Raw genomic sequence first — 72,089 nt, forward strand, 5'->3', positions numbered from 1 at the left:
TGGCTCCTCTCTTTGATTTTTGTGAAGGATTTCTGTTTCCCTTTGGCTATGCAGCAATAAAGGCTTGCATCATTCAGAAACTCAGGGACACTTTCTATCAACCAGTTATTTCCTTGTGCCATTGCCTCAGTGCTATGCCATAAGTTCTTTCTTCTTGGAATTCTTGAATGCTTTACCACCCCCTCTCTTTTTTTTTTAACTCCAACTTATCTCAGGAGTTTATATTTAAAAGCTATTTGCTGTCAGAATATCCACTCTTCTCCTACAATCTGGGGTAACTTGTATTCCTGGCTAATTCTGTATTAACTATTCTTATCTGAATTTCTAGTTGGTCTTTTGCTATCTCTGAAAACATTGAATTTAAGTAACAGAACAATCCTGGTAGGCATGAAGAACTTGCTGCATGGTAAAATGGGTAGGAAATTATATGTACCGATTCAGATAATATACACCTTTTGAGAATTAGCTGTGCAATCTTAATGTCAGAACAAAATAGCTTTCTGGATTTAAGTTACTGTTACTATGTTTCTTTCAGATAATCTATAAAGGCAAAATGAGTAGTGGTTTATAAATGGAGAAATGCTTGATTTAAGCATGGTGATATTGAAAAGAAAGTTCAATTTTTCACTTTGAAATTAAATCTATGAAGGTGATTACTTGACTTATGTTTTGAAAAGTTTTCTGTGAATTTTTCTAAATATTGGATATGTTTTTAAACATATCATTATTAATAACAGCATTATAATGTTGTTCAAATAAAATGACTTTTATTCATTGTAAATGTAATAATGAAAATAACTGAATAGGTTTGTAGCATTTAACACAGTAATTAATATTCTTTAATAAAGCTTTTAAAATCTATTCCTTTTCTTAAGTTTATTCTCTTACATGAACAAACAACTGAATGACCAGGAAAGACATAAGACCAAGTCTTTTTGTAAACTAAATTAATATCTTTTGACATTTGGCATGTTAAAAGCTTGACACTGGAAGTCAGTCAAACAAAATGTTGGTTTGGATATTTAATAGGGCCTTGGTGTACTTTCTTTTTCATGACTGGAGCTGTATTGATGACACCATTGTGCTTTTATGCTATTTCTCCTAGCAGAGTTTTGTGGGAACAGTAAGACACTCTTGTTTGTCCTGTCTTAATGTTTTCTTACAATTTATCTTCTTATGACTCCTCCTCATCCCTTCTCTCTTTCTCTCAGTCTCTGTCTTTCTGTTTTTCTGTGTCTCTGTCTATCTTTCTCTGTCTCTCTGTCTCTGTCTCTGTCTCTGTCTCTCTCTCTCTCTCTCTCTCTCTCTCTCTCTCTCTCTCTCTGTGTGTGTGTGTGTGTGTGTGTGTGTGTGTGTGTGTGTGAGTGTTTGTGTGTGTGTAGAGTGGATGAGGGAGAATGGAGGTGGATCTTAATGGCATGTATATATAATGTTTTTTCATGTATGAAGCTGTACATATATGTAAGTGTATATGTTCATGTGTGTGCATGTGCATGTACAGACCACATGTTAAAGCTGTGTAATTTGATGACTTTCACTCTGTTTACTGAGCAGGGTTTGGGTTGTCTAGCAAGGCAGCTTGACCCAGGATTTCCAGTCTTCCTCTGCTCAGAGTATAGGTGAGCAGACACACTCACTCACCACTGGGTACTGGGTTATCTGAACTCTTTTCCTCACATTTGTGTGGCAAGCACAATATCCCCTTAACTATTTCCCAGCTCCTATTATTTTTAAAAAAAAATGTTATTAGGAATTGGCTTTTACTTCCTTTATTTCTTTCTCAGCAAGTTCATTGATGGCATATATAAATATGTTGATTTTTTTAATGTGACTTTGTATCACTCCAATTTGCTGAAACTGTTTGTATATAAGTTTTCTGTTGAAACTATTAAGGACAGGATTGCATTTTCTACAAATGGGGATCAATTGACTACTTCCTCTCCCATATGTATCCATGGTGGTATGTAAACATGGGCAGCACTGTGTAAATTAGTACACTGGTTTTCAAAACTAGACTTATGAGATAGTCTAGCTGTCACACACCAAGACAAATACTTAAAGATCCCACGTCCTACATCTGATATATGTTCAATGCATGTTTATTGCAATATTCACAATAGCTAGGAAATGGAACCGTTTCTTTTCCATTATGAACTTAATAGATGAAATGTGGTATATAGGGCCGGTGAGATGGCTCAGTGGTTGAGCGCTCTGACTGCTTTTCTGAAGGTCCAGATTTCAAATCCCAGTAACTACTAGGTGGCTCACAACCATCCATAATGAGATCTAATGCCTTCTCCTGGGGTACCTGAATAGAGCTGGAGTGTATATATATATATATGATATAATTTTAGTCAACTGAAAGGTAGCTTGCCACAGACAAACCTCACTTGGGTCCTTGCTCCATGGGCATATCTTGGATTCTGAGTAAAGGTGGGCAAGGATTTAACAAGAAGAGAGGCTGAGAAACAGACAAGACACAAAGGAGTGTGGATCTGAATGTAATTTGTCTCAAAGGGAGCAATAGTCTTATAAGTGACTTTTACACAAAATAGAGGAATGCCTACAAAGGACTGGCAGGGACCAATTGGGATAAAATTCAATGTTAAAAACTGGGATCAAAAGTAGCCTTCCCTAAGGTTTGCTTAATCTTAGAAGTCATAGGCAATGGTTTTGCGCCCTTGCAATAGTTCCTCTTCTAGTCTATCATATAATACCTCGGGCCCCTAGGTCATTGCAAATTCCTGTGTATGTTTGAAGCTCAAATATCTATAGTTCTAATTATCTATTCTGGTTTCTTCTTATAACACAACCTTTCTTATTCCTAGATAATAGTAAATTCTTGCATATGGTAGTAGTTTGCCCTGAGAATTCTAACTCTGTGGAACAGATAGTAATGCCTGATTTCTTTCATTATCTCTCTTACAGTACTAGAGGTAAATCTGAATGTCACTGAATAGGCAGCATCCTTGGTGAATTCAAAGACCATAGTTTGCTCAAGGAATGCCTAGGACAGGAATTCCTAGGTGAGGTATCTAACTTAGCAATATGTCAAAATCAATCCTTAGAGGCACTTACAAAAACCAATATTAAGGGAAAGCACACAGATCCATTTACCGACTAAAACAAGGACATTGGAACATTCATTATACAGGTTACCATGAATACAGGAGACTAAGTTTCCGTGAAGTTTTCGCCTCGGGACCATGTCTAGGCTTTTCGGCCTGTCAGGTGGGTCACTACTGGTGTGTTTGTAGCAGTAGCTGAAATCAAGGCATTTGGAGGAAAATGGATGGAAGGAGAGTGTTTTGTTAGGTGAGTTAACACAGATTTGGAATAAGGTAATTAACATAGTTTTGCTCTCATACGGGTTTGAGGCCATTTTTATATAATTTCGTGCATGTGTGAGGTTGAGTGATAGTATTCTCTTGCAGAAAGATAGAAAACCTAATATATTACTTATCATAATGAACATAAAGGGGAGTTAGCAATTGCTGTATTATTGCTGTGATCAACCACTATTACCAAGGCAACTAGTAGAAGGAAAGCTTTTTTTGTCTTATCATTCCAGAGGGATAAGACTTTATCATGATGCCACAACTCTTCCCTGCAGCAGAGCTGGTGCTCCAGAACTCCTCCCACATACAGAGATATCTTGACTACTAGGAGGTCTGTCATAGCCAAGCTCACAGATGAGATACCGCTTGCCACAATACTGTGCCTACCTGGGACCTCAAGGGGCCCAGTGAAAGCAAACCATATCTGTCTTGCCCTGGTAGAGATACATTTTCCTTCTGGCCGAAAACTCGGCCTGGGCCAGAGCCACTGCTCCAGATCCAGTCCCACAACCATCGACAACTTTGATTCCCGGAAGCTCCACCACAACCAGTTCACAATCAGCTCGTTGGAGGAACAGGATCCAGTCAGAAACAATAAGGCCAGTAAAAATGTGAGATAAACAAATGGTGAGAGGCAAATATAAAAATTGCAAAAGACCCAAAAAACACTGAAAGTTTAAAAAAATCAGGAAAACCAAAAAAAGAAAAAAAAATATATATATATATATATACATATATATATATATATGTATATATATATATATATATATATATATATGACCCTAAAGCCCTAACAAAATATACCAAATTTCTAAAAAATAAAATAAAATAAACAATGACAAACAAACAAACAAAACAAAAGCCTTAAAAAAATAGAAATTAAAAAAAATCCTAAAATCCTTTAAAAGCCCTAAAAGACCCTAATACCCTAAAATACTTTAAAATTCAAAAGAAATCAAGAAACATCCATCCCTCTCCAAATATAGACCTCAAGAAAACCCTAAAATCCCAAAAAATCCAGAAATATTTTTAAATCATAAAAAACTAAAACCCTACATAAAATCCCTGTCATTCAAGCCCCCCATCCTAAAAACTCTAAAATACTTAAAACTCCCTAAAAGACTCCTAAAATCTTAAAAAAGAAAACCCTAAAACACTTTAGAATCTTTAACCAAACACTAAAAGAGACCTAAAAAGCTTTTAAAATAACCTAAAATACTTTATATTTATCTATCTACCTATCTACCTTTCTACCTATCATCTACCTACCTACCTACTTAACTACCTACCTACCTATCTTATCTATGTATCTTATCTATCTATATCTATCTATCTATCTGTCTATCTATCTATCTATCTATCTATCTATCTATCTATCTATCTATCTATCTATCTATCTATCTATCTACCTATCTACCTACCTACCTATCTATCTATCTATATACTTTTTACGGTTTTTCAAGACAGTGTTTCTCTGTGTAATTCTGCCTGTCCTGGAAATCACTTTTTAGACAAGGCTGGCCTTGAAATCAGAAATCTGCCTGCCTCTGCCTGCCATATGCTGGGATTAAAGCCATTGGACATCACAGAAAGGAGACCCGAAAATACTTAAACAAACAAACAAAACAAAAAATAAAACAAAAATACAAAACAAAACAAAACAAAACAAACAAACAAACAAAAAAACAGGAACTCTAAAAAGACCATTAAAAATTCTAAAAACACTTTAAAAATGCCCTAAAATTCCCCAAAATCTCAAGAACCCTAAAAAGACCTTAAAAATTGTAAAAGCAAAAAAAAAAAAAAAAAAAAAAAAACAAAACAGAAGAACAAAACAAACAATAACAACAACAACAACAACAACAACAACAACAACAACATGTCTTTAAAAAGTTGCCTGAAACACTGAGGAAACCCTAAAATTATTTTTTATATGAAAGAACTTAAAAAAAAAATCCTAAAAGACATAATTAAAACTTTACAAACCCTAAAGAAAAATCTAAAATTCTAAAGAGAACTCAAGAAGTCTTACTAAAAAAACAAATGAAACAAAGAAACAAAATATAAAACAAACTAATGAAAAAAAAAAAAAACCTAAAACTCTAAAATAACCTTAAAAAAATAGAACCCCAAAAAAGACACTAAAAACCGCAATGCCCAAAAACCCTGTGTACTGTGGCATGAGAATAGGCACACACGAATATATTAAATGAACAAATGAATTTGAATAAATAAATACAAATATTTTGACTTTAGGCCATGTTTCTGCTATAAGCATTAAAGTTGGCAAAATCAGAGCTGGCAAGAAGGCTCAGCAAGTCAAATTTCTTTTTTTGCTCCCTGGCATCTGGATTTCAAGGACTGAATCCATATGGGAGAAAGGTAGAATTTCACTGAGTTATTCTTATACACAATAAACAAGCAAAAATAATCAATCTGTAATAATTAAGGCCAAATGTTGGCTATTGCATTAACTGTGGTGGAATTAGAACTGGTTATGCTATACATGTTGCTGAATTCCAAATTGGTTGATGAATGAGTTTTACTGGGATTCCTTACAGGAATAAGTGTGAGGGGTTACTTACAGGAGCAGAAATGACTCAGGGACAGCTGCACCACCAAACCCACCCCACTGTGGTCCACAAAAACGGGAACCTGGAGAATAGAGCAGACAGCTCAACAGGTTGGAGAGAATCCTTTCAATGTAGCTCAGTGGATCTAAACCTCTTCCAGGCAAGGTAGCTCCAGCTCCCTCTTGTTTCTGCTTCTTTCAGACAACTAGTCTCAACTTCACCAAGACTCTGTAAGACCCCCAAAGCTGGGCCTCCACTCAAGTCCCAGGATGAGCTGCCCAGCACCCCAAAGACTCAAGAGAAAACCACACCTAATGCAAACTGCAAGAGGTTTTATTATCAGGTAGCTGAGGAGGAACTCCTTCTGCCATGCAGGGCAGGGGAGTTTGACCCTGAGCAGTAACATTACAGGACTTTAACAGCTAGCTGAGGAATTGGAAGAAGTTGGAAGGAGAGTTGGCTATAGGTGGGGGTATAGTGGGGGAGTAGTCTGCACCTCCTCTCTATATCCATATCTTTGTAGGTCTTCCTACAATTATCGCATCTCTGGCTGTAAGGCACAGAAACAAAACGCCTTTTGCTGGCAATAGAATACAAAGAGCTTCTTTCTGATGTTTATTTAGAGATCAAGGGAAAAAAAAAAGGTTGGGAAATGTCCAGGGGCTCTTCCTTCCAGGGATAAATGCTATAAGACAGGGTCTCACATACCCTACTCCTTCTAGTAAATAGTTCTAATATTAGAACTAGGAAAATTAAACCTCTGGCCCAGCTGTCAAATAAAGCCAACATGAGGTCACATCTTCAGAATTTGTTACATTGAGAGCCCCAGAAGCGCTTTAATGAGACTAAAGAGTTTCTCACCAGAGGTGGGATGGAGGGAGGAGGTTCAGTTCCTGAGCCAAGGCCAGTTAGTGCAAGCAGGGCTGGATCAGTGGGCCTCGGTGGGGCCAATAGGAGGAGCCAGACACAGGCTGGAGGAGCAGCAGCAGAGCTTGTCACAAGCACCAGTTAGGGTCCTTTTCGTCTGGGTTTATGGTTGTTAGAAAGGTGGTGTCAGGCAAGGATAGGATGCTCTATTTGAAATTGATGTGGTCCCATTGTGGTTCCTGGTACCTATGTATTGTTTGTTTGTTTGTTTGTGTGTGTGTGTCTGTGTGTGTGTCTGTGTGTCTGTGTGTCTTTGTTTGATTTTTTTTCAGCAATTCCCAGGAATCATTTTTGATCAGTTATAGGGCCTTCAAGTGAGCTGGCAGGGGTTGGGAAAAAGGAACACCAGGTCAAACATTCTCCCTGCTTCATTAGGTCTCCCATGGAGGAGTTCAAAGGGTGTAAGTATAAATTTCCCTGGGAACAAGGCGAAGGAGTGTTGTCCAAACTTTTCTGCTGGTCTCTAAAGCCAATCTAGTTAAGGTTTACTTTAATGTTCTCTTTATCTGCTCTACCTGTCCTGAAATCTGGGGTCTATAAGCAATTGTCTTATCTGAGCAACGAAGGAGGGGATGTTGTCTGATGAAATTACCTTAGGGATGTCAAATATTGGGAAAATTTCCTCTAATATCTTCTTTACCATGACATTGGTGGTCTCCTTCTTAGTGTGGAAGGCTTCCATTCACCCTGAAAAAGTGTCTAAAAAAACTAATAAATATTTATTACTGTACTTGGCTGGATTAACGTCAGTAAAATTTATTGCCCAGTATGCCCCTAGTGTGTCACCTCTTAGCTGCTTTCCCGGGGCGAAGCCTGAATTTTAACTGTTAGCAACAGAGTATTCCCGGAAGACTGACAGGGGAATAAAACACCCAGTTCTAAGAGCCTTTTGAGGTGAGGTCTGATGCCCTTGAAGGCCTCTTTGTTCATGGGGTATTATCATACCCCAATAGGAGTCGCACCAGCTTTGAGCATCACAACTATGGGGGCACCCTTTTTGTCATTTTTATACCTGCAGTCTCTGGCCAGGCTTGAGGATATCTCTCTAACCAGTTCCCTTCTAGAACTTTTCTCTAACAGGTTTGAGGCTCACTTTATCTATATTAGTTTTCTGATTTTCAAGCTAAAATTATAGAGATGGTGGAATCCAAGAGACTGAAGTTCCTTCTGAAAAGAAACTTATGTGGGCTTTTATTTTGATAGTAAGTCTCTCCCCAACAATGGGGTGGAGCATTCAGGAATGATGAGAAAGTAATGAGTTACTTGGCTTCTTCTTAAATCAACTTTATTATCAGTGGTCCAAGAGTATGGATTCTGACAAGTAGCCACTATTACTACAGTTATCTTGTTCTTCAATTTCCCCAGTGGCTCTTTCAGGACTAAAAATTCTGCTCTGGTATCAACAAGGAAATATGTTGTGGTCGCCTCCACAGTTAGGATTACCCTAGGCTCGGGGAGGGGGGCCTGAGGCCCATCTGCCCTAGGCATTGTCATCTGGGTTAAGGACCTTGGGAGGACTGATATCTATTTTTTTTGGGGGGGGCAGTCTTTTGCCCAGTGTCCATTTTTTTTTTTTATTGGTCCTTATCTAGAGGTGGTTGCGAAGGTCCTCTGGAGTTTTGACATCTTCTTGGTGCTGTGTTACCCAGGTACACTGTCTGCCTACATCCTCCTCCCTTTCTATAATATTCCTTATCACCTGGAATTATGTCTAAAACCCTAGTTAAATTTCTTACAGCCTTCTATCTCGTATAATTTATTTTTTTTCAGACTCTCTCTTTACTCTTTCTCTTTTTTCTTCTCCAGTCTCTCTCTTATAGTACACTTTCTCTGTCTCCTTAACCAGATCTTTCAAAGATAATATTTGCAGACTATATAGACACTGTAACCTTTTAATGTCAGAAGCAGACTGGCCAATGAAAGCCATGGCCATCGCTGCCTGCTGGCCCTCTGATGTAGGGTCAAAGTGAGTGTAAGGCCTGTATGGTTCTAAGAGGTGCTCAAAAAAAACACTGCTGGGTGCTACTTTTCCTCTTGTAGGATCCCTCTTACCTTGGCCAAATTAGTGGGGCACCTACCAGCTCCTTTCAGCCCTGTTACTAGAGCCCAGAGGAAAACTGTCAACTGCCCCCTACTGTGAGGATTTTCAGGGTCCCAGTCAGGACTTGTCAGAGGCAAGCCTGCATCTATTTCATTCAGAAGATGTGACAGCCATTCATTGACCCCTAGCATGTTCTTTCTGGCCTCCAGCAGTATCTTTTTTTTCTCCTCTGTGGTGAAAAGAATGCTCAAATTCTGTTGACAGTTATCCCTAGTGGGCTGATGAGAGAACATGAGAGATTACATTAGATGAGTATGGCTAGAGGGATTTCCAGAAAAGGGGGCATGATATGCCTTCAAATTATAGGATCAGTAGAGGAAAATGGCCAGTACTAAAGGGACTGCAGTTGTCTGGGTTCTGATGGAGGAGGGCCGTAAGTATATAAAGGCAGCACTGTGCAGTCTGTTTCCTCTAGGTTCCGAGCTCAACAGCCTCAGGTTCCAGCTGCTGGTCCCACCCCCACATCTCCAGCGGCACCTCAGACATGTTGAGAGGTCTGGGAGGGGACGAGTTGGGGATATGGTGGTAGGGTGTTATGCCATTGTGGAGGTTCTTCTAACTCTGGATATATCTTTGTGGGAGCCAGGGTTGCAGTTCAGACTCCACTATTTTTATCTCAGTTTTTTTTTTTCTCTGAGTGGCAGAGAGTTAGGTCTCAGGAGTCTGGCTTTTTCCACTGAACTCAAGGTTTCAACAAGGATGGGGGGGATCCTTGGCTAAATTTTTTTAGATGAGATTCTATGGCACTTGATTTGGTTGAGACCCTGGTCCCCTCTGCCTAAACAACATTTTTAAGGGCAGAAATCACAATCAAATCAAGAGTGTCCTCTGGTGTTAAACCAACACCAAAAGCGTGCCATTCCCTAGAGCAGAAAGTTCTTCAAAATCTCTTTCTGACATCTACAGACGGGTTGTGAATCCTAGTCTTAATTTCAGTCCAAATCACAAGACTCATACGAGGGGAGTGCTAAGAGTCTGTCTCATTGTCAGAGTCACATTCAGGGAGACAAACAAGATATACACACAATAAATTACGATAACTGCAACCAGTACCCAATCAGACAGCCGAGTAAGCACACTCTTAACTTTGCACCCAGTAACAGAAACAGATGACTGAGTGAGCACACTCTCACTTGGCACCCAGTAACAGAAATGGATTGCTGAGTGAGCACCTTTCAATTGGCACACAGTAACAGAAACCGATGGTTGAGTGAGCACCACTCAATTAGCACCTAGTAACAGAAACAGACGGGTGAGTGAGCACAGTCTCAATTGGCTCCCCGATGGGAAATACCCAGGCATCCCTGGAGCTCCCTCAGACCTTCTGGGATGTCTCCCAGGTTGGCAGGCAGTTACTCCTGACACGTCTGTCAGTAACACTCCCCTCCATCCCAGACAGGGAATTTGTTGCTCTCATGTGCACAGGCTACTGTAAACTAAGAATACAAAATTCAAAAAAAGCCTGCAGACAAAGACATAGACAAAGACATAGACAAAGGCAGGATCTTACCTCTCAGCAGGGATTTCTGAGAACTGGGGTAGGCCACAAATCTCAGCAAATGAGCACCCACATGTAAGACCACCAAAAGCTGGGCCTCCACTCAAGTCCTAGGATGAGCTGGCCAGCACTCCAAAGACTCAAGAGAAAACCCCCCCTGATGCCAAATTCAAGAGTTTTTACTAAATCTAGCTGAGGACAAACTCCTTCTGCCTTGCAGGGCAGGGGAGTTTGACCCTGAGCAGTAAGAACAGGGGGTTTTAACAGCTAGATGAAGAATTGGGAGGAGTTGGGAGGAGAGTTCGGAGGAGATGGGGAGAGTTGGGAGGAGTTGGGAGTAAACTTGGCTATGGGTGGGGAGTAGTCTGCATATCCTCTCTATCTCCATATCCCTATAGGTCTTCCTACAATTATCACATCTCTGGCTGTAAGGCACAGAAACAAAAAGGCTTTTTGCTGGCTATAGAGAACTAAGAGCTTCTTTCTGAATGTATTTTAGAGATTAGGGAAAACAAGGTTGGGGATTGTCCAGGGTTTTACCTTCCAGGGAGAAATGCTCTAAGCCTTGGCCTCATATTTCTCTTTTGTACCTCATCTTTCTGCATATGAGAGGGACTCTCAGCTTTTATTCCTTTCTCTGGCAGGGAGAAGCCTACTGACTTTTGTCAGTTTGAGGGACTCCTTGAAGCTCTTTGAAGGTGTTTGCCTTCCTGCTTAAAGAGCTTCCTGGATTTCTTTTGAGTTGTTTATCTCTCTGCTTAAGGAGCTTCCTGTAGGGTGGAAGGTTTCAATCCTCTGAGGATACTATTATACAAATGTATATTAAGGGCTTTTGGAGTTATAGTAGTAATAAATTCAATGTTTCTTGTATTGTACAGTTAATAATTTTATGTCACAAAATAATATTATACTAATAATTATTTAAACTGTGTCTTATACTGCTAATATGGTTTCACATATACATGGGAGTTTGGTAGCCTCAGGACTCTGTCCAGGTAGCTGGATCATGTTAATGAATTTTACACTCAGATTGCCATTCATTTTATTTTTAGTTGCCAATTTCAAGGGCACACCATTTACTTTGCGACTACCAGTACTTTAGATTTTTTTTTTTATTTTCATGACAGGGTTTCTGTGTATACCCCCAGCTGTCCTGAAACACACTTTGAACAGCAGCCTGGCCTCGAACTCAAAAATCTGCCTGCCTCTGCCTCCAAAGTGCTGGGATTAAAGTCCAGTGCCACCACCACCTGGCTAGTACTTTAGATTTCTAAATGGTCCCCTCTGGTAAGTTGGAACAGGAAGAAAATTGTACAGCTAGTCCCCAAAACACACAATCCTGACTAGGTGAGAAAAAGTATAATCGAGGCTGTGTACCCAACATATCCAGTATAGCCCACAAAGGGCATGGTACCTGATACCTGCATTGACATTTTTTTTCGGTCCTGTCAGAGATTAGAGAAACTAGACAAGGAATAGATGTTTTGTTCAAAGTGGTTTGGGAATCCACACCATTGAATTTCCCAAGTGACTGCATTAAAGAATGTTTGGCCCAGGCATTGTGGGGCTTCCAGCTGAAGTTTAAATCACCCTTCCATTAGGTAGGTCAGTTTTCCCCAACAACTTAAGTATTAGTTCAATTTTGGTTTTGGTTTTGTCCAGGATCTCATTATGTAGGTCAGAGTAATCTGGAACACACTGTGTAAACCAGGCTAGCCTCAAAATCACAGAGGATTCTGACTCTGGAGTGCTTAGGTTTAAACACATGTGCTATTACCACTCCTAGTCCCAATAATTGAAGTTTTAGTGAGTCAAGATTTGTAGCAGGACCGGGGAACCTTGTCTCATACAAAGGATTACAGGAATCCAGTTCTTTTTTTTTTTTTTTTTATCTATCCAGGCCATAGTTCTTCCATGTTAGTTTTTTCACATGCATGGCCAAAATACACCCTTAGCTACTGGACTCTAGTGTCTACCAGGATGCCGCACATGCACACTGTAGTGAAGTCTGCTTGGCAGTCCAAGAGCCCTGGAAGCACTCATGAGTCAAAGAGTTTCAAAATGAACTCAACTCCTGGAGCTTTGGCATTCTCATAACCCACATATTCATACCCTATCCCCTTGTTAGTCTGGTGTACAGATCCATGTGCTCTCTTTTAGTAATATCTTATTATAAGTGCCTTTTAAGATTGATTTCTGACATAGCTAAGCCTTTGCCAGTGTTCCAATGTCCTAGAAAGTCCTTGAGCTGACCATGGGTTTGGAATTCAATGTTGCCTATTCAGTGACATTCAGAATTGCCTTTGGTATTACACTATCACTTAGAATAAAAGCCAAATCACTCCCACATACAGGAATTTACAATGGTTTAGGCAGTAGATCTGGCTGTGGTTTTAGGGTAATGAGATGGTTAGCTAGAGCCAAACTCCCTAATTAGAAATATGACTTGGGTGTGAAAGCCATTGCCCTAGGAGTGTAAGACCTCACACCTGGCTTCTAAGACTTTAGGTGACCTTAGATAGGGCTGACTTTGTCTCAGTTGTTTTATTGACCAGTTCCTACCTGTCTTTGTGTTTACATTCCTCTGTTTTGTGTAAGAGCCATTAAGCACCCAGTAACCTCATTTGTACTTTGCCAATGTGTCACCTAACTTCCCTATTTTCTTGTGTATAAAAAGTTTGATGCTCAATTTGACAAATGACATTCAGATAGTACACAATCTCACGTGTTCATCTTTCTGTCATTCGCAGACTCTTTGCCCATCTCAGACTAGTGACTCTTTCCATGCAGAAAGAGGGACCCAGAGGGTCTGTGGCAACAGGACCAAAAACAGATTTCTTGCTATGGGAGCAATGAGAAATGGGCTAATTTTTATTTCCTCATGAAAAGAATGGAAGATCTGGATGTCACTTAATGCATGATAGAAACTCTCTTGACATTTAACACAGACACTGTGATCGTGCCCTTTCCAATCTGCCAGCCAGTATTCTGTCAGGGGTTTCTTAAGTTAGTGATATTGAAATTAGAATGTTTCCAGGTCCCTAGTTGACAGTCTGATGCAGAAGGCTCCTTTTGAAGGAGCTCCATTTTTGCACTTGTAGTGCCAGGTTGTTCATAAGATGTGCTTCCAGTAGGAAATGTAAAAATGGGCTTTAGGGGTACATCTGGCCAGAGTTGAAGGATGTTCACATATATAGTTATCATTTAGCCTGTATGCCCACTCTGAGTGCTACCACTGACTCAATGAAGTTGATCAGCCATAATCTAGGTTTGCAGAGACATATAAAATTATTGACACTGGTTGTCCTAGGTTAGAGAATAGTAACTTTTGGATCATTTGTCCCTGTCCTAAGGGATGGCTCTGGTCGTCTTGTCATTCCACTGTTGGGGAAAACTGCATATCAAAAAATAATGTCTCCCATGTTGGTAGATGGAGTTTGTGATTTTTTTTATACTTGAAAAGTGGATGTGACAAATGAAGCTGGGTCCAAGTAAATCCTTATCCCAAATGAGTCAGACAAATACAGTAGATAACAGAATTAGCAGGCTGGGCCCACAAAGCAGGGGAAGATCAGTCCAAGCAAGTAGTTAAAAAAAAAAAAATCTGTTCATGCTGTAGGCAGCCAGCACCTAAAAGATGGTGCTGGTCTCCGGTACACCATCGCAGTAAACAACACCACTGAGCAGGTGCTAGACCAAATCTGGCACCAACCCCTCCTGAGTGGGTGCATGCAAATTAACATGTCTGCAGACTGACCAACCCTAGCAGGAAGCATAGCCCTCCCCAGTGCTGGGGTGTATTTAAGCAGTCCTCCCTGGGTTCCTGGGGTTCCTGTAGCATTGAGGCATTCCTGCTCTTAAGCTGTTGAAAAGAATTCAACTGTGTTGAATTCTCTTTACCAGGAAGAGGTAGGCGAAACATCACCCCAGCAATTGTGTTCCTCTTTTCTTGCCTTTGGGAGGGCCTCAGCAAACCTAGCCCTTTCTGAGCTTCCTAAAACTTGGAAGTTTTATTTGCTTCTGAGTTGTAGGATCCTCCATCCTCCTTATAGGAAAAAATGTATGAGAATTTTGCTTCCTATAAAAACCCAGCAATGTTATATGTGTATTTTTTTTTATTTTGTTTTGTTTTAATCTCATGTCTGTCCCCAGCTGCAGATAGTTTTTGTTTGAAATTCTAGTGATTCTTGAGAGTGAATAAAAGAAAGAGCTCCTGAGAGGACCTAGGGCAGATGCTGCTCCTGCTGCACCTGCTTTTGTTATCACAGGATTAAATGAGCAATGCTCTTGTGAATGGAGCAAGTTTGTGGATTTATTTGTGTCAAAGGGCACTGATGGACATACATTGTTGCAAGGAGAAAAACAAGTGCATAATTTAGCATTCTTAGTGATTAGGTAAGGTTAGGTTATCTGAATTTATCTGAAGGCCAAGCCAAATGAAATGTTGTTTTGATTCCTTTTTGGGAATACAAAAATCCATGTCTCAAACTAATATTTATAGATTTTGTCAGTTGCTTTTAATGTGTTAGTGTTATGAAATATTACATGGCAAGGGAATACATTTGCTGGACCCATGCATGTTGTGACCTTCAGAAATTACACCACGGAACAGACCTGGTATAAAGGGAATGATTGGGAGAGGGTAGAGGAGTGAGGAAATGGGGGAGGTATAGAGGCATAGAGGCAGAAACAAAACCATTAGGTCAGAAAAATGTGGGGCAAAGAACAGATAGAGGGCTAGCTGAAAACAAAGAGAGAGACAGAGCTATAGAAACAAGAACAATGGGAACAGAGAGGTTGGGCCTAGAACAGAGAGAGGGGGCTAATCAGTCCTTTTATCCTGCCTCGAAGTTAGCAGTTTAGTTTCTTTCAAGAAAGAAATATATTTTCTATGAATTTTGTAAGTTAACAGGAAATATTTTCATCTCTGAGAGCAATGTTAATTTTAAAGTGTTTATAGGAAATTTTTGTGGGACTACTTTCTTAAGAACAATATAAGCCTGGTATGTTGTCACATACCTGTAATAATACCTACATGGAATGCTGAGATCACCTGGAACCTAAACATTCTAGAACTTCTTGGACAATACACAACATACTATGTGCCTATTTCAAAAATGAAATGAAGTGAAATAAAATCAACCCAATGTACCTTCTTTATTTGTATCTCTTACCTTTGGAAACTAATAAGATAATGAATCAAAAAATAAATAAATTTCAATTATCTGTATGAATGAAAACAATTTTAAATGTTAAGAAGGTTAAAAAAATCACTACAGTGATGGGGAGGAAAGAGCCTGGGTGGGAAATGGGACAAGAAGGTGAACATGATCAGGTATTATGTGTGTGGGGAACATAACTGAAGTGCTGAGGAAAAGCAAAAAGAATGGAAACAGGCAACTTTTTGAGGTAGGAGGTGAGAAAACCCTCGGTTATATCAGAGACCTGGGAGGTGAGAGACCCTAAGGACTCAAAGGGAGGGACCTTAGAAGAAATGCCCTACAGTGGGGAGAGGGAACTTGTAGAGTCCTCCTCCAGTGGAGGGACAGGACATCAAGTGGAAAGATTGAGTTACCATCCCACAGTAAAAAGCTCTAACCCAGAATTGTTCCTGTCTGAAAGAACTGCAAGGAAAAATCATGGAGAAAAGCCTAAAGAAAAGGAGATCCAGTGACAAGACCAAATTGTGATAAAGCTCAAGGAGAGGCATCAAGGCCTGACACTATTACTGATGCTATTCTGTGCTCACGAAAAATGGGCTTATCGTGACTGCTCTCTGAAAGACCAAACCAGCAGGTGAAAGAGTCAGATGCTCAAATTTATATGCAACAAATAGACAGAAGCTGGGAACCCCTGTGGATGAATTGGGGAAAAGCTGGAAGAAGCTGAGGAAGAGGTCTACCCGGTAGGAGGACCAACAATCTCAAATAACCTGGACCTCCCAGGATGTCTCAGACACTGAGCCAGCAACCAGGCTTCATACACCAGATGATATAAAGCCACCAACACATATACAGAAAAGGACTGCCAGGTCTGGACTCAGTCAGATGAGGTCCATCTAATCCTCAAGGGACTTCAGGCCCCAGGGAGCAGGGAGGTCTGGTGGAGAGGGGACAGGATGGTGGGGACATACTCTTGGAGATGGGGATTGTGGGCTTGGGGCCCTGGGAGCATGGGGGCATATAGGCAGGAGATATGGGGTGTGGAACAGTAAGAGGGGGAACTAGGAGAAGAATAAAATCTCGACTTTAAAAAAAGTATAAGAATAAATTTTAAATAATTCAACTATATTAGTGTGTGGAATTTCAGTCCACGGGACTATATACCATTCACATATTCATTTAGATTTCCTTTGGAAGTTAATATAAAGATGCACTTACACTTAAACAAGAAAATGATTAAAGATATTTAAAAATAAAGAAGTTCTATTTTAACTCTAAAGGTATAACTGCTAGTTAACTTTGTAATCACATCACTGGGATTAACTTCCTTCTCAGAATCATCAGAATAACAAGGATTAAAGAAACTTTAAAACTCTGTTTCATAGGAAACAAAAAAGTTAGAGATTTTTTTATTTGTTTTATATATATACCAGCAAGTGAAAATTTTTCATGCTTCATTTTTCTGAAGATGGGAAAGTAGAAGAGTACTTCAGATTATTCTCCATGATGGCTCTTTCAAACATAGACATTTTTTTTTCTCAGTTCACCATCTACACCAAAAAGCATATCTTAGTTCTTGGTCCCCAAGTTCATCAAAACCTAAAACAGAAAAGTACCTCTTATTAAATAAATTCCCAAGGATACAAATATGAAAGATTCTGTGCAGATGATGTATAGGGTAAAGGTTAAGGTCAGGATTAGGATTAGGGTTAGTGTTAGGGTTATGTTTAATAAAGCAGGATAATTATAGTGTTATTAAAGTATGAGGTACATCTGAGGTCAAATTCCCATTTTATCATTTTATATCTTTAATAATTCATACAAAGCCATTAGGATTTTATGGATAATAGCAGTCATTTCAGTAAGAAATAATTCAAAATAATAAGTAGTTAAAACTTTATGATTATTAAAACATATTTAGATTCCTAAGGTCATTTTATGGACCATGTGCAACATACCTCCATGGACTTCTCATGCATTTCTTTAACTGCTTCCAGGGTCTGGTTCTGACTACATTTGGACAGTTTCAATGCTTGTTGTTCTTTTTGACAACTATTCTACAAATGTAAAAGGAAAACATTAGTATAACAATTCTGTTTATTTTTGTTGTTACTGCCATGCAACATGCATGGCAGTCTAACAATAAAACACTAAATGTATATCTAATACTAAAACATTTATGTAAGCAAAAATAATTCTATATGAAAGTTAAAAGGAATAGTTTTCCAACTGATTTAAAATTTTAACAACTATTTACTAAATATATATATATATATTTACAATAATATGAGATAACATTATGCTACCAATTGTGGGGTAGGAATTTTTTTTAATGTGAAAGAGTTTTTCATAATGCACAGACTGGCCTTAGCCTCCCAAGTTCTTATGTTTATAGGCATGCACCATGTATACATGAACTCGGTAAAATCCTAGTCTTGGAAGCTTAGATTGGTTTTCTCTAGATTCCAATCTCAAGCAACATATAGAAGTAGTAACATAAAGTTCTCATTGTATTCTTTAGGGTTGCGCACAACCTTGATAATTTGCATTTAAAAAAAATTAAGACAAGCCCTTTACACCTTTTCACCTTGGGCTACTACAATCCTGTTTTGCCCTTTATTCACTGTGATCAATTTTTTACCTCACATTTGAACTCAAATCATCATAATTAAGTAAAATTACCTCTAATTTGCAATGCTTATCTTTAAAAAAAGTGCACCTGCATACATTTGGAGACAAAGGGTTAATATTGGGTGTCATCTTTGATTTCACAGTACTGTTTCAGAGACAGAATCTCACTAAACCTAGAGCTCATCATTTATGCTACACCTGGTGGCTACAAAGATCTGGAGATCTTCTTTTCTCTGAACTAAATCTGAGATTGGTTGTTTTAAAATGCTCACAACCACACCAACTTTTTTTTGTTGTTGTGGTGGTGGTTTGTTTTTAGTGTTGCTAGTTTGTTGTTGTTTATTTTGTTGTTGTTGGTGGTGGTGTGGGCATTCATCCCAATGCAGGGAATATAAGCTGGGGTCTCCATGCCTACACGGGAGAAAGATTACCAATTAAACCATCTTCCAGCCCTGTAAATCAATCTTATTGGGCCCACATGCAGCATATGACACATTTAGGGATCTTTTCTTCTTTAAAACTTTCCTTCACTCATGGTAGTTTTCTTTCTACCAGTGGTTCTCTTCCTTTACTGGCTCCCTCTCACCAGCTGCCATATGCAGAATTACAAATTTTGAAGTACCCTGCTGTTCTGTCTTTAGACTCCTTATTTACAGGGATGATCACTTTCCCTTGAAATGTCATCCAGAGTCCAATGTTTAAAAACTGTCTTCAATTGGAGTATTTATTATTTATCTTTAGTTCCTATCTCTTTCCAGAACTGACTCATAATGGCAGGTTCCTCAATGCCTTCTGAGGCAAGAATGAATTTGCTGTTCCTTTCAAATTGAATACTTTCCAAACTATTAACCAGTAAATAAAATAAAATAGTTAATATGATTATCGTTGTCTCAGATCTTACTTAGAAACCAGGTGATGACTCTACAGGTAGAGTAATGGAGACGTGATCTAAAATTGTTTGCTGATATTCTTCCACAGGAAAATTCTTCCAGGGCTGTTGAGATTGTTTGTTTCCATCCTCTGTTGTTACTAAATCTTTACTAAATTTAGGACTGTAAGAACTGATTTACCAAATTGAGTTGGTTTTTTAATATAAACAACAGAGTCCAGGTGAAACCAATAAATAAGCTTTCTCTCTTCTTTGAACTCTGATATATTGTGGTTTTTTTGTTTTTTTGTTTTTTTGTTTTTTGTTTTTTTTTTTTTTGTAGTCACTGGTAATCATCTCTTGATCTTTCTGCAAATGTCTGCCTCTTGAAAATTTATGATCTGGTATACCATAAAATGCCTAGTCGTTTTCATTGATATAGTATGCAATCAATAGTTTATATCTCAGTAAGACTAGAACAGAAGCAAGGATAGATAGATAATGGAACTTAATTTAGTTTCATATGCTCAACTCAAGGCTAGTTGTTCCATTCCTACTTAGTAATACTAGGTTAAATATTAAGTTTTTTTTTATGGTACCAACCACTGATTTTTCTTTTTCTTCATTGAATTTCTGTACATCCATATCAGACTTCTGAAATGTAGTTATATACTGCTCACAAAATTTGTTGTTGATGTTCTTCCTGTAAAGCACAGTAACAAAAGCAGGCACATTTCATACCAATATGAAAATGAACACTCAGAACAAATTCAATTGAACATTTCATACTATAAAAAGAAAAATAGCAGTATAAAATATCTAATGGGAAATCATTATAGATTTTTCCGCTAACATATTATCAGAGAGGTTTTCATTTACGTTTTAGCTTTTCAAAATTAAAGAAATATAAACACACACAACACACACGTAACACACACACACACACACACACACACATATATATATATGTATATATATATATATATATATATATATATATATATATATATATATATATATATATACATGTACAAAATTTAATTATATTTCAATGTGTTTTTTTTTTCATTATTTTCTACCAAATATAAGTTCTAATTTATTTTTCATACATTGCCTTAGTAAAGACAGTGCAAAACATGTCAACTAAAATATACAAATTGTCTGCATATGTAATTGTAGTTGTTCCTTTTGAATATTGTTAAACATAATAATCCATAAATTACATTCCTAAGACTATGTGCAAGACTTCTGTATTTCCACAATGAATGTAAATTAAAATTTAAATCTCATTAACATTGACTTAAAGCAGAAAATAAAATTTTCATAGATTTCTATGAATTAGATTTAGTTTGCTTGAAGGCATGATGTTATAGGGTTAACTGTTTAGACAAAATCAAAGCCACACATTTTTACTAAAGAATCAGACATGATATATTTTTTTTAAACTTCAGCCACATATAATTTTTAAAATGATACACATTTGACCCTACAAATATAACAACTCTACCTCTCTCGTTCGTTCGTTTTGCAAAATCTTTCTAATTTCTGGTTGCTGCCTTTGAAAGATTCTTTGACATAAGTTTCCATCCATTTTCTCTTTATGTGAAGCGTCTTATAAATGTCATCTATATTAAAAATAAAGAGTCATTTTGAAGAAAAATTAGATGATTCCATGTATTCAAGTAAAAATAGATATAGATAAATTTCATTCAATAATGCTATGGAAACTTAAAATTAAATGATAGATATCACAAACATGCTTCATACTTTAGAATACTTAGGGTTTGGTATGTTCAGATGAAGGATGTTCAACCTGTAAAGTCTACAGAAATGTTCCACAACATAGAAAAAAACAGTCCATGTATTTTGGATAAGAAATATCTAATCTTATCTGAATTTTAATTTCTGTAAGGAAAATAATTTTGAGCTTCAAGAACAGTTTTCAAAAGAACAAATGCACAAAACAAAGGATCAAAAGTATACTTAATTCTTCATAAGGAAACACTTTTAATAAAGGCTAATTCTTTTCCAAATCTAAAAAAGATGATGCAACTGAAAGAACAAACTTGACTGTGGAACTGTTAGACCCATTGTTTAAAATATTCAATTAAAATAAGAGGGCAACCGGTCATATTGGTTCCCATGTTAATCCTAGTATTCTGGAGGAAAAGGCAGAGAGATATTTGTGTGTTCCAGGTTAACCTGGTCAACATACTGAGTTCCAGGACAGACAGAGCTACAAATGAGACCCTGTCAGAATCAAACCTGCGTTTGATTCCTAGCACCTACATAATGTGCACAAATATCTCCAACTCCAGTTCCAGGGGATGTGATGCCCTGTTCTAAATTCTGCATGCACCAGGTACATATGTATATGACTCACAGACATACTTATAGGCAAAATACCTATATAAATAAAAATAGATAAAAATGTTAAAATCTATGTTTAAAACAATGATCTCCAAGTTTTTTTTTAATCAAAATAAAATTATTTCTAAAGTGAATTGGTAATTATATTTCAGAACATATCCTTTAAAAAAACACTTGAAGAAAATTATGGTAGGAACTTTTGATCAGTAACTGCTGCAGTTCATGAAAATTGTAATGCTTCAGAAAATGTTTAGTACCTTTCTAGCATGCACAGTTAGCTTTCAGTAACTAGGATGAAGCTATATTTCGGTGTACATGTTTAATATTCTCACCATACATAGTACTAGACAAAATCAGATTATTAAATGATTATTCTGCCTCCTCTAAATAGAGCAAATCCTTCAGTTGAAAAAAAATAATTTGGTAAAATGGGTAACTTGAAAGAAGCAAAATATTATTTTTTAAAATATAATATTGTTTCATGGGGGTAGAGATATGGCTCAGCAGTTAAGAGTACTTCCTGTTCTTTGCAAAGGACATAGGTTTGGTGTCTAGCACTCATATGGTGGCTCACAACTATCTGACTCCAGTTCCAGGTATCTGAAATAATCAACTGATATCTGAACAACAGGTACACATGTGGTGCACATATATAACTGTAAGCAAAACACTAATACACATAAATAAGTCCAAAAATAGGTATTAGGAGCATTGTTTAGTAAGCCATGTAAAGATGTTTTTTTTTGTGTGTATGATCCTAGTATTGGAAGCTTAAGCAGGAGATTTCCAGTGTAAAGACTGCATAGGTTAAATAGGAAAATGCAGGCCAGCCTGAACTACATAATGACACCATATCTCAAAGACAAGTTACTGTCTTCTGAGAAAGCTCACTTAGCATTCAGTTACATATAATTTAAAACAGATACTTTAGAATCTGAGTATCATTCTCTCATTGTTTAGTAAGTTGTCTTCCACTTACAGTTACATAATTCATTTCATAAAAAGAAAAAAAAAACCAATGAAGGGATTGGAGAGATGATTCAGCAGTTAAGAGCACTGGTTCCCTTCCAGCTTTCTGAGATTGGAGTACCAAAACCCACAAGGTGGCTCACTACCTATAACTTCAGTTTCAGGGGATTCAAGGCCTTCATCTGGCTTCCTCAGGTACAAGACACACTAGTTGTGCACATACACACGTGAAAGAAAAAAAAAACAATAACCATAACATAAAATTTAAAAATAAGTTATAAGGGTTACATTAAAGAATTCAGTTTTGCACTGTGCCATATAAAGAAGGAAGCACAGAAGACTCCTAGAAAAGAAACTGACTTAATATAAAATTAGCACTGGATCAATGAAAATATGTTTCATGTACAGAATTTTGTATACATATCACTTAGCTATGAGTACATGGAACTGTGAAATTGTTTACATCTATTTTTTTTCCTTTTAAAATTCCTTCAAAGCTGTTACAAAAAAGCCTCAGTAGTCAAGAGGGCCTACTGTGAAAAGAGGAGGTTCACAAAGTACTTTTTTTTTGTTTTTTAAGGTAAGTAATGTTACTTCATGCTTATCAAAGGATAATTCATCAAAGATGAACTCACAATTCTGAATATCTATGCTCCAAATACAAGGGCAACCAAATTCATAAAGAAATTTTACTAGAACTCAAAGTACATATTGTACCCCATATAATAATAGTGAGAAACTTCAACACCCCACTCTGAGCAACGCAGAGGTCCTGGAAAAAAAAGAAATGAAAAAGAGACACTGTGAAACTAATGAGAAGTTATGAAACTATCGGATTCATCAGATACATATATATGTATCTGTCACACACACACAGACACACACATCCAAACATGCACACATATATTGAAGCAAATTCACACACAGTTCTCACTAGATGAAGAGAAATTATTTGAAAAAAAATCAACAAACCTTCATGATAATAGTCTTGGATAGATTAAGAATTTTAAGCACATACCTAAATATAGAAGCAAACCAGAAGCCAACATTAAATTAAATGGAAAGAAACTTGATGCAATCCCACTAAAATAAGACAAGACAGGACTAGACAAGGCTTCTTACTCTTTCCCTACCAATTCACTATAGTACTACAAGTTCTAGACAGAGCAACTAGAAAACAAAAATTGGTCAAAGGAATAAAAACTGGAAAGGAATAAATCAAAATATCACTATTAGCAGATAATAAAATAGTATACTTAAGTGACCACAAAAATTCCATCAGAGAACCCATAAACCTGAAAAACAACTTCAGCAAAGTGGCTAGATATACAATTAACTCAAACAAAACAGTACCTTTCTTCTACTCAAAAGATAAACAGGATGAAAGGCAATTATGGAAACAACACCTTTCAAAAGTCACAAATTATAGTTCCTTGATGTGACTCAAACCAAGCAGGTGAAAGATTTCTATGACAAGAACTTCAAGTCTCTGAAGAAAGAAACTGAAAAATCTCAGAAGATGGAAAGGTCTCCCATGGTCATAGATTAAGTTAGTAAAAATGGCTGTCTTCCCAAAAGCAATCTGCAGATTCCATGCACTCTCCATCAAAATTTAAACTCAATTCTTCGTAGAGACAGAAAGAGCAATATGCAAAACCATTCGGAATATCAAAACTCCAGAATATCCCAAAACTATTCTCAACAATAAAAGAACTTCAGGGGGAATCATCCCTGACCTTAAGCTGTATTATGCAGAAATAGTGATTAAAAAAATGTATGGTAATGGTACAGAGACAATGCCTTCATGAAATGGAGAGATCTAAAATATATCATCCTGTGTGATCTCAAAGGAAAAAAAAAACATGGTATGCACTCACTGATAAGTGGATATTATCCTAAAAGCTCAGAATACCCAAAATGTAATTCACAGACCACATGAAGCTGAAGAAGAAGGAAGACAAAAGTGTAGGTGTTTCAGTCCTTCTTAGAATGGGGAACATAATATTCCTGATAGGAAATGTGGAGATCAGGGCAGAGACTTAAGGAATGACCATCCAGATTCTGTCCAACCTTTGGATCCATCCCATATACAGAAACCAGGCACAGTCACTATTGTGGATACCAACAAGTGCTTGCTGATAGGAGCATAATATGACTGTCTCCTGAGAGGCTCTGCCAGGGCTTGGCAAGAACAGAGGCTGATGCTCACAGCCAACAATCAGACTGATCATGGGGTCCCCAGGGGAGCAGTTAGAGGAAGAACTGAAGGAGCTGAAGGGGTTTGCAACCTTACAGGAAGAACAACAATATGAACCGAGCAGACAGACCAGAGCACTCAGGGACTAAGCCACCAAACAAAGAGGGGCACCCATGACTCTAGCGGCATATAGAGCAGAGGATGGTATTGTCAGACATCAGTGGGAGGAGAGGTCCTTGGTCCTGTGAAAGCTCCATGCCCCAGTGTAGGCAAATGCCAGGGTAGGGAGGTGGAGTATGTGGGTGAGTGAACAGGCTCATAGAAACAAAGCAAGTGTCAAATGGAATAGGGATTTCCTGGGATTAAACCAGGAAATGGCTGATATTTGAAATGTAAATAAATACACACTCACACACACACACACACACACACACACACACACAGATGGCTTTAACTGTGTCTTCAGGTGGGTTTACATCTAATCACAGGATGATCTAAATTTTTCCCATTCCTGCTAGTTTTTTGATAAATTAGAGTAAATGTGTCTGCATCTCAATCTCCAAATAAAATCATAGTTGCTCTTATCACAACCAAGCTCCTCAACCTTTTTCATCACAATACAAATCTAAGACAAATCTTAAATATAAAATTCTTCCTGGCTGGACAAATATTTTACTGCTACAGCAAGAAGCTCTGGTTTCAATCTTCAGGAATGAAAAATAAAAACCCCCAAAATTTAGATATAAAAAATAAAGAAGGCATGATTCCTCGGGCCCCATTACATTTCTGAGGCTGAGGACTTCAGGTACAAGGCCAGTCCAGGCTGCAATTGAGGTTTCAGACAATCCTGAGATATAGAGCTAGAGGTTACTTTCCTAAACCAAAACAACAAATAAATAAAGACAGCCTGGTCTGAATTATGTCTGAATTCCCAGCACTTCTGAGGCTGAGAGAAGCCTCTAGTATTTGAGGCAGTTTGGAACCTATATATAGAAATTTCGGCAATGTGGCATTTTCACAACACGTTAAAATGTAGACTGGTCTTCAGTTTCTTTTTAATAAATTCCTGGTGGGAAGCAGTTGCACAGAAGAGGGTTTTGTCTGTTTCATCCACTAAGTGAAGTCCAGTTTACTCACACCTCACATCCCCAGTCCCCAAGAATACTTTCAGGGTCTCCATTTCCTTGGCCTTCCTGATTTCTGCTAGGAGCTAGTCTGTTCAAACTCTTGCACTTACAGTGAAGTTCTCAGTTTTTCTCAGCAGAGGCCTAAGTGGGAAAGGTCGATTGTGAACCTTGAAGTAGCAACTTCCTGAGTCCAGTGAGGGTCACCTAATCTCATTACTCCTGAAGAAACACCTCCAAAACTCCACCTTCATCCCCACCCAGACCCCTAGCTGAACCAGGATTAACCAACAGACAATTGACTACCTCCACTGAGACTTCATCCTACCATGATTCCTCAAGAATTTTGCTTCCTCAAGAACTCTTTGTAGCCACCATACTGGGTAACAGGGTTTGAACAGCAGGAAAATAATCTCAGCCAAGCCCATTGCTGATTGGCTGTGTTTGCACATGAGTACTAAGGGTAAGAGAGGCTCTTTCAGTCATCTGTGATTAAAGCTTCAAAAAGCGGGTAGTATTTTAACTTCCACTACTACCCAGAGGCTTTCCATTTTCTAAGTTTGCAATACTAACTTGAAAGTTAAAATAAAATGAACTCCAAAGACGACTCTCCTACTTTGTTTCAGATGAAGGGACTGTTCTGTGTAACTCTAAATTGTTTTTTTTTTTTGTTTGTTTGTTTTGTTTTTTTGTTTCTTTTTTTTTTTGGTTTTTTTTTTAAAACTAAAGTGTTTTTGCATGTTTGTATTTATATAACATGTATGACTAGTTCCCCTAGAAACTAGAATAGGATGCCAAAATCCCTGGATCTAGAATTAAAAATGATTTTGAGAATTATGTGGGTTCCAGGAACTAAACCTTGGTTCTGTACAAAAGCAACAAGTGTTCTTAATTTCTAAGCCATCTTTCCATTCCTATCCTGTGTGTGTTTTAAGGTGTGCTGGACCATTTCTCACGATAGATGTTTAATTTTACTATATAATGGAGAGTATAAAAAATGACTTTGTTAATGTTGTCTATTTCCAGAAACAGAAAAACAAACAAACAAACAAACAAAACAGCAACAAAAAAACCATAATTTTAATGGATTGTGTAAATCATAAATAGTTTCAGGATAAAAATGGAGTGTATACATTTCAGTATATGGGTGCATAAGGAGGCCAGATATAGACATCTGTTTTATTCTCAATTATATTCCAAATTTCTTTTTCATTTTCAGTTTTTTTTTTCAAGTCAGGGTTTATCTGTATAGCTCTGGTTAACCAGGAACTCACCCTGTATACCAGGGTGGCATCAAAATCAAAAATCTCCCTGCCTCTGCCTTCCAACGTCTGGGATTAAGGCATGTGCCACCACTGACTGACCCAACTTAAAACTTGAGATAGGTTCTCTCTGAATATGCAGCTAACCAATGCCACTACCTCGGCTAGCCAGCAAGCTGTCTCCACCTACTCAGCACTGGTTGGCAGCCTGCATTTTAGAAGTGGATTCTAGGCCCCCACTTTTATTTTCAAGAAAAACATTTTACTAAAACAGCCATCTCTCTAGCCACTCTTCAAGGTTTGTTCTGTTGCTATAGACACTGCAATTTTTTGTTTGTTTGTTTTTTGTTTGTTTGGTTTCTTTTTCTATTTCTCTAATCATGGCTAAGTTTAGGCTCCTAAAATGCTTAGTGGTGGTTTTGCTTGTTTCCTTACAACAGCAAATTGGTTTTCTTGCTCACTTTACAATTTGCAGCTAATTTGGCACACTGGACGAACTGACATTTCATTTACTAGTCTTATTGCTGTGTTTTGTTTCTTTGGTGCTTTTTTTTTTTTTTTTTTTTAATTTGCTGGGTTTGTTTTTTTTTTGCTGGTTTTCTGTTTTTGTTTTTGTTTTCACCACTGAAGATGAAATTTATAACTTTTAATGGTGCTTTACCACTGAGCTACATCTTTAGTTAATCTTTAGTTTTGAATGTTGGATGAGAAGTTATCTGTGTGTATTTTTTAACGAAAACTATAATTTCTGTGAAGCCTACAATTATCCCCCTATGCTATAGGTTCTATAGAGATCTGTTTCCCTCGTTTGGCCTCTTCAAGAAACAGGGAAATATTTCTAAAACACATACCTCCAGATTTATCCAACATACTGCCTACTTCATGTCTGTGAAGACAGAACAATAAAAAATTAAAGCAAGAAATATAGTAGACTGGTAGGCCATTTTTTTTTACCACACACAAAACTTTACACAGAACCTTCTTTAATTTTTTATAATAAATATATAATGTTTGGTTTGGAACAAATGTCATATGCATATAAAATATATGGTGGACTACCAACTTGAACTTGAATTATTTACTTTTAACAATTCATACGTTTACACCCCACAAGGAGTTTATTCATAACTCTCCCACAATTGCCAAGACCCTTTTTTCCCCCAGATAGTCCCCTACTTATTTTTATGATGTTTCTCCTTTTCTTTGAGTGTGTCAAAGATCACATGCAGGTGGTCCTATTGTATGAGTTCCTATGTGTTTGTGATCACAAAGTCTAAAGGATCCCAAGCTGGGCTTGAACTTAACATATATCAGCATCTGACATTGAAATGCTGATCTTCCTGAATCTAGTTTTCCAGTGAAGGTAACACAAACACTACTTTTGAAGTACTCTATTGAACTGGCAAAAAAAAAAAAGAAAGAAAAAAAAAGAGAAAAAAAGAAAAAGAATTGAAAATATTACCCCATGTCTTCATCTCCTTTTACTTGAGGCGATATATTTTCATCTTTACCAATTGCTGGATTATTTACTGTATTGACAATAGAAAATGTAAACATTTGAAAGTATGCAATATTAGTAATAGTTAATAAAGTACTATCAATTTGAATTTCTTTGGAAAAACTGCCCATTTTGAGTTTTTGAAACAGATTTTAAAAATTAATTAAAATTAAGTACATCCAGGAAATCTAGGACACAAGGAGAAGAAAAAACATAAGGATAACAGGTATAGATGAGAAGTAAGATTTCCAAATTATAGGGCCAGTGAATATCTTCAACAAAACTATAAAAGAAACCTTTCCTAACCTAATGAAAGAGATGTCCATGAACATACAAGAAGCATGCAGAACTCCAAATAGTTTGGACCAGAAAAACAACAACAAAAACAAAAATCCCTGCTATCATATATTAATCAAAGCACCAAATGAACAAAAGAAAGAAAGAATATTACAAGCAGTAAGGTAAAATGGTCAAGTAACATATACAGGAATTCCTATCAGAATTACACCTAACTTCTCCCCAGAGACTATGAAAGCCATAAGATACACGGTAGATATCATACAGACACTAAGAGAGCAGAAATAAGAGCCAAAGCTATAATATGCAGTAAAACTATTTTACCATAGATTGAGAAAACAAGGTATTCCGTGAAAAAACAATATTTACACAATATCTTTGAACAAACCAAACCCTTCAAGGGATAATAAAGGGAAAACTCCAATATAAGGAGGGAAATCACATGCTAGCAAAAGCAAGATATTAATCTTGAAGTAAACCTAAAAGAAGATAGCTACATGAACAAAATTCCAACAAAAATAACAGGAAGAAACAAAGACTTTGTCTTAGTATCTCTTAATATCACCATATTCTATTCACCAATTAGAAAGAAATAGACAAACAGACTGGATGTGTAAGCAAGACCCAGCATACCAGAAACAAACCTCAGGGACAAAGACAGACATTTCCTCACAGTAAAAGGCTGGAAAACAATTTTCTAAGCAAATGTTCCAAAGAAACAAATTTGGAGTAGCCATTCTAATATCAAATAAATTTGACTTTCAACCCAATGTTATCAAAAAAGACAAGGAGTGGCACTTCATATTCATCAAAGTTAAAATTTACCAAGATGAATTTTCAATTCTAAACATTTATAGTCCAAATGCAATGGCATCCATATTCATATAAGAAACTTTAGTACAGCTCAAAATGCACATTGCACCACACACAATAATAGCAGAAGACTTCAACAACCCTCCTCATCAATGGAAAGATCCTGGAAAGAAAAATTAAAAAAAGACACAGTTAAACTAACAGAAGTTATGAAACAAATACATTAGTTGATATCTATAGAACATTTTATTTTAGAACAAAAATTGTCCATTCTGCTCAGCACCTCATGACGCCTTCTCCAAAATTAACAATATAATCAGTCACAAAACATGCCTCAACAGATATAAAAATATCCAAATAATCTCATACATCCTATCTAATCACCAAGGACTAAGGCTGATCTGAAATAATAATATAAATAATTGAAAACCCATGTACACGTAGAAGGTGAACAAAAATCCAGTCAGTGATAAATCAGGTAGGGAAGAAATAAAAAAAAAAATAAATGTAAGACTTTTTAGAGTTTAAAAAAAAAATGAAGTTACTACATACCGAAAGTTGTGGAACACAACTAAAGCAGTGTTAAAGGGAATCTCATAGCTCTGAATGCCTCTAAATAGAAACTGGAGAGAAGATACAGTAGTAGGTTGACAGCACACCTAAAACCCCTTGAATAACAGGAAGGAAATTCACCCAAGAGGAGTTGAAGGCAGGAACTAATCACACTCAGGGCTGAAATCAAACAAGTGGAAACAAAGGAACTATAACATAAAATCAAACAAACTAGGAGCTGGACCTTTGAGAAAGTCAACAAGATAGATAAAACATAAGCCAGACTAATTACAGGGCACAGGGAAAATATCAACATTAACAAAACCAGTAATGAAAAGGGAGACATAACAACAGATACTTAGTAAATCCAAAAAAATCATCAGATCCTACTATATAAGCCTGTAACTTAGCAAAAGTGGAAAATCTGGATGAATTGGACAATTATCTAGACAGATGTCAGGTACTAAATTTCAATCAGGTTGAGATAAACCCTGTAAACTCTCCCATAATCCCCAAAGAAATAGAAGCAGTCATTAAGAGCTCCCCCCTCAAAAAAAAAAAAAAAAGCCCCGTATCTGATGGGTTTAGTACAGATTTCTATCAGGCTTTCAATGAAACACCAATACCAACAATCTTCAATCTATTATGCAAAAACAAAAGAAAATGAACACTACTTAATTTGTTCTATGAAGCCACATTTACTCTTATACCCAAACCATACAAAAACCCAATGAAGACAGGATACTTCAGACCAATTTAACTTATAAATATTGATGCAAAAATACTCAATAACATCCTGTTAAACACAATCCAAGAACACATCAAAATGATCATCCTTCATGATCAAGCGGCTTCATCCCAGGGATACAGGAATGGTTCAATATATGGGAATCCATCAATGTAATCCAATATGTAAAGAATCTCAAGGAAAAAAACACAGTATTATCTCATTAGACGCTGAGGAATCATTTAAAAAAAATCAACACACCTTCATGATGAAGTCTTGGATAGATTCAGAAAGCAAGGCCCATAACTAAACATAGTAGCAAACCAGGATCCAACATCAAAATAAATGGAGAGAAACTCGATGCAATCCCACTAATATATGACAAGGCTTCCCACTCTCTCCCTACCTATTCACTATAGTACTATAAGTTCTAGCCAGATTAAATAGACAACAAAAAGAGGTCAAAAAGTTAAAAATTGGAAAAGAACAAATGAAAATATCACTATTAATAGGTAATAAGATAGTATATTTAGTGACCCCAAAAAAATCCTCTAAAGAACCCTTAAGCCTGAGAAACAACTTTAGCAAAGTGATTGGATATACAATTAACTCAAATAGATCAGTAGCCTTCCTCTACTCAAAGGATAAACAGGCTGAAAAGGAAGTTATGGAAGCAACACTCTTCACAATAGTCTCATATTTTAATAACTTGGTGTGACACGAAAAAAGCAAGTCAAAGTTCTGTAGGACAAGAACTTCATGTCTCTGAAGATAGAATTGAAATTCTCAGAAGATGGAAAGATCTCCCATGGCCATAGATTGGTGTCCCAAATAATTTAGTAAAAATGTCTATCTTGCCATAAGTAAGCTCTGATTCCATGCCCTCTCCATCAATATTCAAACTTAATTCTTTATAAAGATAGAAAGAGCAATATGCAAAATCATTTAGAATAACGAAAATCCAGGATATTGTAAAACTATTCACAACAATAAAAGAACTTCAGGGGGAATCATCCCTGACCTCAAGCTGTATTATAGAGAAATAGTGATAAAAATGTATAGTGACCATAAAGAAAAAATGACTTCAGGAAGTTCACACGCAAACGGATAGGTCTAAAGTATATCATCCTGTATGAGGTAACACAATCCCAAAGGAAAAAATATGGTATGCACTCACTGATAAGTGGATATTATCCTAAAAGTTCAGAATACCCAAAATGTAATTCACAGACCACATAAACCTTAAGAAGGAAGAAAAAAAGTGTGCATGTTTCCGTCCTTCTCAGAATGGGGAACAAAATACTACTGGGAGGAAATATGGAGACAAAGTGCAGGCCAGAGACTGAAGGAACGACCATTCAGAATCTGCCCCACCTGTGGATCCATCCCGTATATAAACACCAGACCCTGTCACTATTGTGGATACCAACAAATGATTGCTGAAAGGAGCCTAATAAGGCTGTGCCCTTAGGGGCTCTGCCAGAGGTTGGCAAAAACAGAGGCTCATGCTCACAGCCAACAATCAGACTGATTATGGGGTCCACAGTGGAGGAGTTAGAGGAAGGACTGAAGGAGCTGAAGGGGTTTGTAATCTTACAGGAAGAACAATAATATGAACCAAGCAGACCGCCCCCCTCCCCCCAGAGCACTCAGGGACGAAGCCAGCAAACAAAGAGGGGGACCATGGCTCCAGCTAAATACATAGCAGAGGATGTCCTTGTCAAACATCAGTGAGAGGAGAGGTCCTTGGTCATGTGAAGTTTGGTGTCCCAGTGTAGGCAAATACCAGAGCAGGGACATGGGTGTTGGTGGGTGGGGGAACATGCTCATAGAAGCAGAGGGAGGGTGGAATGGTAAAGGGAATTTCTGGGGTGAAACCAGGAAATGACTAATATTTGAAATGTAAATAAACACACACACACACACACACACACACACACACACACACACCTAATATGATGGCTTTAACTGTGACTTCAAGTGGGTTTATATGCAATCACAGGATGATCTAAATTTTGGTCCCATTGTTGCTAGCGTTTTGATAAATTAGAGTAAATGTGTTTGCATCTCAATCTCCAAATGAAATCATGGTTGCTTTTATCATAACCAAGCTCCTCAATTTTTTTCATCATAATACAAATCTAAAGCAGATCTAAAATATAAAGTTTTTCTGGCTGGACAAATATTTTACTGCTACAGCAAGAAGCTCTGGTTTCAATCTTCAACAAGGAAAAAATGAATAAAAAACAAACAAACAAACAAACAAACAAACAAAAATTTAAATATAAAAAATAAAGAACACATATTTCCTCAGGCCCAGGTACATTTGTAAGGCTGGGGACTTCAGTTTCAAGGCCAGTCAAAGCTGCAGGTGAGGTTTCAGACAATCCTGAGATATAGAGTTAGAGCTTACTGTCCTAAACCAAAACAACAAATAAATAACAACAACCTGGCCTGAATTATGTCTGAAGTCCCAGCACTTCTGAGGCTGAGAGGAGCCTCTGTATTTTGAGGCAATTGGAGCCTATACATAGAAATTTCGGGAATCTGCCATTTTAACAACAGGTAGAGGTAAATGAAGACTGGTTTTCAGTTCGTTTTTAATGAATTCCTGGCAGGCAGCAGCAGCTAAAAGAAGGTTTTAGTCTGTTGGCTCCACTAACTGACTTCCAATTTACTCACTCCTCACCTCCCCAAGCCCCAAGAAGACTTCCAGGGTCTCCAATTCCCTGGCCTTCCTGCTTTCTGTTAGAAGATAATTCTGTTCAAACCCCTGCCCTTAGCGAAGTTCTCTGTTTTTCTCAGCAGAGAACTAAGTGGGAAAAGTTGATTGTGAGCCTGGAAGCAGTACCTTCCTGAGTCCAGTGAGGGTCACCTCCTCTCCTTACTCCTAAAGTAACACCTCCACCCCTCCACCTTCTTCCCCACACAGGCCCCCAGCTCAAACAGTATTAATCATCTTTCAACAGACAATTGACTACCTCTACTGAGACTTCTCCCTACCATGCTTCCACAAGAACTCGGCTTGATGACTACCACAAAGCATACTGGGTAACAGGGTTTGGATAGCGGGAAAACAATCTCAGCCAAGGCCCTTGCTGATTGGCAGTGTTTGCACATGTGTACTAAGGGTGAGAAAGGCTCAATCAGTCGTCTGTCATTGAAGAGCAAAAAGGAGGTAGTATTTTAGCTGCCACTACTACCCAGAGGCTTTCCATTTTCCAAGTTTACAATACTAACTTGAAAGCTAAAATAAAACGGACCCCAAACAAGACTCTCCTACTTTGTTTCAGATGAAGGTGCTGTTGTTTGTAATTTTCAATTGTTTTATTTATTTAAGTAATTTGTTTTTGCATGTTTGTGTTTATAAACATGCATGTGTGGTGCACATAGAAACTAGAAGAGAATTCCAAAACCCATGGATATAGAATTAAAAATGGTTTTGAGCCATTGTGTGGGTCCTAGGAACTAAAACTTGGTTCTGTCCAAGAACAACAAGTGCTCTTAATTTCTAAGCCATCTTTCCATCCCTGTCCTTTGTGTCTTTTAAGGTGTGCTGATCATTTTTCTTGAAAGATGTTTCTTTGTACTATACAGCGGAGATTACAAAATTATAACACTTTCTTAATATTGACAATTTGCTCATAGAGAAAAAACAAAAAGACAAAAACCATCATTTTAATGGATTGTGTAAATCAGATAAAGAGTATTGTAAAAAACTGATGTATATACATTCCAGTATAAGTATGCATAAGAGGGCGACAAATAGACATTTGCTGCATTCTCAATCACATTCCAACTTCCTTTTTTTTTTTTTCAAGGCAGGGTTGTAGTCCTGGACCTCACCCTGGTTACCAACTGCTGGGATTATGGCATGAACCACCTCTGACTGCCCAAATTTAAAACATGAGACAGGTTCTCTCTGAATCTGCAGCTCACCAATGCCACTAGCCTGGCTAGCCAGCAAGCTGTCTCCAACTACTTTTCACTGGGTTGCAGCCTGCATTTTTAAAGCCGATTTAAGACCCCCTCCTTAATTTATATACTTTCAAATAAAGCACATTACCAAAACAGCCATCTCTCTAGCCCCTCTGAGAGGTTTGTTCTCTTGTGGTAGCCACTGTATATTTTTTTTTATTCTCTAATCATGCCTAAGTTTAGGCTCCTAAAATGCTTATTGCTGGTTTTGCTTGTTTCCTTACAAGAGCAAACTGGGTTTCTTGCTCATTTTACAATTTGCAGTTAATTTGGCAAACTGGACAACCTAACATTTCATTTGCAAGACTTATAACTGTGTTTTGCTTGTTTGGTAGGATTTTTGTTAATTTGGTGCATTTGTTGGTTTCTTTGGGGTTTTTATTGTTATTGTTTTGTTTTGTTTCTTTGTTTGTTTTTGTTTGTTTATTTTTGCCACTGAAGATGAAACTCATCACTTTTAAATGGTGATTTACCACTGAGCTACATCTTCAGCTAATCTTGCATTCTGAATGTTTGCTGAGAAGTTATCTCATATGTGTTTTAAAGGAAACTACAATTACTGTGAACCCAAAATTATCCCCTTTTGCTATACAGTCTAGAAATCTGATGCCCTCTTCTGACCTCTTTAAAAAACAGGCAAATACCTCCAAAAACACATACCTTCAGATTTATCCAACATACTGTCTACTTCATCTCTGTGAAGAAAGGAAAATAAAAAAATTAATGCAAGAAATATAGTGGACTGGTAGGCATTTTTCTTACCCACACAAAACTTTAAAAAGAACTTTCTTTTAATTATTTATAATAAATATATAATGTTTGGTTAAGAACAAATGTCATATATATATATATACATATATATACATATGTATATGTATGTGTAGATATATATATGTATGTATGTATATATATATATATGTATATGTATATATTACATGGTGGAGTATCAAAGTGATCTTGTATCCTTTACTTTTACCAATTCATACATTTACACCCACAGTAGTTTATTCATTACTCTCCCACTCTTGCTGAGACCCTTGTTCTTGCCAGATGGTCCCCCTCTTATTTTCATGATTTTTCTCCTTTTCTTTGTGTGTATATCTTGGAAGATCTCAGGCAGGTGGTCATATTATACTAGTTGCTATGTGTTTGTTATCACAAGGTCTGAAGGACCTCAAGCTGGGCTTGAACTCAACATATAGCAGTGTCTGATTTGTATTGCTATCTTCCTGAATCTACTTCTCCAGTGAAGGTAATACAAACACTACTTATGAAGTAATCTATTGAGCTGGCAAAAAATATTGAAAATGTTACCCCATATCTTCATCTGCTTCTGCTTGAGGCGATATATTCTCATTTTTATCAAATGCTGGGCTCTATACTGTATTAACAATAGAAAACAGAAACATTTGAAAGGATTCTATATAAGTAATAGTTAATAAAGTACTATCGATTTGAATTTATCTGGAAAAACTCTCCATGTAAATTTTTGGAAGAGATTTTAGAAAGGAAATATTTACACCGAGAAAATCCAGGACACAAGGAGATGACAAAACTTAAGGATAATAGGTATCAATGACAAGTAAGTTTTTCAAATTTAGGGACAGTGAATATATTCAACAAAATTATAGAAGAAAACTTCCCTAACCTAAAGAAAGAGTTGCCTATGAATATACAAGTAGCCTACAAAACTCCAAATAGTTTGGACCACAAGAGAAATTTCTTCCATCATATAGAAATCAAAACTCCAAATGCATAATAAAAAAAAAAGAAAAGAAAAAGAAGAATATTAAAAGCACTAAGGGAAAATGGTCAAGTGACTTATAAAGGAAATCCTATCAAAACTATACCTAACTTATCCCCAGAGATTATGAAAGCCATAATATCCAGGGCAGATGTCATACAGACCCTAAGGGAAAAGAAATGCCAGACAAGGCTACTAGATGCATCAAAAAATTTTACAATAGATTGAGAAAACAAGGTATTCTGTGAAAAAAAAACGATATCTACACAATATGCTCGAACAAATCCAGCCCATCAAGTGGGTAATAATGGGAAAACTCCAATATAAGGAGGGAAATTACACTCTAGAAAAACCAAGAAATTGATCTTGAAGCAAACCTAAAAGAAGAAAGCTACATGAATCACATTCCAACTCTAACAACAAAAATAACAGGAAGCAACAACTACTTTTCCTTAATATCTCATAATATCAGCGGACACAATTCACCAATAAAAAAACATAGAATAACAGACAGGATGTTTAAGCAAGACCAAGCATACTAGAAACAAATCTCAGGGACAAATACAGATATTACCTTAGAGTAAAAGGCTGGAAAACAATTATCCAAGGAAATGTTACAAAGAAACAAGTTGGAGTAGCCATTCTAATATCAAATAAATTCGACTTTCAACCCAAAGTTATCAAAAAAATAAAAGAGGAGGGACACTTCATATTCATCAATGTTAAAATTTGCCAAAATGAATTCCCAATTCTGAACATTTATACGCCAAATGCAATGTCATCCACACTCATAAAAGAAACTTTAGTAAAGCTCAAAAACACACATGAATAGAGCATTAAAAGAAACCTTGACTAAATTGGTTTTAGAGACCTGCAGAAAAGATTATGCAGCTCTTTTTCCCTTCACCTTGTTCTGAGTATGGAACACCACAGGGAAATTTAAACTTACACCATTCGAACTCCTCAACTGGGGACCACCCCCCTTTAACAGAAGCAGGTGGAATGTTTGACCCTCATGTTTCTTTTTCAGAACTCCCACTAGCTCACTTGAAGGACCTACAACTGGTCAGAAAAGATGCCTTGGAAATGTTGAAACACAATAAAAAACTTAAACAAAAACAAAAAAACAAAAAGCATACGAACCAGAAACCATCTTGGTGCCCCATAAATTTCAAACAGGAGTACCTGTCCTGGTCTGGTGCCACCATTCTGTCAAACTTGAACTCAGATCAAAAGGACTTTCCCTGATGATTCTCACAAGCCCTGCTGCCACACCTCCAGTATGTGCCCAGTTCTGGCATCCAGCCTGCCATGGCCCACTGGCCTGGCACTGCTCACACACAGTGGGCACTGCACAGGAACCTCCCTCCCTCCCTCCTCCCAATGGCAAGAGGCTCTTTTGTCTCATTCAATGGGCTTCTGAGGTTCTCAATCTTACATATCCTAAAGCTGTGACCTCATGTTGGCTTTGTTTGGCAGCTGGGCCAGAGGTTTAATTTTCTAACTTATAAGATCAGAACTATGTACTAGAAGGAGTGGGAAATGTGAGACCACAACATAGAGCGTTTCTCCCTGGAAGGTAAAGCACCTGGACATTCTCCAAGATTGTTTTCCCTGATTTATAAAAATACAGCCAGAAAGAGACTCTATGTTCTCTACAGCCACCAAAAATCCTTTTGGTTTCTGAGCCTTACAGCTAGAGATTCAAAATTGGAGTTTTGACAAGGACATCTGGGCAGAGAAGAACACTCCTCCCATCTCTTCCCAACTCCTCCAAACTCTCCTCCCAACTCATCCCAATTCCTCAGCTAGCTAATAAAAACCTTCTTCTGTCACATCTCAGAGTCATACGCCCCTGCCCTGCACAGTGGAAGGAATTTGTCCTTAGCTAGCTGATAATAAAAACTCTTGCAGTTTGCATCAGGTATCGATTTCTCTCAAGTCATTGGGGTGCTGGCCAGCTCATCCCGGGACTTTACTGGACTTGAGAGGAGGTCCATCTTCGGGGTCTTACACATGGAGACCTAAGACCAAAATTCTTCAAACTAATATGCAAAATCAAAAGAGAAGGAACACTATTGAATTTGTTCTATGAAGCCAGATTACAATTATATTCAAACCATACAAAAACACAATGAAGAAAGGAAACTTCAGACCATTTTCCCTTATGAATTTCGAAGCAAAAATACTCAATAAAATCACTGCAAACCAAATAAAAGAATACATCAAAACGATCATCCATCATGGTCAAGTAGACTTCATCCCTGTAATGCAGGGATGGTTTAATATATGGAAATTTGTCAACTTAATCCACTATAGAAACAAACTCAAAGATGAAAACAACATGATCACCTCATTAGATGCTGAGAAAGCATTTGACAAAACACAACACCCATTCATAATAAAAGTCCAGGAAAGGTCAGGAATTCAAGGCCCATATCTAAACATAAAAAAAAAATACAATAGACAGCAAACGAGTAGGAAACATTAAACTAAATGAAACAATCTCATTAAAATCAGGGACTAGACAAGGCTGCCCACTTTCTTCATACCTATTGAATATAGTAGTTGAAGTCCTAACCAGAGCAATTAGACAACAAAAGGAAAACAAATGAATAGAAATTGGAAAGGAAGAAGTCAAAATATCACTATTTCCAGAATATATGATAGCATGTATCAGTGACCCAAAAATGCACCAGAGAAATCGTAACCATATATATGACTTCAGTGCAGTAGGTGAATATAAAATTAACTCAAACATATCAGTGGCCTTTCTCTACTCAAAGGAAAAAGAGGATGAGAAAGAAATTTGGGAAAACTCACCCTTCACAATACTCACAAATAATATAAAATAGCTTGGTGTGACTCTAAATTAGAAAGTGAAAGATATATATGATAAAAACTTCATGTCTCTGAAGAAAGAAATGAAACAAGATCTCAGAACATGGAAAGAACTCCCATGCTCATGGATTGGAAGGATTAATATAGTAAAAATGGCTGTTCTGCCAAAAGTAGTTTATAGATTCAATATAATCCCCATCAAAATTCCAACTCAATTCTTTACTGAGTTAGAAAGGGCAATTTACAAATTCTCCTGGAATTTGAAAAAAACAAACAAGCAACAACAACAACAACAACAAAAAACCAACAACAACAACAACAAAAAACAAAAACCTGGTATAGGAAAAACTATTCCCAACAATAAAAGAACCTCTTGTGGAATCACCATGCCTGACCTCAAAGTGCACTACAAAGCAATTGTGATAAACACTACATGGTACAGGTATAGTGGTAGACAGGTAGATAAATGAAATAGAACTGAAGTCAGAGAAATAAACCTTTAGTCACTTGATCTTTGACAAAGGAGCTAAAACCATCTAGTGGAAAGGAGACAGCATTTTCAACAAATGGTGTTGGTTCAATTGGCAGTTAGCATGTAGGAGAATGTAAATTGATCTATTCTCATCCCCTGTGCAATGCTCAAGTCTAAGTCGATCAAGGGACTGCACATAAAACCAGAGACACTGAAACTTATAGAGGAGAAAGTGGGGAATAGCCTGGAATACATGGGCAAAGGGGGGATATTCTTGAAAAAAAATACTACCAATGTCTTGTGCTATAAGATTAAAAATGGACAAATGGGACCTCATAAAACTGATAAGGTTATACCCAGAAGTTCAAACTTGTAATAAGGAAACATGCTTCACTTTGTCCATAGCAGCCTTTTGTATAATAACAAGAAGCTGAAATGAACCCAGATGACTCTCTTTAGAGGAATGTATATAGAAAATATGGCACATTTACTTAATGAATTACTACACAGCTATTAAAAACAATGAATTCATGAAATTTTTATACAAATGGATGGATCTGGATGATATCTTCCTAAGAGAGTTAACCCAATCACAAAAAACACACATGATATTCACACATTGATGAGTGGATATTATCCCTGAAGCTCAGAATAACCAAGGTAAAATGTGCAAAACCCATGAAACTGAAGAAGGAAGACCAAAGTGTGGATATGCCGTTCCTTCTTAGAATGGGGAACCAAATAATCATGGAGGGAGTTACAGAGACAAAGATTGGAGCTGAGAATAAAAGAATACAGAGACTGCCTCACTTAGGGATCCATCCCATATACAACCACCAAATCTACTGAAGATGCCAACAAGGGATTGGGTGCAGGAGAATGATATAGTTGTCTCCTGAGAGGATCTGCTAATGCCTGACAAATAAAAAAGTGGATGTTCACAGACATCCTTTGGACTTAGCACAGGGTCCCCAATTATGGAGCTGGAGAAAATACCTAAGGAGCTTAAGGAGTTTGCAGGCCCCTAGAAGAAAAAACAACATGAACTAACAAGTACCCCACAATTCCATGGGATTAAACCACCAATCAATGAAAACAAATAATGGGATATATGATTCCAGCTTCTTATGTAGCAGAGGATGGACTAGTCAGGCATCAATGGGAGGAGAGACACTTGTTCCTGTAAAGATCCTATGCCCCAGTATGGGGGAATACCTGGGTTAGGAATTGGTAGATGATGTGTTGGGGAGATGGGGGAGAGGGGAGAGGACAGGAGATTTTTTGGAGTGGAAACTAGAAACGGGGATAATATTTGAAATGTAAATAAGGAAAAGTTATAATAGAAAAAGAAAGGAAATAATTTATTTGCAAGTTTTATGAAATAAATTCATGTTTGGCAAACATATTATACGAACAATGTTCATGTCTTTTCTTGAGGTGAAATCAAGAAAGTTCTTCTCTCTCAACATATGCTGATATAGTTCCAAGAGTAGGTTTATGTGCTGCAAAACCTTGTATATAGGAATAGAGAGATATAGGTAAAATTAGAAATGAAGTATATGTAAACTCTTAACAAAGACTTCTTCCATTTCAGGTGACTAGGTAAAGTCTAATGAACTGCAGGACACAATTAATACTGGAAATGCGATACCTTCCGAAAGAGCCTCCTCTGAAACTTTTATGTCATCGTCCTCATCATCAAAGTCCAAAAGTAATAAGTAACCTTCCTTTGGTATCACCCTCAATTTCTTAAGAGCCATTCTTCTCATAAGAACTCAGTAGTCTTCTTAGTTTAAAAAAAAAAACAATAAAAATAAAAAGGAAAAAAAAAGAACTTAGTTACCTGATTAAAAATTATCATTTAAATAATTAAAAATAACAAAAAATCAAATAATTATTTTAGCTCAATGAAAGATCATTTCTTTTTTTACTTAACATGTATATTTTTAATCAATTGCCTTTATCAGAGAGTTCTGTGTACATATTCAATATGGTGATGCATATATATATACACTTACCCGTACCATTTCCTCCGTGTATCCCATTTATCATGTCCCTCTCCCTCACAACTTGTTTTAAAAACTTCTTTAACTCACTTCTTTAAAAACCTCCTTTAGAACCTAAATTATTAGTCTGCCATTTCTCAGTTTAAAAAGAGACAAAAACTGGCCAACCTTCAACATATGAGTCCTCCCCTCCTCCCAAAAAACGATGAGCAACATCCTTTAACCTTTGAGGTATCTGAATTTTGGTCCTATCTCTCACAGAATATTTTTAAACAAAACATCAGCAATTCTGTTTACCAGTTTATCTCAGTCTAACGTAAACTCACAGTTCTATCCAGAAAGATAAAGAACATGGTAACTGTATATTCATATCAAAAAGATCCACCACTAAGTCTACAAAAAAACATGAACTACCACCACCACCCACACAGAAAGACCTTATATTGGAGAAATTAGGGATTTGGGGAAGCCGAGGATTTCAAACATCTGAAGATTGTAAGTTCAAGGCCAGGCCAAGCCGGGCCAGCTGAAACTACAAAGATAGATCCCATCCTACAGAAACTAAACTGAGAGAAAAAGCTGAACTTGGTGGTGCAAGTCTTTAATCCCAATACATGGGAGACTGAGACAGAAAGATCTGTGGTCAGAATCCATCCCCAATGACTTATGAATCTCTTACAATTATCTCCTCTTCTTCTTTTCATTCATCTTCCTATGCCATTCTACTGTCTGCAATGTTCATACAGTCTATACTAAAGGAACACACCATAGAGAAGACAATGAGGAGGGAGGAATCCTCAGTGTGTTTCTAAGGGATCCTGAATATCACACAGGACAATCGCCAAGGCATCTCACCAATGGCTCCCTGTTCCCTGACCCACAGTCCTGCAGCTGGTTCTCTGATCCTATCCCCAGGCCCCAAGCTTTTCTCTTCCAAGGGTTCCCAATTCTCTATGGCCCTGACCTGTTCGATCCTCTTCCATGAATATGGTCCTCCACCTTCCATTCACCCTCAGATTCCACAGAAAATGGCGATCAGGAGGCTTTTCCTCACATAGTGGGCTCCTGGGCCTGAGATTCCCCACCCTGTCACACCTCGATTAACTGTCCAACAACCCTGATCAGGGCAGACTATCACTTACAGCTCATCTAAGAGGAGAACACCTTCCAAACCGCACCCTTCTGTGCTTAGCTCCTCAATGGCAAAAAAAAAAAAAAAAAAAAAAAAAAAAAAAAAAACATTGTCAGGGGCCACACCCAGACAGAAGACTCAGAGGATCCTTTGTGATGCCAGCTGGAGCAAATAGGTCTCACCAAAGGACTGTGCTGATTGGCTGAATACACCCTGCGCATGCGTTCACGGAATACCAAGTACTTTGAAGGGAGATTTTAGAAGGTGGGAGTAATCTACTGGCTTTAAGACAAATGATTTCCAGTTTGTTGGTTGACAATTGCTTACAAACTTGAAAATCCAGAACAAATATGTAACATATGAAATACAGCAAATGGCTCTACTTAATTTCAGCTGTAGAGGCTCTTGTAAGCATTTTTGGTTTTTTATTTATTTATGTGCATAAACATTTAATAATGTGGACTTCTGCATGTACACACGCACACCAGAAGAGTCTATGCTGCCCTAAGAGTTCAGAAGGGAACATGCAGATTTCCTACAACCCCTGGTACTCTCCTTTCTCTACTTTCCTAGTCCTCAGCTTGATAGAAGAGTGTGCTAGGCAGTGCAGGCCCTCTCTCTCTCACTTATGTGCTTGGCCACTCAGGCCCACTCTCTCACTTAGGAGTTAGGCTGGGCAGGTCCTCTCTCTCTCTCTCTCTCTCTCTCTCTCTCTCTCTCTCTCTCTCTCTCTCTCTCTCTCTCTCTCTCTCTCTCTCTCTCTCTCTTAGGTGCTAGGCTTCACATGTCCTCTCTCTCTCTTATGTGCTAGACTGCCCAGGGCCCTTCTCTCTCTTATGTGCTAGGCTTCCCAGGACCTCCCTCTCACTTAGATGTTAGTCCTTGCAGGCCCTCTTTTTCACTTATGTGCTAGGCTGGGCAGGGCCTCTCTCTCACTTATATGCTGGGCTGCCCAGGTCCCCTCTCTCACTTATGTGCTAGGCTGAGCAGCCCCTCTCTCTCACTTATGCCTCTGTTGCCTACAGACGCTGCAAGAGAGCACTGTTTCTCTGAAACTGTGATTGTGCATATGTTATGAGCCACAATGTGGGTGCTTTGTGCCTGGTCCTCTGCATAGAATAGGTGCTTTTATTATTATTATTATTATTATTATTATTATTATTATTATTATTATTATTATTATTAAATTTCAAGACAGGGTTTTTCAGTGTAGCACTGTCTGTCCTGGAACTTACACCAGGCTGATTTTGAACTCAAAAATCCTTGTCCTCTGCCTCCCAAGTGCTGTGATTGAAGGCATGAACCACCACTGCCTAACCAAAAGTTGCCCTTAACAGCTAGTTTTTCCATTTTTTCAACTAGTCTAGTGTGTATTTCATGTACCCAAGAGCATTCCGCCCATTAACTTGCAGTGTTTTCCTACTTGTGCATTAGATTTCCAAGGCTGGTTTGGTGGAAAGAAATGAAAGGAAGTAGTTAGACACTTTAATAATAATAATAATAATAATAATAATAATAATAATAATAATAATAGAAACATTTTAATGTGTTTAAGTCTATCATTTTTAAAATGTATGAGTCCTCTTTTTATGGGTTCACCTTCATGAAAGAAGGGGTCATCAGATCACTTTGTATATGGTAGTAAGCCACCATGTTGTTGCTGGGAATTGAACTCAGGAACTGTAAAATAATAGCCGGTTCTCATAACTGCTGAGCAATCCCACCAGTTCTAGAAATATATTTTGATTTAATTTTTATTGCATTATGATAAGAAAATATACATAATTTCAATTTATCTGAATTTGTTAACATCTAAAAACATATTTTGAGTAAACAGACTTACATCACATTCTTCTTTTTATTTTGTACCCCAACTCTTCCAGCTGATGCCCACTCAAAACCTATCAACCTTCCATTTTTTATCATGTTCCTTAATATTTATAAAATATTGTAACAATAAAAATGAATATTAAAAATGTTGTTTGATAGAAACAACAATCAATTTATATATTTGTCTGCAGCAATACTGAAAATTCTTTTTTCTCATAAATTTTAAATAACTGCAAATATATTAACTGTATGATATATTAAAATAATATATCACTATTAGTTTTTTTGGTGAACATAAATAGTCTTTTGGTTTGTTTGTTGTTTGTTTGTTTGTTTGTTTGTTGTGTTTTTAGGAGATCTTAAAATTCTTGACTTACAGATTATGCTAACAGGACCCTGAAGTTGTCTTGTGTGAGGATAGTCCAGTGACTGGCAAATACAGAAGTGGATGCTCACAATCATCTATTGGATGGAACACAGGACTCCCAATGGAGGAGCTAGAGAAAGTACCCAAGGAACTGAGATGGTTTGAAACCCTAAATAAGAACAACAATATTAACTAACCAGTACCTCCAGAGCTCATGTCTCTAGTTGAATGTGTAGCAGGAGATGGCCTGGTAGGCCATCTGTTGGGAGAGAGGCCTATGGTTTTGTGAAGGTTATATGCCTCAGCTCAGGGTACTGCTAGGGAATGTAGGTGGGAGTAGGTATGTTGGGGATCAAGGAGAGGTAAGGGGGGAGGCGGGAGGGGACTTTTGGAATGTAAACGAAGAAAGTATATAATAATTGTAAAATTTAAAAAAAAATCTTGGCTTACTGTGATACAAAAAAAAAAAGAAAAGAAAAAAAGAAGAACAATTTATGGACACTGGATTTCATTGTAATAAGGCTGTACTTGAATGTCCCTCACATCACCAAAGTATTTTACCTCCATAGTACTAAGGGTTACTAAGGGTAGAGTTGATATATCTGCTGTGGCAAGGAATGAACTGTAGGCATGATTTTTGGATACTAATTTCCTGCTATGTTCAAAGCTATTTGATTTGAGTGATTGTTGTCATTCTCAGGCCACATGTAACAGGGTACAATCACTTATGGAATGGGTGTTTATTAAGATGGTCTATCCATGAAGTCATTGATCAACTGTTTCAATGAAGAATTGTTCTGCTTGGAGAGTGTCACAGAAGTTAGTTGATGATAGAATTCAGTTTTATTGGATGTGATGTTTTTTCAAAAGCATTCACCTTAGAATAATAGTAACTTATAAAGTCCTCTTCAGAATTTATACAATAATAATAAATATCAAGCAAAGCCTTTAGTCTCACTCTTTGCTGTTCTCTTATAAGCCACCTCCCAAATTAATTGTCTACATTTATTTTGGTTTATAAAGAGTTTTGAAAAATTTAAGCTGTTCTGAAAACCATAGTATAGTGTAAAAATATCAAATAAACAATCCTACTAATACAGAGGCTGAGATAGGGGAACCATGTTTTCAAGACCATTATGTGGCACACAGCAATACAGTGTTATGTATAAACAAGAAGAAAGAATATATGGATTATACAATATTGGACTTATTAATCCTATTTACGAAATTAGGAACAACATAATGAAAAACGGACAATTTCTAATTCCTCATATTTTTGAATTTCATTCAATTAGGTTATGATGGTAATATTAATTTTCATATTAATAGATATTAAGGTAAAGTGATTGTTACTTTCTATTAGTTTTATTCTTAGAGGTGGAAGCATGTTTTTGTGGATTTGTTGTAAGATTACTTTCTTTTTTCTTCTATGGTGTAGTTTCACTCCTTGTGTTGTTGTATTCCACCTATTATTCTTTGTAGGGCTGGATTTAAGGAAAGATTATGTGTAAAATTGGCTTTGTCGTTGTATATATTGTTTTCTCCGTCTATGGTGATTGAGAGTTTTGTTAGGTATAGGAGCCTAGGCTGGCATTCATGTTCTCTAGAGGTGGAATAGATGCTGGGATTAATATCTTTTTTATGAAAATACATCCATGAGTTGAGAGAGGAGGACTTCCACTGGCCTTTGTACCCTAGTGCCATGTTCTAGGTGCTGCTAGTGAATGGGGAAATAAGTGACACCCCAGTGACAACAGAAACCACCTCTTTCAGAATCCAACCTAAGAATGTCAGGCAGAGTTTATTTTGGCTGACTCATGGTAACCAGATCTTATATAGAGAGGGTGGGACTCATGTATCGCTTCAGAAAATGCTTTTAAGTTTAGTCTTATATATTTTACAGAGAAGGAAAAGAGAGAAATAACTTCATGAAGGATAACACCCAAGAAAGCAAATGATCAAGGCAGCTTTATAGCAACACACAAATCTGCCCAACAGTAGTGTTTACTAGTGGTTTGTTGGTGTTAAAAAGCCATGGAGGCTACTGGACCATAGAGGGGCTGGAGAAAGTCAGATTGCTTTTTGTTATTGTTTTATTTTATTTTAACATTTCCCTTTTGAATTCAGGCAGTCTCATTTTAGATTTTTCCTGCTGCTAAGACCACTAGTGTTCTCTGGTACATTCAACCTTACTGATCTCCAGGCGACTAGACTTGTCAGGATCAGAGTGGAAACTGGATATTTTACAACCAATTATCTGGTCCACTTGCCTACCTCTGGTTATCCCAGTTTCTCCACCTAAATTCGTTACTGATAATTTCCTCAGTATGCAGCCTGCCATGATTCACAGACAGGTACAACAACTGCTTCTGACTCAGTATTAAATTCAAGTCCTTTCTCTTCTTCAGGAATGTTAATATTTGACGATATACAAATTTATTTATCTGAGGTAGAATGGGCTATGCTAACCCATGGAAGAAGACACTCTACAGTGTTGTAATGCTGGCCATCTACAAGCTAACCACCTGACTAATTTAACTGGTTAACTATAACTCCTTTCCTTTGTGTATACATTGTGTAACCTGGACTGTAACAGTGAAAAATATACTCTGGGCGATATTGCCTTTTGGATTATAATTGATTTAGATTGCTTCTTCACTGTTGAATCAGGAACTGCTACAGAAAAATAAAATATTTTCTATGTTATTTTTTGTTTTGGGGTTGTTTGTTTTCTTTGTTTTTTTAACATACAATTTCTCTGCATAACCCTGGCTGTCCTCAAGATCAATCTGTACAGCAGGTTTACCACAAACTCACCTGCCTTTGTGTCCCAAGTTCTGGGTTTAAAACACACACCACCACCATCCAGCCCAGCGTGAAAGTTCTTAATTTTAGTGAGGATCAATTATTTCTCTTAGAATGAATATTTCTTCCATGAAATCTAGCACTCTTAACTCTCTTAATCATACATATACTCCAATTTTCCTAAATTTTTTTTGTTCTTACCTGCCCTTGTGAATTATTTTACATACAGTATGAAGTTGAGATTGAGTGTGAGGCTGACTCTTTTACCTATTATGTGTCACTGCTCTCGGGTGAAACAAAACATACAGCACAAATTATATATATGCATAATTTTATAAAACTATGGTGTATATATTATATATAATTTATTTTATATGTAATATATTTTATCATTTATAATATTTTGTTATATAATATACTGTAAATGTAGTTTAAATATACTTTAAAGTGAATTACAGGGTGTGATCCAACAATAGCTGTCTACCAACTGATATTCTAAGAACATAATAGTTATTCAGTCAATGAGGTGGATTGTCTCAGGTAGTCTCCAGTGTATTATGGAATACTGAAAATGGCCTGTATTGACAGTGAAGAAATGGGCTTCCCAATGAGGGCAAACAGGCAAAGAAAACAAAGTTTCTTCTTCCATGTCTTTCATATAGGTTGCAGAACATTTATATAAGTGTGTGCCAGGTTTAAAGTGACTTTTCCCACTTGAAAGATTCAGATTCAAAATGGATCTTGCCATCTCAAATTACTAAGAAAAAAATCCATTAATGTCTTGCCCAGTCATTTGGATTTTAGTTAATTTTTGATGCAGTAAAGTTCAAACCCAAGAACACTCATCACATTGTCCAATTGGCTCCCCATCATTTATTGACATTTATAGCCTTCCTTCATTGAATTGCTTGTGTGTTTTGTTAAAAGTTACTTGGCAATTTGTATACATATGTCCAGACTGAGCTGATTGACTTTTTGTTGTTATTATTTAACTCTTAAACAATTATAGATAAGCCCTCATATCTATTATACAATATTTTTCTATTTTATTCATTCTTGTTATTCTTTGCATTGTGAAGAAAGAGATGGCTCAATTCTTAAACAGTACATGTTAAACTTCCCGTTCTGTTTATAGCACCAAATATAGTTTAACAAAAAAACTGTCTAATGTCAGGCAGTGTGGGAACAGGTCTTCAATCCCAGCATTTGGGGGGTGGGGGCATAGGCAGGCGAATTTCTGAGTTTGAGGCCACCTTGGTCTACAGAGTGAGTTTTTGGAAAGCCAGGGGTAAACAAACAAACTTTGTCTAGAAAACAAAACAAAACAAAACAAAACAAAACAAAAGAACAAAAAAAAAAAACAAGAATAAAAACCTACTTGTGTCTCTAAGTCTTCTGGTCTCTTTGGATTCTGAATACATATCACACACACACACACACACACACATGCACCCTCACACACAGAAAAACACCGTTCAGATTTTAAAATACATTATCTGACTCACTAAGAAATAAAACTACATCTGTGTTCCTGTTGCCAGAAAACCTTTAATCATAATACAAATTTAGTTGAACATGAATGATTTTATACAGGAGAGAATCCTGTTTAACTGTATTGAATGTGGGAGACCATTCCTTCAAAAATGTCACCTCATTAAGCACCAGCTGACCCACATTGCTGACCATCCCTATACATGTAACCTGTGTGAGAAAATGTTTAACAGATGATCAAGGCTTCTCAGACACCAGAATGTACTTAGTCAGAAAACTCAGACAGAATGGCCAAGCTAAGGAAAATTAGCATATTGCAGGGACAGAATGTAAAGAAGGTTTAAAATCTAGAAAATTTGGGAGAGTTATGTTTCATATCATAAAAAAAGATACAATAGAATTCTACATTGTTTCCCACTGTCTTTCATTATCTGTGTTATCCACACATTTTTTTTGTATTAGTAATAAAAGAAATGAGTATTTGTTTGACATTTGTATCCATACCTATGTTTTTGTTAGACATCTGTGTCCATAGCAATGTTTTCTTAGACACTATCCTCTGGTTTCAGGTACCATGGACTATGATTTAATTCTTCACCTTTCTCAGAAGAGATGTAAAATGCTATTATGGCCCTTGAAGTCAGAAAGAATTAATATTCATGGCATAGTTTCAGTGGCTATAATGTTGACCGTCATAGAATACCAAAACAAAGATTCAGGTAAATTTATGAACAAGATGATAAGACTGTGTCTTCCTTCAGTGTAAGCATGGTAGTTGTCACCTCAGTTTCTCCCTTGACATTGTCTATTTTCAAGGAAGCTTGGGGAACACAAGAAGACCTGAAAGCCAGCACAAACCTAAGAAAGTTGTAAGCATTTGAAGTCCACTTACAGATCTCACTGTCCATACTAGTTATCCATCTCTGTGGAAGTAAAAGAGAGCAGTAAAGTGACTTTGATTATTTTGGCTTTTATTACACAAATTGGAATTTTTAAATGATTGCATACCACTCCTGTGCCTAAAGGGATGTACAATTTGTGATTTCTTAATTTTAAATGAGTATAGCAGTTTTCTCTATAGAAAAGTTTGAGCATTAATTTATTGATAAGGTCAGTGCATGGGAGCTTCTGTACCCTCTCCAACATGGTATGCATCTGATACTCGAGGGTCTCATCCACTAGTAGTCTGGCAGAGAAACACATGTGGCTTATACATTTGGTCCCAATTAGAAGCAGGGTAGATTGAATCCCAGGTTTATGTTGAAATAACAACTGCTTGGTCAGGAGGATACTTCTTAAGATGGCTGTGTAGTCAGAGAAGTGAATCCTGGCTTGTGAGTTCATGAAAGACAAATTATATTTTGCTAGCTACTTTAAGCAACATAGTAGGTTCACACACCAAGACACACAGACACAGACACAAACACCAATACGAATTCACTGTAGGATCTCAGATAATAAAATTCTCCTTAATAATAATTGTTGAGATGAGTTTTCTCTAACACCAGAAAATAATCTGTCCTGGAGCTGATTTTTTAAATTAGTTAATCAATCAACATCCCAAACCTAGTATTCCTTCTCTTCTCTGCTCCCTGACTTCTCCTCCACTCCTGCTACCCCAATCCACTCTTCCTCAATTTTTCTTCAGAAAAGAGATCTTCCATGATAACTTCTAGTTTTGGCTATTGTAGTTGCACATCCACTCATATTGATGATAGACAAGGCCTGGCAGAATTTCATTCCATTGGCTATGGAAATAGAGCTAAGTGGAAGACAGGCTATGTGAACAAATCTTAACAAAAATTTACTCTCATTAACCATAAAGTCTTTTTTATTTCTCTTTTTATTAATTAGGTATTTTCCTCGTTTACATTTCCAATGCTATCCCAAAAGTTGCCCATACCATCCCCCCACTCCCCTACCCACCCACTCCCCCTTTTTGGCCCTGGCGTCCCCCTGTACTGGAGCATATAAAGTTTGCAAGTCCAAAGGGCCTCTCTTTCCTGTGATGGCTCACTAGGCCATCTTTTGATACATATGCAGCTAGAGACAAGAGCTCTGGGGTACTGATTAGTTCATATTGTTGTTCCACCTATAGGGTTGCAGTTCCCTTTAGCACCTTGGGTACTTTCTCTAGCTCCTGCATTGGGGGCCGTTTGACCCATTCCAATAGGTAACTGTGAGCATCCACTTCTGTGTTTGCTAGGCCTCGGCATAGTCTCACAAGAGACAGCTATATCTGGATCCTTTCAGCAAAATCTTGCTAGTGTATGCAATGGTGTCAGCGTTTGGAAGCTAATTATGGGATGTATCCCTGGATATGGCAATCACTAGATGCTCCATCTTTTCGTCACAGCTCCAAATTTTGTCTCTGTAACTCCTTCCATGGGTGTTTTGTTAACTATATTACAAGTACATCTTTACATTTTTCTCTTTAATATTTTTACATTTTCTACATCTTCCAAGCCTGGTGGACAAAGTGCTCTTTTAGTCAAATTGTATTAATTCATACCAATATTGTCCAGGGAAGTTTCTTGGTAAGCCCTTTAGAGCATCAGTTTCTTGCTTTCAGCTGTTCCTTCATCATGAGGAATAAAGTATAAACACAGTACATAGCCACAGTTTCTGTCATCGATGAGGACTTGGTCTGTGAAAGATACTATGCAGATTCTTAGCCTCTGAACTTGGCAATGGTTTACAGATGCTGATGTGAGCAAAATGAGGAACTAAAGGACAACTTTGTTAGGTCTCAGGTCTTCTTGTGCACACTGTTAACAGATAATAATATGGGGAATGAGATCTAGTTTTTTAGTGCAGAGTCATTTGCCCCTGGTCAATATTAAAAGTTTTAAACTTTTCTTGAATATCATTTACTGAAATTGAATAAATTTTAAATTTAAATTATGTAATTATAACAAAAAGAAAAACAACAGCAATTAATAATAATAATAATAATAATAAAAATAAACAATAATACAGTGAGACTGATGAGCCTTCAGTGACAGGACTTGAGTGTCTATGATAGAATTTGAGTCAGGCATTGTGTACTCACACATTAATTATGAGGATCTTGCTTAATTTTGTGTCCATAGAACTGGATTATCACATGGATATTTTCCCCCTCTTATATTCTGAGCATGTGAAGAAAAGTGATGTTTCTCTTTCTTATACAATTAAACAGATTCCATAAAAGCTTATCTTCTCCCACTTCTAAATAAGCATTTTCGTTTAATTTATTGCCATGTTGTATGCTTTAACTGTTTGGTAGTTGTCTGTTAATTTTTGGTTTATCTTACATATAAAGCAAGTTTGATAAAAATTTGGTACGGAATTTTATGCATTTTATAATTGTAAAAATATTATTTTCACTCAACTCAAAGTGCTCTGTGGTTATAAATTGGCCTCTCAGTTAGTAATACACAACACAAATTCAATTCCACTTAACCCTTCTGAAAATGAACTTGCATGGTATTGTCTGATTTGAAGCTAATAAATCTATTTAACTAAACCAGAGACATTTGTGTTAGGAAGGAAACTACTACTGTCTGTTGTTTAAAAAATGGAAAAGTTACTTCTACAGTAAAAGAAAGAAAGGAGGGCCTGCCTTCAGCAATTGTGGGAAGTCTGTGTTGCATGTGCATTTTTCAGTTCAGCAGCATCTAGGGCACTCAGAATACACAGAGATTTCTTCATATGTGGTGAGAAAAACCAAATCTACAGGAATCCCAGGCAAGTGCTTCAAGCGAAGTCTTAGTCGTGCGAAAGTAGATGTAAAACCTCCCTTCTGCATGGGAGGTTTGTAGGAAACAAACAAGCTCCAAATCCTATAAATGTAGTCTCTCTGAAACTTCCAGTAGGAGGTCTGCTTGTTTTTATATGATTTTATACATTTTAATGTACTTACATTATGGGTACATGTGTTTGATTAAGTACATATGTGTGTAACTGTGCACAAACCACTGCACATGTGTAGAGATTGCAGGACAGTGTGGAAGAGACAATCCTCTTCTTCTACCATGTATATTATTTCAGAGATGAAGTTCAGGTACGCGGTCTTGAGTGGCTAGTAAACTTACTTGAGTGGCTAGTGGGCCACCTCATACATTCCTTCAGCTTTAATTCTTTACATCCTCTGAAGATTGCCTGTTTATTCATCATGTCAAAACCCACAGAGACTATGAAGGTGGTCATGCTGCAAACCAGCATGAGTATAGAAAATGAAGCAACCAAAGTTTAAATGAGCCATTGATATTTCTTATCATTCTATCACTCCCATAGGTCGAAGTGGTTAAAACTCTCACCCAAGGCCTTCTACTATCAGTTGCATTGAACTAAAAGTGTCTGTAGCAGTATCTGTATGCACAGCGCCTGCAAGGTCTGAGATAGAAAGAGCCCAAGCAATGAGAGGGAAGGGCGTGCATGCCACTATCTTTATCTCAGAAGTTATTTCTAGTTTGTAGCTTGGAAAGGAAAACATTCAAATTTCCACTAGGGTATCACTGGGTATGCAAACCATGCTTAAATCTAAGTCTCTAGTTCAGCATTGCCTGGCAAATGAAAATCAAACTGGATAATAATCTTGGAGGTCCTTTATATAATAAGGTATTGGCAGGGTTCTTTAAAGAATACCTTAAGGGTCCTTTGTTTATATATTATGGTTTGCAGTTTTTTTTGTTTTTATGGGATTTCTGAGTGTTTGTGAACATATATGTCTCTGTGTCTACATGTATATTTCTTGTGCTTTTTCTTTGCCTCTTTTTCATTATGTTTGCTTTGTTCTGTTCTGGTTCATTTGTTTATTTTGTATCTTAATCTTCATTATTATTGTCATTAGTATCATTAATAGTATCATTATTATTTAGATGCCTGTTTGTATTTTAATAAAGGGAGAAAGAAAAAGTGTGAATTTGGGTGGGTCGAGAAGTGGAGAGGTTGTAGAAGGATTTGGGGGGACAGTAATCTGAATCTATTGAATGAAAAACTGTATTTTCAATGAAAAGTGTCTTCCCAGAAATTTTGATCTTACTATTAGTACAAAGGAATCAAAAACTTATTTTTTAAAGAATCATATTGTATACAGAGGAAAAAAATGAGAGCTTTTCCAACTGAGAAATGTTTCATTTTGCAAGTATGGTAAGGACCCTAGAGGTAATAATCAAGAACACAGAGCACAACACAAAGCAGAAAAAAGTACAAAGCACACACAAATATACAGGCAGGAATCAAATTAGTCAATTTATTGACCTTTTTAATGGAGCACAAATCCTCATCCATTCTCCATTCGGACAAAACAGATTTGCTGTTGTCTCCAATGACTTTGAGTAGGAATTCATCCAGTAACCTTTCTCATCTATTTCATTAGAGCTGACTCATCCCTGCCAAGATTCCAGGACAGGAAAAATAGACTCCATCATCCACTTGGGTATGTGTGTTTCCAAGTTCCTTCATATATATTCTTCCTTATGCTTGGTGAACCCCTACATTAAATTATTTTTTCCTACCTCATAACTATAATTTCCTACTGTTATAAATCCTAACATACATACCTGACATAAAGATAGTCTTAGACAACTCCAGATGATCACATGATTAGACAACTAAAATAGATCACATCTATCCTAGTACAGTTCTGGAAGGCAGAAAGTGTAAAAATCAAGGAGCTGGCTAGTCTTACTAGTATTTCCTGGCACTGTGAATGGCAACCTATAAGTTCTAAGTCCTTGTGACACTTTCATGGGAGTTGTCTAGGACTATCTTTATGTCAGGTATTTATGTTAGGATTTATAACAGTAGGAAATTACAGTTATGAAGTAGGAAAAAAATAATTCTATGTAAGGGCTCACCAAGCATGAGGAAGAATATATATGAAGGAACTGTAGCATTAGAAAGGTTGAGAACCACTCTCTGGATGCTTGAAAACAGAAAGCATAATGGAGTCATAGGCTGGTCTTGGCATCAGTCTGATATCTGCTTCAGACTAATATCTTGCTTCCTTTTGTTTCTTGTGACCATGAGGGGAATAACCTAGATAGTATAGTCAAAGGACCAATCTGAGGACATGTTCAGAATCCATTTTGTGAAAACATGTGCTGTTGTATCATTTGGACAGGGCTGTCTTTGGAACCAGTGCATGCACATGAGTGCTTTGGTGCTTTGCTCTTTCTTTCTTTCTTTCTTTCTTTCTTTCTTTCTTTCTTTCTTTCTTTCTTTCTTTCTTTCTTTCTTTCTTTCTTTCTTTCTTTCTTTCTTACTATCTTTCTTTCTTATTTTTTTTGAGGCAGGTTTTCTCTGTGTAGGCTTGGCTGTTGTAGAACTCATTCTGAAAACCTGGTTGGCCTTGAACTCATAAATTTGCCTGCCTCTGCCTACCAAGTCCAGGGAATAAAGGCTTGCAACACCACACCCAGCTTCTTTGATTTTTTTTTTTATTCTGCTATTAACTTATTGTTCCCAAGGTTTTTTATTTTATTATTTTATTTTATTAGATATTTTCTATATTTACATTTTAAATGTTATCCCATTTCAAGTTTTCCCCTCTAAAAACCCAATAACATGTCCCTCCTCCCCCTACTGACCAACCTAAGCACTCCTGCTTCCCTGTCATGCCATTCCCTTACACTGAGGTATAGAGTCTCTCAGGACCAGGATCCCCTCCTCTCACTGTGTCCAACTAGGCCATCATTTGCTACATATTCGGTGGCAGCGATGGGCCCCTCACTTTGCATTATTTGGTTGGTCTTTTTTTTTAATTACATATATTTTAACTTACATTTCAAATGTTGTATTCTTTCCCAGTTTCCCACTCCTCCAGAAACCCCCTATCACATCCCCTGTCCCCCTGCTTCAATGAGGGTGTTCCTTCACCTGTGCACCCTCTCCCACCTCACAGTGTGGTGGCTAACAAGTTTATATCTCTGTATCCTTATCATTCAACACCATATTGGAGATCCTGCAGCTTATAGGGAAAAGATGTCCAGATTCTGAGAACTGCAGGGTACCATCCAATACATCAATCTCAAGCCACATGTGGGTACATATTCCTAAAAAACATGTCGTCCTGTTAATAGCTTTCAGTTGGATCTTTAAGTACCTCAGCAAAGATTGAGGTGACTGCTCCCTGCATAATCACTGCCCACTTCATTTTGGGGAGCATCTGTGCCAGGAAGTCAGGGTAGATATCCACATAGTTGATGCGGATTTCAGTGGCCTGCAGGCACAGATGGAAGTCATGCATGTCCAAGCCTTACACATTTGAGCTTAGGAGATAGTATGTGAGCAGTTTCATGTTGTCATTTTGGATTTCTGCATAGGACATATTGTCTTTCATTAATTTTGGGATTTATTTACATTTTAAATGATAGCTCCTTTCCCATTTTCCATTCAACAAATCCCCAACCCATCCACCATCTCCTCCCTTCCCTTTGAAAAAAGGCTTAGTTTGTATTATATTTCTATATTGCACTCCATCACTGAGTGAAATCAAGACAGGACACATGTAGGAGTATAGGCAGGGTACATGGAGAAAGGCTGCTTATTGGATTGCTTTCTCAGCACAGTTTTCTCAGCTTTTTTTCTTACAAAATTTAAAAGCTTTTTTTTAACTTTTATTTTAATAACATACCCACAAACACACACACGCACACACACCCACACACACACACACACACACACACACACAAGACATAAGATCACTAAAGAACAAGCGAAATGATTGTAAAGCAATGTCCTAAATGTATTTCATTATCTCCAGTGCCACATTTATAAGTCAATTCTAGAGGCCTTATGTCTAATCATATTTGGCAAATGGATATAACCCATTATGCAGAATTTGGAAAACTAAAATATGAACATGTTTGTATCGATACTTGTTCAGGATTTCTTTTTGCTTTTTTCTGCTTCTCTGCATAAAGGAAAGGTTTCTAAAAACGTAATTGATCATTGCCCACAAGCATTTAATGCAATAGGATTGCCTAAACATATCAAAACAGATAATGGGCCATCCTATTCTAGTAAAAATTTTATTTCATTCTTTAAGGAATTTGGAATCAAACATAAAACTTGAATTCCTTATAAGCCCATGGCAAACGGAATAGTTCAATGTGCTCATCAGACCTTAAAAAATTGGCCTTTTATGACAAAACAGTGGCAGTTATATCCCCCAAGGTCACCAAAGGCGCATCTTGCCTTTACTTTATTTGATCTAAATTTTTTGCAAACTGATATTAAAGGTCAGTCTGCAGCAGATCACCACTGGCATCCAGTTACTTCTAATTCTTATGCATTGATAAAATGAAAGGACACACTAACTAAGGAATGTAAGGGTCCAGATCCGATTCGAATCTGGGGAAGGGCTCGGTTTGCATTTTTTCATAAGAACATGGAGCACAGAGGCTGCCCAAGAGATTAATTTGTTAGCTGAACACAGATCCTGAATCTTCTTATAATTATCACTCTGAGAACTAAAATTCCTCTTTTGCATAGAATTTAGTTGGGGACTCAGCCTCCCAGAAAAGCTGTTTTCTTGCTACTCTCAGAGCTTTGCAATTTGCAACTGAATAAAGTATCTGGACTTCCCCAAAAGAAGCTTTGCATTGCTACTTTCTCATTGTCTGGGTCTCTTTTTCTTAAGCAGGTCAATCAACATCCTCCAATCAGACTGCAGGGGGAGTGCATCCCTGCAAACAAAGGCTTAAGGTGGCAACTGCTATTTTCATTCTAAAGACATTCTACCATGCATTTTGGCTTTATGTCTGATTTGAAAAATAGGTTTATTAGAAGGGCTAGGAAGGCAGATATTTCAAATATTAGAAGAGATTGGTTTTTATTCTGATAGATGGTCTTAGTCCCTTTGCTGGTCTCTGGTTCTCCATCCTTGCTGTTATTGCAAGCTCCCCTAATTTCCTCAGGCTGTGGGAATAACAGAGATGAGGAGGATGACCTCCAGCTCCTAATATAGCCTAAAAGCCACAAATTGTGATGTTACCAGTGGTATAATTCTTGTTGAGGCCTTGCTAAATCTGCTGTTGGCAATACTCCTTTAGGAGATGCACAGTACTGAGAACTGTGCATACTGATTCCTGATGATATGAATACAGTATGGGTACAGCTTCGGTGCAGATATTTACTGTATAATATCATGGGTATTCAGTGTTCTTTGTCTAATATCCACGTAGCAGTGAGTGCATACCATGTGTGTTCTTGTCTTAGGGAGAGATGTTCCACATGTATCTGTTAAATCCATTTGGTCCATGACTTCTATAAGTTTCACAGTGTCTCTGAGTTGAATGGTAGGGATATAAAGTAGGGAAAGAATTTGTTCAACCCATATTACATGAAAAAAATTAAATTAATATATACTTTTTTTAATCCAAAAAGCATGCCTATAGACCCATCTAATGTAGGGAGATCCTATTTGATGTTTCCTCTTCGTAGGTGACTCTAGATTTTCACAAGTTGGCATAAGATTACTAGCACACTCAGATTAACATAAACACATTTTCAGTCATGTCTAAAACCATCACACCAATCAACCGAGATATTCTCTGTACATTCCATGGGCTAAATGTCAGAAACATGTGTGTTTTACAGTGTGTCTCAGCTTTAAAGTGTAAATCCTGAAAGGAGGGCCATGGTCAACCTTCCTACTTCCTGCTTCTAGGCCACTATTTGCTGCACTGTGGCACTACAAAGGCTTCTTTGTTAATCAGGTACCACTGTGCCATAGATATCTTGAAGTGACAGAGTGTACAAGCATCCATGGGACCTAGATGCTGATGAGAACACTCTTACACCATCTCCTGCCTTCACAACATACTTATTAAGATGGTGAAATATTGGGAAAGTCATGGTAGAACAAATTCTTTAAAGCCCAGGGCTGTTCTCAACAGTCATCTCCTGATTTTCTATATGGACCTCATATGTTACACTTTGAAGTCAACCCACAATCTCATGTTTCTTGTGCAAGTCATTAGAGTGTCAATTAAATCTAGACTTTGGGAATATATCAATAAGTCTGCATTATCTTCATATTCCCTGCCCTTAATTATGGTAACCTTGCCAAGAATAGATGTCTCACCATTCTCACTGACAGTTTACCTGGTAAATAGATAGTTGAGAAAAAGACATTCTTCTAAGGCCCAAATAGCCTAGTTAATCAGTATATGAGAAGCAGGGCTGACATCACTCAGCACAAAAGCTAAAGAGAGTCTCTTGTTTTGTGGAGAACTGAGAGAACAGCAGGGACAGGGGCCTTAATGATAGTCAGTCCAGACCTGGAGGCTGGGTCTAACAGCATCCAAAGGAATACAGGCCAATTTCCTCCAGCTTCCTGGAGGAGCACTGTTTCTCTTCAAAATGTGACAGGGATGGCACCCACAAGGGGGAAGAATGCAGTGTGTTCTAGACTTATTTTGAGCCATCAGGGTAATGATCCTCCCACATTTCCCTTGCTATTACAAATGATCAACCTCAATAGGGGTCATGTAAGCTCTGCTGACACCAGAATCTCTAATTGCAAAACCCTTACAGGAAAGACCAGTTTTCCTCCACTCTAAGGATAAAAAGCAAGGATTGGGCTCATATGGCTAAGCATTTTCTGACTAGCTTTGAGAGAACAGCGTGGTCCAAGGCCCAGATTTCAGATTTGGTGATTACTGACAGTTTAAAAATAAGTACCTGTAACGTTTGCTCTGTGGTACTGAAAAATATTGTCCCCAAATGTATGAACACAAAACGGTGAGCATGTAGCCTAAGGAGCAACATTTCCCTGATTTAACACCAGGCACTTGGCATTCATTCTATACACAGAATTACCCCCCGAGTCTCCAGACCACCCTCCTCAACTGTACATTACAAGCATTACAAGTTTTTGTTATAGCCCATAAGATACAAGTCTTCAAGAAAACACAATCAGACACAAGGCAGAAACAAGAACTCATGTATTGATCAAATTGCATTATCAATAAAAAAATGTCAGCAATGGGTTGACATTGCTTAGTGTCTGCATAAAATTGGTATAAATGGACCTAAAAGTTCTGTAACAGTTCATGAGTACAAGAAAAACAAGATTATAATTTCTTAGTAATAAAGAGAGAAACACTTTCTGTTAAAGTATTCAAAACCCTGTCTAAGGTAGATTTGTCACTCAATGGTAGTATTTGATTTGTAACTTCAAAAGCTGACCCGTCCAGCAGGTCCAGTTATTCGAGGGTCTCGAGAGGACTTTCTCCTAAGAAATAAATGGGGTGTAGAGAGAGATGAGGATATTGTGCGAACAAAGATATGGAAATGTTCTGAATTACATCAGGACCCCAATGTATTAGCCATGACCAAGGTTTAAATGCACAAGCAAAAGGGGAAGTGCCTTTCAGCAGGAGAAATGGGGCAGAAGCAATGCACCTCAGCAGGAGGGATGGGGCAGCAGGGTGGGGGGGGAGAGGAAGTACTTCTCAGCAGAAAGGAAGGGGCAGCGGAAATTTTTCTTTTGGCGACTATTGGTGGAAGCAGGAACTTGGTGTTATCAGGGTACATCTTTAGGTCAGGACATCCAGCACTGACTTAGGGTTGGAACAATCTGTAGTTGTTCTCGGAGCAGTGAGTCTGTGGCCTGCTTTTAACCCTCTTTTCTTATCGGGGGGGGGGGGGAGAGACCCAATTCAGAGATCAGGACAATAGCGTTGCAGTAATAGCTCCCAACAAAAAGCATAGATGCACTCCCCACCACCAGAAAATTAAAAAAACAAAACAATACAAAACAAAACAAAAACAAACAAACAAACAAACAAACAAGCAAAAAAAGCAAAAGATACTCCAATGCACTGTATCTGCTTTGTTGTGAGTAAATCCACAAACTTGAATGGATAGCAACACAGGAAGGAATTATGCACAGCAAGGCACACACACACACACACACACACACACACACACACACACACACACACACACACAAAAGTAAAAAGAAACAGTCCAGTCAAGAAGCTATTGAAGAGAGTCCTTTAAAATTTATGATAAAGAAGATGAAGTGTATTTCTTCACAATTGATGATTTCTGGTGGAGGGCAAGGAAGATTCATTTTTATAGCTTGTGTTTGATATTTTCTAGGTTCTTCTTTTTATACTCCAAAACACTAGATAGGACAGAAATAAAGGTAGAGAGAGGAATTAGAAAATCTCTGAATCTAATTTTTTTCGTAGTGCTTCTTCTTTAACTATGGATATGAAAAAACCACAACCAACTTGCGTAACCAACCACCAAACACCAGACAAAATGTACTAGCTTTGACACTCAATCTTGTGCAAAGTTAATGCAGCAGGAGTTTTTCACTAATGTATGTTGTATGTAAATATAGTATTCCACCAAACTTAGTAACTCTGTATTCCATACTTCCTGCATTCAGCTGTTCACTATTTTAATATTAGTCATACCTATTCCATGCTGTGCCATGTGTTTTGATGCAATTAAGTTTCATCTGGGGACCTCATATGAAATGCAAATATTGTGTGTAAATCTCCCTTAGTGTTACTTCATAAACATGTTTCATCTATGGAGTAACAGTATTAATGCTTTCTGTTTGAAGTACACTTTCAGTGTGCATAAGTAGATACTCCTCTTTAGTATTTTATGATACACTAAATATAACATATAGTGTATACTTAGAAGATGAATCCAGTAAAGGATTTTTAAAATGTTGTGTGAGGGCTTTGTGATTTAAAAAAAAAAGTGTTCTCAATAGTATTGGCTGAGATTCTGCAGTCTTGTGTGTGCTCTTTTCTAATGAATCATAATTAACGTTTATGCTGAGACTCGGGGAGGCAGGCTTATCAGTAGAAAGAAAGCCATTATCTTGGAATCTCTCCTTCTATAAGTACTCCTATAAGTATATAAATGTCTGGGTGGCCAATTAGACAGAATGATGTTACCCAGAGAGATGTAACCCAAATTCATAGGGCAACAATGTCTAGGTAACTGTCTGGCATTGAACAGTCACTCCACTGTTCTGAACAAACTGATTGTAACAAGTAGTTTAAGCACAGGCAGATAGCATAAGTGTAAGTATGCAAGCCTGTCTTGATTTCAATGTGATAAAGATCGGGGCCCAAAACTACAAAAGGAGGTAATGGGTTCTTTCTGTTTACAAGTCTCAGCCTGTAAATTGCATGATCTAGGAAAGTCAGGACAGAACTTGATTCAGAGCTGGTAAGTAGAGGCAGAAACTGAAGCAGAGATTATGGAAGAACTCTGGATTACTTTCCTCCAAGTCATAGGTATGCGAGGTCCTAGGGGATGCAAAACAGAAAAGAAAGAAAAAATAAGTACCAAACATATCACAATGGTTGACCTACATGCATACTTTAAAGTCTGCTCTTGATAATATTTGTATTCATTTGGAAATCAAGTTCTACATGGCAATTGGTAAACAGCATACTTTTCATTATTTCTATTGGATGGACATTTTTACCTGAAGGAGTGTATTTGTTGGATGTGAACATTCCTGGACTACATGGAGGTCCTAAGTTAGCTTGTATCAGATCCCCTAAAACAGGACTTACATGTGGCTGTGACACACAGGATGATCACTGGGAATTGAATCCCAGACCCTCTGCAAGAGCAGCCAATGATCTTATACTCTGAGTCATGTAAAGATCTCCACATTTCTGGAGAGAGAAGGAAGGTGTAGGAAGAGAACATTACTCAAAATGTCCAAATTCATCTAAGAATAAATTAATGCTTGCAAGGGTCTGTCAAGATACACAACAAAAACAAGAAAAAATTAGAAGGTGTGTAAAAATTTAAAAGAATGTTTGTTTCTGCTCTGTTGTGTGTTCTGACCAGGACTAAATGAACACACTAAATGAAGCTGCACTGAGAAGCATAAAGAAGGGAGGTACCACACTCTGACAAGTGCTAAGGTTGTTTCAACTGTATTTGTGTAATCCTTCAGGGGCTTCTTGTCAAAAATAAACCCCCTTTATCAAATCCCCAACAGTAAATTCTGTGTGTCTCATTTGGAGACTGGGCAGAAGATATGTGAGATGCACCAGGAATGATTAAACTTTATGTTCTCTTGCTCAGAAACCATTTTCAGGGATCCTATGAAATCCAAATGTCAGCTCCAGACTGCATAGTATCAGGTTTTTCTTGGCCAATTCAAAATTAGAGCCAATATCTAAAAAGATGACTTATCTGTTACACAAAGTTGCTGCTACCATATAGGAGGTGGCTATGATTCCCAACACCAACACTGTGGATCGATCTCTCTCTCTCTCTCTCTCTCTCTCCCTCTCTCTCTCTCTCTCTCTCTCTCTCTCTCTCTCTCTCTCTCTCTCTCTCTCTCTCTCTCTCTCTCTCTCTCTCTGTCTCACTCTCTGTTTCTGTCTGATTGTGTCTGTGTGTGTTTCTGTGTGTGTCTGTCTGTTTCTGTGAGTCTGAATGTGATTGAGTGTGTGTGTTATTATAATGTAGCCCATTCTTAAAATAAGAAAGGCACTTTCACTTTGTGTTTTTTTTTCTTTCCATTTTGGCCAAATTGTATTGATTAGCACTGGCTGGCCTCAAATTGGCTATGTATGTATGGCTTTCTTAGAAGTCAAAAGAGATATGATATAAGACCCATAGTCATCTGGTTAAAAGCAGGAATCACTGTGATACGCTTCCATTTTGTAATATTATAAGGTTTGAACTATATGAAGGTATGTAAGTAGTCTTCAAAATTAATTCCTAGGTGCCAGGGAATGGGGGCAAACACACATTTAATCCCAGGACTTATTATGCTGAGGCAGGAAAATCTCTAAATTCCTTGTCAGTCTCGTCTATAGAGCAAATTCCAGTTCAGCCAAAGATATTCCATGGAATGCAGCCTGGAAAAAAAAACTTGAAATGAATAAACTTCATAGTTAAGTAATGAATAATTAAAAAAAAAACGCTGCGAAAGATGAGTGAAATATGCAATTATCTAGACATATACCAAATCCATAAGATAAACCATCTAAACAGCACCTTAACACCTTAAGAAATAGAACCAATCATGATAATCTCCCACCAAAACAACCCTGGGACTAGATGGCTGTAGTGCAGAATTCTATCAGACCATCAAAGAAGAACTAATACCAATTCTCATGAAAGTGTTCCACAAATTAGAAACAGAAGGAACAATACCGAATTCATTCTATGAAGCCACAGTTACACTGCATATTCTCCTGTGGAGATGGAATGGTCACTGCCTAATGAGGAACTGGTCACTTCTTCCTTTCATACAGGACTTTGTTTGAGATTATTTTTTGCTTCTACCATGGTTAATATTACAAATAGATTTTAAATACAGTTTTAACATATATGAATTTTTGCTTTCGAAAATATCATGTATATTTAACAGGCTTTTAACAATCATAACTTATATTCACAACATAAAAGCAAAAGAAGTTACAACCTATTTAATCAATGAGAGAAAATTAGAGACTATTCTAACCAAATTGAACCAGGAGGAAAATAAGAACTGTACTGAAAAACTGATTTTTAGTAATAAAAATAACAAAAATAATGATAATAATAATAATAATAATAATAATAATAATAATGAAATACATTAGAAATTAAAAAAATGAATACATATATTTTGCTAGTTTAAGTAAAAAATACTAATGAATAATAAGAAATATGTTCACCTGATTTCGAAATCCCAATCCTCTCATTCTATGAAAATTTTGGTTGGAATTTGAAAGATTAGCTTTGTGAATAGTTGTCCAGGAAATTGACAGATGCCCTTAGGTTATGTTGCTTTCAGTTGTTATGGAGACAATGCCTCAATTACACTCCTTTCTGTGGCTTGCAATTCTAGGTCCTCAGTCTGCCTCTGCCTCCACCTCCACCTCCATTTCCGCCTCTGCTCTACCTCTGCCTCCTCCTTCTTCCCTCTTTCCTTGTCCATGTCCCTGTCCCTGTCCCAGTCCCTCTCCATGTCCCTGTCTCTCTCCCTGTCCCTGTCCCTGTCCCTGTCCCTGTCCCTGTCCCTGTCCCTGTCCCTCTCCCTCTCCCTGTCCCTGTCCCTCTCCCTCTCCAGCTCCCTCTCCCTCTAGCCTCCCCACTAGCACACAGATAACCCTCAGATTAGTTCAGTTTTAGTACTGATCTACTCTAGAATTTTTTTTTCCTTCATGTCTACTTCCTTCCTAGCTTGTTGTAAAGCTATTTAATTCAATTTGAATCTTCCACATAATAAGAAATTTATTCAAAATTCATAGGCCAACTATTGCTAAGTAAGTGTCTGGTGTTCATCAACCACTCCACTCTTCTAAAGGAAGTGTTTTGTAATCAGAATTTTAAGCACAGGCAGATATCTTTAGTGTTAGTGTAAAATTCTGTCTTGTGTTCAATGTGATAAAGATCAGGACCAAAACTGTTAGAAACCAGGCCTTACCTAACTTGAACTGTGTTTCACCTGGGAGGCAAACAGAGGCTGAAAAGAGAGGGGAACTATATAGGTGAGAGAAAAATGGAGCCAAGACAATTTTCTGATCTAGGCTCAAATATTTAATAAAAGTTTTCACTTATAAAGGGGGAAACCCATTCTCTACCATGCCAAGTTTCTTGCTTTCCTGATACCAAGTTGTCAGCACAGCCTTTTAGCACTAAGTCACCAAATTCACAGATTGCAGTTAACTACAGAAAATCTTGGAGAACCAATTTGGCCTCATGGCAGATGGCAGGTAGTTTCACATCAAAGGAAACTAGCTGAGGAGCTGCACTGCAGGTGGCCCTGCCTCAATGGCATAAGGTCTGAACCTGCATAGGTTGGAGGAGGTTATACTCCCCCCCGTTAATAATATTTTAAAAAGTGCTAAACTGAGGCATAAAATGTATTTATGCTCTATAGTCTTGCCTGGGAGTTATGGTGACTGCAGGCCACACCTCCCTTAGGAAATCTTAGATCTTCCTGAAGCATCAAATTCCATTATGGATGCTACGTGCAACTAGTTTGTGTTATATATCACACAAAACATGGCTCTGTGTTGTGTTATCAACAGTCATGGATTTTGGCATGTACCTCTGTCTTAGATTGGTATGGTTCTGAGATCTGGATGTCTGTCATTGAATGTCCAGTCCTCATTATCACACCTTATTCCCAATTCAGACCAAAGTCATAATATGTACTAGAATGAAGATCAATAACTGCCACCTTCACTGTTGGAGGCAAGGCTGTACATCTGCTACAGTCAGGCTGAAGGACTTGGATGACCTGCTTGAGAAACAAAGTTGGGACAGTGATAAGCAAGAGTATGAAAGTTTCTTTGGAGAAGTCCAGGTACCCCATTCAGTTGCAAATTAGCAATGATCAAGCTTAGTCTTAGAGATTCTGGTGTGGGGAGGTAGCTTTGAAAATTGCAGAAAGGCTGCAGCCTCTCTGGGAGTGGAGGCTGTGCTCCAAATTAAATTTGCTAGCTAATTAAGATTTTAGCTATCTTCCCTAATTCTTCTAATACTGGAATTATTAATAGACCAGTCCAATATTGAATTAGGATACCTGGTCACAGTGAAGTTAGAAGATGAATCACTATAACTCTATCTTGAGACTAATCTTTCTAAATCAGATTACACAGTCTCTACTGTTCTATATCCCATAATTCTTAAAAACCTTGAAGTAAAGCATCTTAGCTTGTCCAAACTGGGAAAATGATAAACAAAGGTAGGTCAAAAACATATACCCAATTCAGCTTTCTTGTCACTACAGTCAGGGCACTAAGCAAACACACCTGTTAGTGTGTCACAAAAATTAGCCTTCATATATCTGCAGCATTCTGTGAAGAGAACCTATTCTTGTCCCTTTCCCAATAAAGTAGCTACTTAGGATCAAGCCATATACCAATAAGTAGATTTTTTTCATTTGACCTAGACATGATTATGTCTCCTATTTAAGATATTATCAGGCATTTTTAAGTTCTTTGACATCCAAATTTCAAAGTTCTTAAAGTGTGATTTAAATAATGTGCATGGGGATATAATTTATTTGTCCTTTGTTTTTTTAAAAAGAAGAGTTTTTTAAAGTTCCACATTACCCTGTATAAAAAATAATAAATTGTTTACAAAACATTTCAAATGCTTTACTGTTATAGTCAGTATTAATATAACAAGGCCAGCGACTAATTACACTTTCAATTGTTTATCTTGAAGAGCGGATTTAACTAGAAAGCTTTAAAATGTATTAATAGTCCCCCTCTTCCTTTCTCTTTCTCACTTCCTCCATTTCCAGCAGCAGTCTTCTTGCCTCTGCAGGTATTTTACACATGAAGTGTCCAAGCAAAATGGCATGTACACAAACAACCATACCCAGCATCAAAGTTTATAAAATAAAAGAAATGATGTGTAGACTATGATAATAATTTTTCTGGGAAAGGTAGTATAGGAGAGAGGAATCACTGTGTGTGGACTCACAAAGACACAAAGAACCCCCCAAATAGATCCAATTTACCACTCCTTAGAAACACAAACACCACAGTCAGGAGGAGGGATTTTGAATGAGGAACACTTTCCTTGTCTTTCCAAGTGCTTTGGTGGATGAGCACAACTATAGGAAAAGGGTCTCACAGCAGGTAAACTCCCACCACCACCCCACACAAAGGCAAAGTCACCTTGGTCGAACCAGGAGCAAATCACCTGCCTCTGCAGGTTGTTTCTGTTTAGCTGCATTTGGAGAAAGCAGTTGGAGCAGTTGCTGCCTGCTCTTGAGAAGGGCTCTAAGGGTACAATGTATAGGTCTGTAGAATTGCAACAAGTTTGGACCCTAGAAAAGTAATGGGTTGCTGAAATGGTCCTGGACTGTGAATCTTAGGGTCTTGCTAGGGAATTTCTTAATCTACAGTGACATTTAGACATTGGAGCAAGCAGAGTTGCTTTGATCCTTATCTTAGGCACTCAAAGTTGTCCTGGAAGACAATCGTTGTGACTGTTTGTGAGGCTTTGCTGGAGGAGAGGGGATATTGACAGCCCTCTACACGATCTGCATGGCACACAACTAGAGCTTTCTTTCTTATGAAGCATAGAAGTGACTGAGGGCAAAACACCACAGGAGACAACTATATCAGCGTCCCTTAAGTAAAATCTTGCTGGTGTATGAAATAGTGTGCCTTGCAAATACTGAAGTGAGTGCTCACAGTCATCGATAGGATGGAATACAGGGCCCCCAATATAGGAGCTAAAGAAAGTACCCAAAAACTGAAGGGGTCTGCAACCCTATAGGCTGAACAACAATATGAACTAACCAGTACCCACAGAACTTGTTCCTCTAGCTGCATATGTAGCAGAAGATTGCCTAGTCGGCTATCATTGGGAAGAGAGGCCCTTGGTCTAGCAAAATTTATATTCCACAGTTCAGGGGAATGCCAAGGCCAAGAAGTGGGAGTGAGTGGGTAGGTGAGCAGGGGGCAGGAGGTATAGGGGACTTTTGGGATAGCATTTGAAAGGTAAAAGAAGAACATATGTAATAAAAAATGTGTGGGAAAATAAAGAGACGAGGTCGTTTCTACAATTAGGAAAAGTCTCATTACTTTATCCCATTAAATGTGCACATTAAAAAAAAAGTGGCTAATGGCTTTGAACAGGATCCTTGCTGAGGACAGGATCTTATAAAGGGTTCCAGATAGACAACTCATTTACAGTTTTACAAGCTAGTACTTATAAACAATTGATCATTGGGAGCCTCAAGCTGAGACACCCGATCACTGGGCATAAGTGTTGAGATAATTTGAAGATATTTCCATTGTTTTGAATAATCTGTATGATATTGGATACATTTACTCTATGGAAGGAGTATGTGTGTGGAGTCCCTTGTGTCACTGAAGTAGGAGTTGTAAAACACCTGTGGCGATGATGCAAGTTCATATCTATGATGTGTTTGTGATGTCAGTATTTATAAAGGAGGAGGCATCTCTGAGATGCAATAACACATTTAAAAAAGAAAACCACAAGACAAAACGGAAAGGGAATATTGCCTTATGTTGTTGTATTTCTGTTTTGTGTGTGTTGTGTGTGTGTTTTGTTTTTTGTTTTTGTTTGTTTGTTTGTTTGTTTTCTTATTTGTGTGTATGGTCTGATTTTTGGATTTTTTCGAGACAGGAATTCTCTATATGCCCCTGGCTGTCCTGGAACTCACTCTGTAGACCATGCTGGCCTTGTACTCAGAAATCTGCCTACGTCTGCCTCCCAAGTGCTGGGATTAAAGCTGTGCACCACCAACACCCTGCAAATATTGCCATTTTTAGTGAGATATCTTTAATGTTTTTTTTACTGATTTATGTAAGATATTTCAAATGGTGTGTCCATTTTTTTTCACGTTGTTGCATTATTCCTTTCAAAGTTTGTTGATTATTGCTAACGAATACAGGATTTAACATCAGGACACTGACATTCTTCTTTTTCATTTCATTCCTCTCCTTTTTTTCTGTTTAACTTATCTGGAAATGGATTTTTCTGTATAGTCCTAGCAATTCTGGGCCTTCTTGTGCAGTTCAGTCCTGAATTCAAATCTACTGGATTTTATCACCAAATCCTGAGATTAAACCCCTTTCTAAGCAGACATCAACATTTTTTTAAATTTTCTGTCTCACAATACTTCTTTAGAAGATGTCCTCATCACAGTTCCCAAGTAATGCCTTCAGACACTTCTAACTTTCTGTAGCAACCTTACCATATAGAGCCTATGTAAGGCATCCTGTTGGGTAGCATTCTGCCTTAAGCTGTCCACATCCAAAGTGTTTGTATTCTTCACAGTGGCCTGTGAGGTTAGTGTGATAAATCTGGGATGAGCTGTCAGGTGAGGAATTATTCACCACTGCAGCCACAAAGCTTGCAGTTTCCACTGCTCCTGATCATGATGCTGCAGAAGGTTTCTTTGATTATCATAGACACTGGCTTCTTATTCCCAAATCTTGGTAGTGGTACTGTATTCTGCCTGTCTGTGTAAACAATTAGACATGAACCATGTCTTAGTATACTGGTTGAATATTGAGAAGTTTGTTGTTCTTTTCTGCTGGATAGCCTGTTACTGGGGAAATCAGGCCATCAAGATTATTCTTAGCCTGGAAGGTACAGAGTCAGGGTCAGAGGAAGTGTGAAGTCTGGGTAAGGACTAGTTCTTAATCCAGATATTCCCTATGTATAAGAACCGTAATTGTCAACATTTCTCATTAAAAAAAAAACACTTGAGGTTTATATGTGTTATTCTCAAATGACAGCTGTAAGTTTTTTCCACTTAAACACACCCCTCAATATACAATAACAGATATCTACAGGGCCCTTTATAAACTATTCAGAGTTGTGCATCCCCATGGTCTCTGGTCTGTTTCCATTGTGAAAGGACATATGTTGAGAGAGATTTGTTTACCTTTGTTCTAATGATGTCCCTGGTCTTAATGTCTCAGTATTCATCCTGGTGTGAATACTGTGGAAATCGAAAATGTTAAAGGAACCGTGAAGAAAAATGTTAATTGGTGTGAAAGAGTTAATGGGAACAGCCGTTAGTTTCCACTGACTGAAACTAAAATATTCATTACCTGTTATATTTCACAAAAACATAATTATTGCTCATTTGTTCAAAGTGGACAGCCAGGTACAAATGAAATGATTTTATCCACTGGGCTGTTTTTTTTTTCAAAGCCTGGGCATGCTTCAACAAAGGAGTGCCTGAGAGCACCTGAATGTTCAGATAAAGTTTACTGAGGTCTCCTTGGCCTGAGAGTGCCTGTCCAGCCGCACTTTTGAACAAGAGGAATGGGTGGGACATACTTTGATAGAAACAGCAGGAGCTTGGTTGCCAGTCAGAAAATTGTTGAAGAACAGCAGCAGGCTGTAGTGTTTGACATTGTCAGACACCCTGTGAAAATTGCAAAACCCAAAGTAACTTGGAGCTAAAAAGTTAGAGATCTGATTAAGAGGTAAGATCTTGGATGTTGTAGTGAAGAGCAAAAACTTATAATTTTGCGCCTCATAGCATTGTGGTATGTAAGTTCAAGAAATTCAGGGCTGAAGAATAGACCAAGGCGGGTCCAGGCACAGCCAAACCCACCCTGTAGCTAAGAATGTCCAGCCATAAAAGATAAAAAAGAGAATGCAGGAACTAGCCACTGCTATCAGGGCGGACCAAATGGCCATCTGGCAGGATGGCACCTCCCTATAGATCCCCATAAATCATACATTGACCAGGTGTCCTGCTGACCTCGAGAAGTCCCAAGCCCTTGTGCCTCCCTACACCTTAGCATGCACATATTACCCTGTTAATTTGTAATCATCCCGCCAACATTTAAATAAGCCTATCATGTGTAATGGCCCAAATTCTTTTGGCTCCCCTGTTTTTGGTTTGTGGTTTTTGCCTTTATATGCCTGTAAAAAGTTTGGGCCGGGGTTGAACTTCCCTGCCCCCTGCGCAGTGCATGAGATTCGACCCCAGCATGCTGGCTTGGGCGCTCCTTTTTTGTTTGTGTGTTTGTGTGAGATTTAAGCTTGTATAGTTACAGCGAGTTCCGCCTCAGTG

General features: G+C 37.5%; 1 pseudogene across 1 annotated transcript; it reads right to left on the minus strand.

Annotated features, from left to right (window-relative positions):
- Positions 1 to 17,087: 17,087 nt before the first annotated feature.
- On the minus strand, positions 17,088 to 43,146 carry Gm20857 (predicted gene, 20857; annotated as a pseudogene). Its single transcript, NR_038297.2, has 9 exons — positions 43,091 to 43,146; positions 41,594 to 41,728; positions 36,200 to 36,266; positions 35,546 to 35,580; positions 27,872 to 27,906; positions 20,606 to 20,723; positions 19,702 to 19,801; positions 17,558 to 17,656; positions 17,088 to 17,198 (listed from the first exon to the last, which is right to left on the minus strand). The product of NR_038297.2 is annotated as a predicted gene, 20857 (transcript).
- Positions 43,147 to 72,089: the final 28,943 nt, after the last annotated feature.

Source organism: Mus musculus, chromosome Y (genome assembly GCF_000001635.26).
Source record: "Mus musculus strain C57BL/6J chromosome Y, GRCm38.p6 C57BL/6J".
Classification (NCBI taxonomy): domain Eukaryota; kingdom Metazoa; phylum Chordata; class Mammalia; order Rodentia; family Muridae; genus Mus; species Mus musculus.